Source organism: Muntiacus reevesi, chromosome 16, assembly GCF_963930625.1.
Source record: "Muntiacus reevesi chromosome 16, mMunRee1.1, whole genome shotgun sequence".
NCBI classification, from domain to species: Eukaryota; Metazoa; Chordata; class Mammalia; order Artiodactyla; family Cervidae; genus Muntiacus; species Muntiacus reevesi.
Window position 1 is genome coordinate 55,651,052 of NC_089264.1, and position 60,948 is coordinate 55,711,999.

A 60,948-nucleotide genomic window follows, 5' to 3' on the forward strand; every position below is an offset into this window, starting at 1 on the left:
CTTGACTGAACTCTCCCTCTCTGCCCAGTTCTCTCTCTTTTTCTCTCTTCCTTGAAAATGTGCAGGAGGTGCTACCTGACTGCATCGGGGCTTTTTTAGAAAGGTGGGCATGTCTACTGCCAGAGAACCTTCTCTGGGGAAAGGGGCAGGCCCAGGAGTGCACAGGAGAGCTCAGTGAAACTTCTGTCTTACAGGCGGGGAGTCCCTAGTGGGTGGTGGGCTGCCCTGCTGCCAGGGGCGGGGGAGAGTGCTTTTAGCTCCTCAGGGTGCGAACCAGCTGCACTCAGAGAGAACGGAACATTCTCCTCTTTACATTGATTTAGTCTGATTTTCACTGTCAGATTCTTTAATGAAGGCCCTGGGAGTGGGTTGCCATGGTTATGCTGGTTTTAACATCTAGGAACTTAGGGCTAAATGGGTTCCCCCAGGCCCAGCAGCTTTTAGCTGCTGCGTTTAGATTTTTAACTTCTCCTCCTGGGAGACACTGTTCTGCAAAGGGGAAAGGATTGCAGACAGGCCTGTGCCGGGAGCCACGGGGGAAGGAGGTGATTTTGATTTGAAAGAATTTATGCTTTTTCCATAGACAAGAGGTAGAAAAAGGTGGTGATCAAGGGAAAGGGCTTCGTCAGAATCCCAGCTTCGTCCTATACCGTGGATGAGACCTTAAGTTGATGACCTTAAGCATTTGAAGAGTGTGCACTTGAAGAGTTAAACGAGATGATATCTGAGCCATGAGAAGAGTCCAGTGAGTGTTGTTCATTAGGTTCTTTCACTCCTGTTACTGCAAGGGCTCCTAAAATAACCCCAGATGCCGTGTCAATGGCTTCCCAATCTCCAGGAGGACCGAAGCAATTGCTCAACGACCTTCCTCCCCGGCCTTTGAGACTTACGTGTGCCTGTTTTGACATCATCTCCCCCCACTGCCACGCCTGGCCTGCCTCTCACTGTCCCCCTCTTTTTGATCCTCAACCCTGGGTTTTCATGAGGACTTCCAGGTCCTTCTTGGGTTTTGAGCTGAAGTCAGCTCCTCGAGAGGCCTTTTCTCTTTTCTAAAAAATATAATTTATTTATTTATTTTTGGCTGTGCTGGGTCTTTGTTCCTGTATGGGCTTCTCTGGCGGTGGAGTAAAGTTGGAGTTGGAGTGCATGGGGCTTCTCATTGTGGAGACTTCTCTTGTGAAGCACCAGCTCTAGGCTGCACGGACTTCAGTACCTGCAGCCTGTGGGTTCGATAGTTGTAGTTCCCCGGCTCTAGAGCTCAATAGCATGTGGGATCTTCCCAGATCAGCGATTGAACTCTTGCCTCCTGCATTGATATGTGGATTCTTTACCACTGAGCCACCAGGGAAACCCAAGGGAGGCCTTTCCCAATCACTTTAATGGGGGTCGCAAACAGTCAGACAAGACTGAGTGTGCGCAAACACACACACACACAATCAACCACCCTACTTACTACTCAATCTCTGTCACTTTATTTTCTTTAAATTCCTTATAGTCTGAATGATTTTGTCATCTTTAAATAGCTCATCATCATCTGAAGTTATTGTGTTTATTATCAATTTCCCCTGATTAGAATGCAAGCTCCTATTTTTCTTACTATATTCCTTGGGTTGAACCTAAACTGGGAGACCCTCTGCAAACGGCGCCTACCATTTGGAGTCTATGAATTTAAATAAAACAGAAATTATACCTTTATTTTCACTAACCCCTAACTGAAATGTAGCATTTCCTTTCGTTGTGAATATAGGCAACAAACCACAGTCCTTGAACTGTGCTTGAGACTGTCACCCACTGCCCTTTTACAGGTATCTCGAAATGTCATTTACGCTGACCGCTAATAAGTTAAAGCATTTTCTAGACCCACCGCTGGATCTTGTTATTTAACACAATAATAAAGAAACATATATGTTACTGTATCAAAATTTTAAAATGTTTTAATAACTATTTTAATACATTTGGCTTTTTTAAATAATCCCTTCTGTTCGTTCTAGGAATTTAAAAAGCATTAGCCTGGTCCTTCCTGGTGGCTCAGATGCTAAAGAATCAGCCTGCAATGCGGGTGACCTGGGCTTGATCCCTATATTGGGAAGATCCCCTGGAGGAGGGCATGGCAACCCACTCCAGTATTCTTGCCTGAAAAATCCCCATGGACAGAGGAACCTGGTGGGCTACAGTCCATGGGGTCACAAAGAACTGGACACGACTGAGCTGCTAAGCCGGAGAAGGCACTGGCACCCCACTCCAGTACTCTTGCCTGGAAACTCCCGTGGATGGAGGAGCCTGGTAGGCTGCAGTCCATGGGGTCGCTAAGAGTCAGACATGACTGGGCGACTTCACTTTCACTTTTCACTTTCATGCACTGAATAATGAAATGGCAGCCCACTCCAGTGTTCTTGCCTAGAGAATCCCAGGGACGGCGGAACCTGGTGGGCTGCCATCTATGGGGTCGCACAGAGTCGGACATGACTGAAGTGACTTAGCAGCAGAACTGCTAAGCATAGCACAGCCTGGGACATAATTCAACGTGCATAACAGCTCTCTTCTTCCATCTTTAAAACCCTCAATGGCAGGTCAAGTCCCTCTCAAGTCTCAAACCTCTCCTACTTCTCCTTCCATCTTCTCTAACTCTTCCACCTTCCTTCCTTTTCCACTTTTAAGGGCACATTTGACTACATTGGACTCACCTGGATAATCCAACACACTCTCCCTATAGGGATAATCTCCCTATAGGTATACTCTCCCTGAAGTCCTTAATTTCATTTGGAAGGCTCTTTGTTGTTAGTTGTTATATAACATAGCACATATACAGATTCCATGGACATTTTAGGGGAGCTATTATTCTGCCTCCTCTATCAACATTCATTGTAATCTTTTCAACTGTTTGTAATATGTTGGGGAAAAGAGGAGGTACAATAATATCTACCTTATCGAATCAAAGTGGTGAGATTCAAGTGAACTAAGTAAACAGTGATATAAAGTGATATTTATATAGAATTCATCATCCTAAAAAAAGAAAAAAGCACTGGCTTGAGAAATTGGTCCACAGGTATCAACAGAGTTCTAATAGAGGTCATGGCACGAAAAAGATTATTTATCTCTGTGGTCTAGAGCTTTGACATATAGTAGGAGCTTGATAAAAATGTTTTTGAGTGAATGAGTTAGTAGATGAAAGGAGGTAGAGAAGGAAACAGTGTCCTAAGCAGAGGAAATAGCATTCAAGGGCTGGGGGCTCTGTACTCTGTTCTAGAAACAGAAAAACTGTCTGGTGTGGTTTGAGCTTTGAGAGCTGGGTGGGGGGTGGGGTGTTTTAAGCTGACACTAACAAGGCAGGCTGGCTGAACCTCACCCCCGGGGCAATGGGAGGCTGACAGAAGGTATTAGGCAGGACAGGAATAATGCTATTTGGGTTTTAAAAAAATCCCTGTGACATCCAAGAGGAGAGGAAAATGAAGAAAGCAAGGGCAGATGCCAATTAAGAGGCTACTGTCGGTGGTTTCAAGTACACTGGAAGTGGAGGTGGAAACGGTGGATGGATTTGATAGCGATTTCAGAGGTGAAATAGACACCACTCGAGGGCTGATTAGAATTCGGGGGTGAGGGAAAACAGGAAGTACAGAAGCACTGTGGCTTTCCTGCCTGAGTTCCTGAGTGATGGGGGGCTCACTGAGGCGGGGACGCCGTGGGAAGGAGGAGCAAGGTGTGGGGACAGGTCCCAGGGCGCCTGACCCTGCAGGTAGCAGTGTTCTTATTTTGTTCAGCCTGGCTTCGCTGAAATGCCTTCGACCGCAAATGATCGTGTGAGACCCCAGTTCTAGTCTTCCTTCTGCCACTAACTTGCTACCTCAGGCCCTCTTCTCAACTTGTTTGTTTTCTCAGCTGAAGAATGGGAAACTCTGAGTCCTGAGACACCTTACAGGCTGGAGGGATGCCCTGCTCCACCCACTGTCCTTGGGTCATGTCAGAAACATTTGAGCTTATGACTTTGCCAGAGAAGTCTCAAAGTCAGTGATTTTTCTCTAAGCCTGGATTAATAGCTAGGATCTTATATGAATATCATGCCGAAATTAATTAACAATAATAAAGGCCAGTCAATATTGTTCCATCATCATATCTTGCACACTCTGAGGGTTTTATGTACATTATTCCTTTTAATTCCCTATAATAAACCTATGAGAAGGTTGTTTTTATTATACTCAAATTACAGATAAGAACACTGAGGCTAGCATTTTAAGTTACTTCCCCAAAGTCACATAGTTGTAGTTGGTGGAAGAGAAATTGAAGCTCATTCAGTCTGACTCTAGAATCTGTACTGTTAATCACTACATACTCCTGCCTTACGGATTAATCAGTTTCAGTCCAGGTGTTTGTAGGAGTTGTCCTGACCCCTAGTTCTCAGATTGAATTGAATCATCTCTCCATTCCATGCCCTGTGTGATGTCCAGGCCCTCCCTGAGATGTTGGGAATTCGGGTTGGCCTGCACTGTCATGCAGTCTGGCTTGGAGCTCCTGCTTCCGTGGAATTCTTCTGGTCCCTGGGCCATCCTGCGCGTGTTCTCTTCCTTGTCCGCATTCTGTCAGCCTAGCTAAGGGACCCAGATACTTTCCCTAATTTCTTCCAAGGCTCTTACTCACACACGGTAACATATTTTGCCAAAAGTCAAAAGGTGGAGGGTTTATAGCACAGAAAAATGCAGATTTAAAAGAAACCGAATAACAGCTAGCTCCATTTTTCGGAAGTCCCTAGTGATTTTGCCATTGTTATCAGTTAAGATTTAGGCTAAGCTGCTGAAACGACATCCTCCCCCCACGACCCCTGCTGACTCTCCCACCAAAAACCACTCCGCGTCTCTCCGCCCCCCAGTCTAGGCCGAGTGGCTGCTTTGCTTCCCACTGCGGGCGGAAGAAGGAACATCTAACCACGGTCCCTTCTGCCTTGCTGCTTTGCCATCCCCTGGGAGTGACTCTGTCCTCTTCTGCATAGGCAAAGCCACGTCAAACCACGGCTACAAACAGCCCACGAGAGAGAGAAGAGGGGGGAACGGAGGCCAAGGATTTCCTCCAGAGCAGTAGATGCTCACGTCACTTCCATTCTCATCTCATTGGCTAGAATGTAGCCACGTGATCACGCTGGCTGCAATGGAACCTGGGAGATGTAGTCTCAGACGGGGTGGCATGAACCCAGCTGGGATTCTGTTACTATGCCAGAAGGGAAGAACTGGGTGTTGAAGGTAACGGGAGGTCTCTGCTTCGACCAAGCCTCTTGCCCTTTGCTTAAACTTTCTCTTCTTTCTTTCTTTCCACTTTCCTTTAATTTCATCTATCGGCCTCTGCCTCCCTGCTCTGCCCTCATTCTTATTTGTTTTTAAAGCACAACATTTTAACCATGTCTTATTTCCACTCACCTGTTCTCCCACGACTCAGGGAGACTCATTTTCCATCCCAAAGGACCTATAAAGCTATTGTCCTAAGCAAAGTTATTTTAAATGCAAATTGGGAGTTGGTGCCAGCTGTTAAGATTTTTTTTCCTACCCTGGTGCATGGTAAAAATAAAACAAGGCACCATTTAAAGACATCCCCCTCCCCCACACCAACCCCACCCCACCCCCCCAAAAAAAACAACTGAGTTAAGATCCAAAAAAAAATCCGTTGATCTGTCAGGTAAATATCCCAAATACTAAGTGACTGAATAAACCCTCAGGAAAAAGAGGCTGCTCACTGCTTAAAATGAAACAATTTCACACTGCAACAGACCAGAAAATCTGGACTTCCCAGAAAAAGTTGCAAGAGAGGCAGCTGTGACTTTTGTTACTTGAAAAGTAAAATGATCTTTGTGAGAGAATTTTATATTCTCCGTCCCCACCTTCCTAGAGACCATCTGCCCTTGGTTCTGCCAAACCACCCAAGCATTTCAAGTTTCTGCTAGGATGGCTATGTCATGTCTGATTACATTTCACTGGGCAAAGCAAGTCACATGGACAAGCCCCAGATCAGTGGATCAGGAATCTCTCACTCTGCCCACATGGGGGACTACAAATTATAAGGCAAAGGGTGTGGATGGACAGTGTTATTTTTTGGGGGGTGGATATAATGCATAATAATCAATTTATCAGGTCATGAGAGGTAGGATTGGGAATGGAGACTGAATTCTGGACACAGAGACTCCTAACGTTAGACCATGTAATTGGGGCTTTATTGGAAGACTACAGAGAATCACTGAAGATTTTGAGCAGGTTGCTGATGTTACCAGGAATGCCAGTTAAGGGCAGGACCTCTCCACCTTTTGAACTCACTTTCATGGGAGAAATTGTGATGACCTTGAATTAATGAGTTATTACAAATCAGCATTTTATTCCTGCCTCTATCTGGACAATGGGGTAACTGGACAATGGGATAAACCATTGTAATTGTCAGTGTTCTTCTGAGAAACCAATAGTATATATACCAATAATAGTAATAGTAGTATACATGTAATGGAAAATGGAAAGAGATTTTAAGAACTGGCTCTTGCAATTGTGGAGGCTCACAATTCCAATATCTGGAGCATAGGTTGGCAGGCCGGAGACCAAAGGAAGAGGGGCAGACTGCAAGGAGAACTCCTGCTTCCTCAGGGGATTCATTCTTTTTCTTTTTTGCTAAGGTCTTCAATTGATTGCATGAAGCCCACCACCTTATGAAGGGCAATCTGCTTTACTCAAGTGCATTGATTTAAATGTTAATCTACCCTAAAAATATCTTCATAGCAACATCCAGACTCGTGTTTGACTAAATTTCTGGGTACCACTAGATAGCCAGGCCACCTTGACAGATGAAATTCACCACACCAGCTGCAAATGTCTCAGCCTTTGCCTGTAAAATAGGCATCGATTCAGCTGGGCTATGGGGATTGCATGGGTAAATGGCAGCTGGAGAGAAGTTGGTAGGAATGAAGGGCTATGGCATGGCTCTAGGGGCTGACATCCACCTTAGGCAGCCAGGCCTCCCTCTATAAAAGCTACTAGTGGAGGGACTTCCCTGGTTGTCCAGTGATTGAGAATCTGCCTCACAATGCTGGGGACGAAGGTTTGATCCCTAGTCGGAAAACTAAGATCCCACATGCCGTGGAGCAGCTAAGCCCGCGTCCTGCAACTACTGAGCCTGCACACTCTGGAGGCTGTGTGCCATGACTAGAGAGTCCGTACACCACAGTGAAAGACCCCGCATGTGCAATGAAGATCCCGCATCCCACAACCATGACCAGCACAGCCAAATAAATGAATATTTTTTTAAAAAAAATCCTGTTAGTGGAAAATTGTCTTCTGAGAATAGTGTCAGTGAAGTACCCCAATGACCTACCCTCTTGGCACGGCCTCTGCCCTAGTTCAAGCCTTTATGACGTTTTCTCTAGATTAAGGCACTTCTTCCTTACGCTGCCCCTCCCTTTTCCCAAGCACAAATCTGAGCACACGCTCCTGAGAAAACCCCCCTCTGTGGCGCCCCACCACAGTCCCCAAGGCTGAGTATGTCAGGCCATCCAAGCCCTGGCCGCTGTGCACCAATCTCTAGATCTACTCAAGCGCCTGCCTCCAACACCACCACCCACCTCCCTTAGCCTCCCTGTGGAGTCTTAGGCCTGTGAGACATGCCCCATCAGCCCCTTCTGGGGAGAGGCATCCCCTACAGCCCCTGACTGTATCTGTTTTATCTGCTCGGTTCCCACGTGCGATTTGTTTGTTTGCAGAAAGGATTCTGCGTGTGGCGGGGGAGGGAGAGTTTGGAGCGTCTGAGAACACCAAACAGCTCAGGGTGGACTGCATCCTCCGTGTCGTTTCCCTCTTCCGCTTCTTCGTGCATGCCGCTCCTGCCCCTGGGATGCCCATCTCCCTCTGCCTGGGCGCACGCTCCCCTGGCTGCGGACAAAATGTTTGTGTTCCCCCTGAAATTATGTGTTGAAACCATACTCTCCAGTGTGATGGTTTTCATATTGAAGTGGGGCCCTTGGGAACAATTAGGCTGAAGATGGAGCCCTGTGATTGGACTAGTGCTCTCAGAAGAGGGAACAGGAGAGAGCGCCCCCCACCCTGCACCGTGTGAGGATCCCCTGAGAAAGCAGCCTCGTGCAAGCCAGGAAGCGGGGCTTTCACTAGACGTTGAATCTGCAGGCACCTTCATCTCGGACTTTGCAGTTTACAGAACTCCGAGATGTACTGGTCTGCTGTTGAAGTCGCCCAATATCTGGTATTTTGTTGTAGTATCCTGAGTTAACTAAGACATTCCTCAAGCCTTAGCTCAAGAATCTCCACTTCCAAGAAGCTGATCTAAATCCCAGGAAGGGCTAATGTGCTTTGCCTCTGTTCCCACTGAAGCCTGCATGTGTAGCTATTCTAGTATCAGAATAGCTAATACTTTCCCCATTAGGCAATATATTCTTGAAAACAGGTATTGTTTCTTTATTCCCTCAGTACCTTGTGTAGGTGGGGTTTAAAACACTGTGTAAAAAAAAAAGAGTTGTGTGTATTAATCTTTATATAGATATCCATTTTTTTTTGGTAGATGCTGAGAGCTGGAAGTTTTACATGCACAAGAGTTAAGATCAAGTTAGCTCCTAGAAAACACTTGGCACTTGGCTGATGGCTTGCAGACAGGCTCTGCATCGTTATTTCACACCCTGACATGCTGGGGCTGTCAAGGGATCAAGGTTCTGCTTGTCAGCTGGCTTCAGTTCTGCCTCAAAGAGGACTTCAAGGGTCAGTTAACCCTAAAGCTTCCCCATTTTTGATAGCATAGGGAGCTAAAGAATAGTCCTCAGGTTTATTCCAAGGTATGCCTACCTAGCTGCACTTCCCTCAGGAGAACTCACATAATGTGACTAATGTATCCAGTTCTTATTACAGTTAGATTTTAAAACATTGATAAAAAATAATTACTGTGGGCCATAAAAATACTCGATAAATATCCAACAAAAATTAATTATTATGCATGATGAGAATAAGTGCTAAACTAATAATTTCTAAGAAAGAAAAAGTAAAGCTCATGGTAGCTAACCATGGCCCACAGTGAAAGCTTTCTGAACTCTATTGTAGTGTTTCAATTATTTATTGCAGGATACTGGGCTGGGGAGCGGGTTTTCACCTGGGGCCTCTCGTGAACTTGAAGTCGGGCTGTGACCGGGGTTGGAGGCATCTCAAAGGCGGGCTGTTGTCTAGGGCTCCAGCTGAAGCTGAGGACGGGAAGGTCTATGCTTGGCCTCGCCGTTGCCACCTAGGCTTCCTCAAGACATGGCCCTGAGCTTGAAGAGTAGGCGCCCCGAGGGAGAACCAAGCTAGAACACCTTTTATAAATAAGCCTCGGCAATCACGCTGTGTCCTTAAGCACAGCCCATATTCAAGGGTAAGGTCATTAGATTCTAACTCTTTATGTGAGGAGTGCCACAGAATACACAGACATGGTTTTTTTTTTCACTTTAAAGAATTTTTTTTTAACTTTCACAACGTTATGTTGGTTTCTGCCATACAACAGTGCGAGTCAGCCATAATTATACACACATTCCCTCCCTCCCTCCCTTGCCTCCCTCCCCTCCCCGCATCCCATCCCTCCAGGTCATCACAGAGCGCCAGACTGGACTTATATACAGACTGGACTCATATACTGGACTTCTGGCCGGCCATCCATCCTACACCTCATCATGTATATATGTTGATGCTACTTCCTTCATTGTCCCCTCCTTCCCCGGCTGTGTCCACAAGTCCATTCTCTGCATCTGTATCTTCTAAAACCATCATATGCAGTAACTCTGCAAACGTTATGGCTTCACCAGAGAACGATCATTCCTCTGTTGACTCTGAGAGTGGGCTCATTCTCTGAACATCCTGGGGCACACACAGACCTTTAGCACACATCCACCTGTTCTCAGAGGCCCCCCCGCACTAGGATTACCTTGTAGGACAAACAGCTCTATGATGCCATCTATCTCCTGGTTTTTGTCACTGCCTTTAAAAACCCTTGATGTTTCTGAAAGTGCTTTCTGGGGTCCACCATGATTTTCTGCACATGGCTTCAAAGGGGAAAGGCTGTCTGCAGAGGCTGGATGAGTGTTCCTCTCTCTCTGGTGGACTTTCCCGGCCCAGAAAGCTGCATGGGGTGACTGAGGTAAAACGGAAGGCTCTGCTTAAGTCAACAGCGGGTAGCAACTGCAAGGAGGGCAGCCATCAGAGAAGTAAATAGGAAGTGGATCAACCCTTTTGGACCACAATTTTGTTGCTAATAATACTGAGCATTTATTGAACTCTTCCTGTGTTCTGGGCACCATGCTTTGCATTACCTCATTTGACTACTCTTCTTACCAGCTTTAAGTGATAGGCACTATTTTAATCCTCACTTTACAGAAAAAAAAAAAAAAAAAATTGGTCAGAATGATTGAGTGACTTCCCCAAGTCTGAACAGCTACTATCAGATAGAGCCTGAATTCAACTCAGTTATGTCTGACTCAAAAGGCAGTATAGTGGTTATGAGTGTGACCATTAGGATCAGAGCCCGAAAGCTTGGGCTTGAAACCTCGTTTTGGGTGATCTTTGACCATTAACCTCTTTGTGTTTCAATTGTCTCATTGGCAGATAGGGGGTGGAAAATATAAGTATGTAAAAAATATAAATATATATATATATTCATCTCACTGAGGTTTTAGCATTAAAGGGGATGAGGTATATAAGGCGTTTAGCACTCAAAAATGTTAATCATTCCTCCTCCTCCTCTATTACTTACCTTTACTTGGATGGTAACTTATTCAAAAGCATAATATGCTAAAGATCCAGAGGTCTAAGGAAGTACAGAATGAGGAATCAGCCTTCGACCCACTATCAGACCTCATTCAGGTCTGAAACTTCAGTTGTGACTCTATGTTCCCATCTGCAAAGTGGGCAGAATACTGAGACTTTGTGATGATAAATGGAGGCCTCCCAAGTTTCTCCACTATGGAATTCCAAGCCATCCTCTATTTCCAGATCTAATTAAGTTTTGCAAACGAGGTACTAAACCAAATACAAATTATACATAATGGAAATTGATTCAGGGGCTCAGGATCAGAAAGGAGGGCTGGGGATAAGCCCTCTCCACCTCCTTTCTGGGTTTCAAGCACTTTCCAATCCCAAGTGGTCAGATTCTGGTCTCTTCTCTTTGAGTTAAAGTCTGAAGAGCAGGGGTATGATTTTCTAACATGTGTTTAAACTGCAGGAAAGCTGCAATCTGTTGCAGGAGGATTTCTTCTGCTGTCTATTTGAGTAACTTGGAGGCCCCGGCTGGAAAGGGCCCAGTGCAGAGCCTGGTGGGTGGTGTGGGCCTCCCTCTGCATCAGTGTGGCTCAGCTCCCTACCAGCGTGGCCTCCCCAACCCAGAGCGGCTGGGAGGTTCTTACGCTGCCCCGGGCTGCCGATGAGTGTGGTACAGCCCCTCCTTGGCAGCCTGATTTGTGAATGTGCTGAACCCTAGAACACTAGGCGGCCTAACCACAGAGAGAGGTGTTTTGTTTCTCTACCGGATACACCTGCCCAGAGACAGCGTTGCCTCCTGCTTCAGACTCTGGTTTGTTTTACTTTTGAAAGATTGCACCTTCCAGATAAACCATTGGGTGTGCTGAGGACCTTCAGAGGCTGAAAAGCAATGAAATTGGTTTTCTTTTCTTTGGGGGCCAGGGGACAATTGTACAAAATTGCTTCTCCATCTAAATGAGCACTCTCCACTTTCCTGTTAGTTGGTATTTCCCAAGGCACACCAAGAGGACTTTAGGGGTTGGGGATACGTGGACGCAGCATAAAAGAGCATTGAGTCACAGGCTGAGAAACGTAGTCCTTTTTATTTTATTTTTTTCAATCTTCCTGATTTTGTCAGGAAAAAAATTATCACTTGAAGCTTGAATTTCTTTAACATCTAACACTTGTTAATCTCCCTTTAAAAACACACATATACAAAATGAGTACAGACCTCAGATTTAGAGTCTTTAGTTAGATGTATTATAGTATTTACTATAATATTGTCTAGATAAAATTTGATAATATTTTTGCTGTGATTATTTTTAGTATTACATCTTTAATTTTTTAGGGTTGTCTTTAATTTATGGCAATGGATAGCAATTTACTATTTATTTTAGGGATATTTTGTTTCTTTTAAAAATAAGTGTATTCAAGTTTTAAAAATCATTTAAAGAAAAATGATAAGTAAGTAATTGTACAGGTGCTATTCATAAATAGTGTAAGTCATGAGGATAGTTTGTGGTGGTGTCTCGATGTGCTAGAAATTGGGGAGTACACAAGTATCTGACATATGACCAATTGATTTGCAAAATCATGAGAATGGCAGTTCATTACTCACTTTAGGTTTTGTGAAGACAGTGCATGAAATGCATGGTCCTGGAACATACTCAAGAAAGTTAGCCATTATTATTATTATTATTATTATTATTGTCAGGAAACTATGCTTGTGTAAGCAGTGCCTGGCACATAGTACACAGAAAAGTGTAACTGCTCCTATCATTGCTGTTTTTATCATTAGCATCGTGTGTTAGTTTGTGTCTGCTTCGAAGCAGGCATCCATATGGGATTAGGTGTGTAAGAGATTTATAGGGGGAAGGCCTGTGCAGGATGAAGGAGATAGGAGCAGGAGGAAGTGGAGACAGATGTTCTGTGAGAAGTATGTGGCATGGGCCGAAAGAGGCTCAGACTTCAGCACAGTTGCAAGAAAGGTTTGGCCAGGTGGATGATGAGTTCTGGAGTCAAAGTTGACTCCTGGAGAAGTCTCCCTTCTGTGCCTAGTCACTGGTTGGGAGCAACTCACAGGACTTATATGCAGAGTACATCATGTGAAATACCACGCTGGATTAATCATAAGCTGGAATCAAGATTGCTGGGAGAACTATCAACAACCTCAGATATGCATATGATATCATCATAATGGCAAGAAGTAAAGAGGAACTAAAGAGTCTCTTGAAGAGGGTGAAAGAGAAGCGTGAAAAAGCTTGAAACACAACATTAAGAATACTAAGATCATGGCATCCACTCCCATGACTTCGTGGCAAATACAAGGGGGAAAAGTGGAAGCGGTGACAGATTTTATTCTTTTGGGCTCCAAAAATCACTACGGACAGTGACTGCAGCCATGAGATTAAGCCTTGTGCCTTGGAGGGAAAACTAGGACAAACCTAGATGGCATATTAAAAAGTAGAGATATCATTTTGCTGACAAAGGGCCATATAGTCAACGCTATGGCTTTTCCAGTAATTGTGTACGGAAATGAGAATTGGACAGAAAGGAGGCTGAGCACCAAAGAATTGGTGCTTTCCAATTGCGGTGCTGGAGACTCCCTTGGACTGCAAGGAGATCAAACCAGTCCACCCTAAAGGAAATCAACCCTGAATATTCATTGGAAGGACTGCTGCTCAAGCTGAAGCTCTGATACTTTGGCCACCTTATGCAAAAAGCTGACTCATTGGAAAAGACTCTGATGCTGGGAAGGACTGAAGGTTAAAGGAGAAGGGGGTGGCAGAGGATGAGATGGTTAGATAGCACTGCCGACTCAATAGACATGCATTTGAGCAAACTCTGGGAGATTAGTGGAAGACAGAGGAACTTGATGTGCTACAGTCCATGGGGTCACAAAGAGTCAGAGATGACTTAGTGACCGAACAACAATGACAGCAACTCATGGAATATGGTCTTCATGTGATCACAGCAGCATCTGGGTCAGTTACGTTCCCTGCCCCTCCCTCCCCCCGCCCAAGCAGGAGGCCTGAGCAGCACTTTTTTGTGACTGTCATGCAGATCGTCTTCATCTTACTCATAAAAAGTGGGCCTGAGCATTTTCTCTAATTCATTTATCTGGTTAACTAACACCTGGGCATTGCAACCAACAGAGAGATTGAAATTATTTTACACCTAAAATTAAAATATGAAGTGAAGTGAAGTCATTCAGTCATGTCTGACTCTTTGCAACCCCATGGACTGTAGCCTACCAGGCTCCTCCGTCCATGGCATTTTCCAGGCAAGAGTACTGGAGTAAGTTGCCATTTCCTTCTCCAGGGAATCTTGCTGACCCAGGGACTGAACCTGGGTCTCCTGCATTGTAGGCAGACATTTTACCCTCTGAGCCACAAGGGAAGTCCAAAAATTGAAATATAATATTTGACTAATGATTTTCTTCTCTCAATGCTCAGCTAACAAACCAAACACACTATTTACTTTAAAGCATTTATCATGATCACAACTCTTTATTAACCTTTCATCTTACAGCTCTAATTTTGGATTTCAAAAGTTTTGCATTTCAGGCAGAGAGTGAAGCACAGTTGACACTTTCATGCAAATTGCATCTAATAAAGGGTCTCAAATGTCAGTTCACATGTCTTTGGCTCATACAGTGTTTAAAAAATTTTTTTGAGTCCACATTTTAAAAGCAGGAGATAACATTTTTTTAAATGTTGATATCAGGCTTCTCTTGAAAACCACAGATCTGGAACACTGAGCCTGCATTTGTGCATGACAGTATTATCTAGAGAGAAAGCAGCTGCTGCTAAAGTGGGACTCTGTTATTTGCTATTAAAAAGCAGAGACTTTACTTTGCCAACAAAGGTCTGTCTAATCAAGGCTATGGTTTTTCCAGTAGTCATGTATGGATGTGAGAGTTGCACTATAAAGAAAGCTGAGCACCGAAGAACTGATGCTTTTGAACTGTGGTATTGGAGAAGACTCTTGAGAGTCCCTTGGACTGCAAGAAGATCCAACCAGTTCATCCTAAAGGAAATCAGTCCTGAATATTCATTGGAAGGACTGATGCTGAAGCTCCAATACTTTGGCCACCTGATGCGAAGAACTGACTCATTGGAAAAGACCCTGATGCTGGGAAACATTGAAGGAGAGAGGAGAAGGGGATGACAGAGGATGAGATGGTTGGATGGTATCACCAACTCAATGGACATGAGTTTGAGTAAACTCTGGGAGTTGGTGATGGACAGGGAGGCCTGGCGTGCTGCAGTCCATGGGGTTACAAAGAATTGGAAATGACTGAGTGACTGAACTGAACTTGTTTGCTTCAAGACCTACGACTCACAGAAAATATGCATATGCCCTTATACCCAGCAGGCTTCACTGACTTATAGTCATATCTGACCCTTTTGTGCAGAGAGTGCTAACTTTGCCTCAGTATTACAGCCTCCCCTTCTTCTATAGTGAAGTTATAGCTGCAGGCATGACTGCCCATCTAGGACTACACTTCCCTGCATCCCTTGCGGCCAGGTGTGGTCATGTGACTAAGTTCTGGCCGGTAGTATGAAAATGGAATTGACATTTGAAACTTTCAGACTGCTTTTTAAAGAAAAGTCTCTTCTTTTTCTCACCAGCTGCAAAGTGAATGGGATGGTGGGAGCTGGAGCAACCATCTGATATCACAAGATGGAAGCTATGTGTATTGAGAATTAACAGCAAATAGGAAGAAACTGGGTCTCCAACATCAAAGAATCACATACCAGCTCCAGAAAACTTATGCTCAGACTGTTATATCAGAAAAATTAACTTCCATTTTGTATCCCTTTTTCACAGCAGCCTCAACTGTATCTTAATTAACATAACTGAGTTTGCAGTTGAGTCTGTGGCATGTGGCTTAACTGGAACTGAGGTCTAAAAGAAAAGAAAATGTATGATTTGGCAGATTGTTTTTCCTTGTAAATGAGACCTGTGTGGCCAGCATCAGGTGGCACTGAAGGCTGAGATGAGGCAAAGTATTGCTTTATGGTTAAATCAATATTGGAAAACCCTGGCCACATCTAACAGGCTCTGTTTGCAGGTGGTGCCACTTTCTGGCTGTGAATGATTTGTCCACATGGCTCCGCAGGGTCTTTTATATCCACAGCTACACATCTCAGGTCCACAGGCTACGTTCTCATCTCTTCTTCATCTCTACCTTGTCTTTGAAGGCCACACTTGAGCAAGCAGCCCTCCCACCTTTTCTTGGCACAGCTCTTGAGTGGAAGAGAGTAGAAATTTCTTGGCTGGTACGATTCTGGCTCTCAGGGGTCCAAGAGAGGCTTCCTAGTGCTAAACCCAAAACCACTGAGGATTCTCACCGTTTCTATTTGAGCAGACCCTGCTGTATTATGTGAGGGTAAAGGACTAGTTATAAAAATGATCTATTACCAAAAAAAAAAAAGAACTTACTGCCTCCCCAGAGGCAGGAGCCAAAAATGGCATGTGGATGAAAGTATTGAGTGGACTTTGGATAATAATAATGCTGAACAACTTAATTTGTTGTTAATCAATCAGTTGTGTCTGACTCTTTGTGACCCCCAAGGACTGTAGCCCATCAGGCGCCTTTATCCATGGAATTCTCCAGGCAAGAATACTGGAGTGGGTAGTCATTCCCTTCTCATGGGGATCTTCATGACCCAGGGATTGAACCTGGGTGTCCTGCATTGCAAGCAGATCATTAACTGTCTGAGCTACTTAGATTGCCCATGAGTCTCCAGACTGGGATTAGTTTGGGCAACAAAGAGGGAAGAAAAAACTTATTAATGAGCACCAATGTGCCATGAATGTTACATACATTTTCTCATTTAATTCTCAAAAATCCTATGGGGTAGTATAACTATTTTGTTTCTTCAAGGCAGAAATGCTAAGAAAAGGTAACTGATTAAAGATCATATAGTTGGGATATAAAACAATCAGAATTTTGACATTTTTTGACCTATGTTCATTCCATGTCATGTAGCCTCATGGATGCTCTGAGTCTGGCCTGATCAGGAGGAAGAGGCAAGCGTGATCCTAGACAAAACTGATGGGGATGGAAGTATCTGGGTGAGGAGAGTAGCCTGGAATGGAGGCAGGCAACCAAGAAAAGAAAGCGGGGGAGAGACCAGTTGGAGAGACTGTATATCTGCATCAGACCAGCCTAAAGCCCCCACAGTACAGAAGACCAAGATGAGTGCAACTGTCTGCTCCCCGAAGGAGAAGGGGTTCTGAAGGGGAAGCGGGCAGAGACACATGGCAATGGATTACCTACCTGGAAGCAAGAGGAGAACAACCTGAAAAAGAGCATTTTCTATGCTCCTTACATTGAAGGATCTTGCTGAATAAATGGTTGGTCCGTAGAGAAGGAATTACAACGTAATAGTTAGTCTGCCAATTTCTGCTTATTTAATTAAGTATGCTTTCCCCATTCCTGGCAAATTCTTTTGATTGACATACGTATCCCCTTTCTTCTTTTATATAGATGCTTCTATGTCCATTCACACTGTTCCTCAAAACCAAAGGGAAGATAATTCCCAAAGCAATGTTCTGGGACAAGTAAAGCTATCAAACATCAAGCAAAATTGCATCGTTTTTTTTCCCCTTCTTTAATCATCTCTTACCTTCTGCCTCTTCAGGGAAACAGTTCATCTTTATTTCCATTTTGTGATAAAGCATTTTCTAACCAAATCAGCAAAACTCCATTCAAAGTCGACAACCAGTTTTTTAGACATGAAACACACGCCAGTTCTGTCTGGCACAAAGTAACTCTAACAGATCTAATATACTTCTTTATCTCTCAGCCACTGATGGGTATCTGACAGTTCCAAGCTCCATTAACATGAAATCAGTTAGATGGATAAAATCCTCAAAAGTGGAGACACAGCCTGTAAGATGTAGCTATTTACATTTCAGAGATGATGGGGAGACAAGCTGGGGTCCCCGATGTCTATATTCAGGCTCTAAGGAGAATGATGTCCTCCAGCCTGGGTCAACCAAGCTCTTTCTACAGAATGAGTCTCAGGTGACTGAATACCGTTCTCCAGACAGGAGCAGGGAAGGATATAAAACTGAAACATTAAGATGAAAAATGCATTTAATACACCTAACCTGACAAACCAGCTTCCCCCATGGCTCAGTAGGGAAAGAAACTGGCAGCAATACAGGGAGACACGGGAGACACAGTTTCGATCCCTGGATCAGGGAGATCCCTTGGAGGGGGAAATTTGACAACCCACTCCAGTATTCTTGCCTGAAAAATCTCATGACAGAGGAGCCTGGCGAGCTACCGACCAGAGGGTTGCAAAAGAGTTGGACCTGACTGAGCACACACATGCACATGCAAATTACCAAACATCTTATCTTAGCCTAGCCTACCCTAAACGTGTTCGGAACACTTATATAAGCCTGCAGTTGGGGAAAAACTCATGTCACACAAAGCCTATTTTATAATAAAGTATTGAATATCCCATGTAATTGACTGAATACTGTACTGAAGGTGAAAAATGGAATGGTTGCCTGGTTACAGAATGGTTGCTAAGTGCGTCAGTTGTTTACCCTAGAAATTGAGGGGCTGGTAGGAGCTGAGGCTCACTGCCCAAGCCCAGCATCATGAGGAGGATTGAACCGCATATTCAGTTCCGTTCAGTGGCTCAGTTCTGTCTGATTCCTTGCAACCCCATGGACTGCAGCACGCCAGGCTTCCCTGTCCAACACCAACTCCCGGAGCCTCCTCAAACTCATGACCATCGCGTCGGTGACGCCGCATATTGCTAGCCCGGAAAATATAAAAATTTAAAATTACAGTTTCTATTGGACGTATATCACCTTGCAACATTATTAAGTTGCAAAATCGTAACTTGAACCATTGTAAGTCCAGGACTGTCTGTAGTTAGGAACTGGAAAGTACATTGCCTCACCAAGCTCTCTGACTTAAGTCTCTTGCCTGCCTTCAACTGATAAAAGCAGAAATGCCGCTTTCAGAGCCATGGACAATAGTTCTCCATCACTGTGACCCTGGCCTAGTGGGGAGGAAATGAAACTAATTTGGGCAAAGACATGTCCTGTCTGTCCCGTCCATTCTTCCTGTGAGGGCCCTGGTGTAAAAGCAAAGGGTTTTGCATGTTGAGCTAGAATATTAGGAAAGAGGAAACAGTGTCTAAAGCGGGACTTTGGGGTCAGGGATCGTTCAAAATACAACAATTTCCTATTGCTTTTTCACCTTACCTTTTCTTTCATTTTTCAAGTGAAGTTTCAAGTAGAAAAGGCAATTTTTGCCGAGTGCCACAATTTATGCTGATTGGGTTCTGAACATTAAGGCCCTCTTTACTCTGGCAGTAATTTAAAATAATAATAATGGAAGAGCCCTGAGTTATAGGTGCCTCGTTCAATGCTATGATAACCCTCTGAGATAGGGATTGCTCTCTGCTCCTGTGGGGAAATCGCAGCTCAGAGAGCGTATGTGACTTGCCGTCAGTCACTCAGCTGGTAAGTGGCGGAGTCTGGGGTTTCCTCTTTCTACCACACTGATCACCGTGGCTCTCACGTAGTAGAAGCCGCTTCAGATACATGTGAAGGGTTCTATTCCCGGCGGCCCCCTGGGCTCCACGTGATAAGGAGCTGTTACTCTGCTTCCCACGGGTGTGTGGTGAGGCTCCCCAGAAACTTCAGTTCTTCCTCTCCCCATGCATCCAGAACAGAGGGCAGTTGGATTTCATAGTGATCACTTTAGAAGTGATAAAAATCCCCAAAGAGAATTTTGTTACTGACATGGAGTAGGCAGCCTTTTTTCATAAGCAATGCATTGGTGGCACGTTCTGCTTTGGTGAGGAGGAGACATTCTTAGAAACAGAAGACACAGATGACAAGGGAGGAAGTGGGGAGAGCCAGAGGGAGAGTGCTCGTGGAGGACCACGAGTATTGACTCTTCTTCCTCCTCCTGTTTAGCGTTAGGGGTCTCTGCCTTCCTTCACCTGGGACAGAGGAAGCGCCACTGACTTTTAAGTCAAATAGACTGTAGTTCTGTGAAAAAATAGACAACAGGCCTCAAATGGAGTCACTTGTGCCAAGCCCATGTCACCAAATCAAAACTTAAAACTAACCTGATTGCAGTTTTTATATCTGCCAGGAATGTCATCTAAATTCCTGTTTGAAATTTTCTGGTGAGCACCAATGAAGGAATCTACCACATAGATCCTTTCTCATCCTCCAGAGGAAGACAAGGTAATTGCTCTTTTCTTACCCCTTCCCTGTCTTGCCCACAAAAGTCTTCCATTCGGTACAGCTACTTGGAGATCCTTTTTGTACGCTAGACGTGGTGCTGTCTGATTCATGAATTGCTGGGTAAAGACATTTTGAAATTCAAATTTACTCAGTTGAAGTTTATTTCTTAACCGTGCAAATCTCAGCTCTGGTGAAAACTCTTGTGAAATCTATTTAACCTCAGTTTTCTCATCTATAAAATGGACTAATATTAATATCTTCTTTATTGGGTCATTGGGGGAACTGAATAAAATAATGCAATGTTTCTCCAAGGAAAATATTTATATGGTTTTCTGATGATACATTTTTAATGTAATAATTAAGCCACATATAGATAACTAGCATGCTAAACCTGTCATTTCATAGGTCATATTACTTAGGGTAAGGCTAAATTAAAAAAACAAAAAAAAATCCAATTTGAAATATTTCTATTAAAAATAAAACAATCCAATTTATTTTTTTAATTTTTGTTTTAACAATCCAATTTAAAGTCTCTTTTGATACAATGTTGAATGTGTGATATAGACATTGCAGAAAGTATGTAGGGAGGGAACTGTGAGCCAGCGTGAAAGCTACTGGTCCAGCCTCCTCAGGAAGCTTCCTCCTCAGGAAGCGACTCCTTTCCCACTAGTCTTGGTTAAGGAAGGCATCTTTGGACAAAGAGAAGCTGGAAGATGCAGGCTGGACAGGGAGGCTGAGTTACACTGGGGTCCTGGAGTTAGCTGCCCCGTGGAGGCCCTGGAATGTCGCCTCCTGCGGCTGCCCTCCCTGGTAAGGGCTGGCCCCAGGGTCCTGAATACAGGTCAGAGTTGACACCCAGCACCCCTGTACCTCCCTTCCTGCCCCCTCCCTCACCTCTCCTCCCCCTCCTCCGAAACTCCCCCACCCCCATCAGTCCCAGCCGGCCCAGGCCTACCCTTCCCGAAGGCTCACTTCCTCCTCCAGCCTACTCACAACAACTGCCCTTCCCGAGATTCCTTATAAATCATCGGGGGGCATTCTGATTCTCAGGGGCACACCACCAATGGTGGCTTACCTTTCCCAGGGGACATTTGTTTTAAAAGAGGGTAACTGGTTTGGACCAAATGAAGTCAAATTGGCAGGAAGTACAGTTGCTGTATCACTATGATGGGGATCTTTCTTAGGCTCTCACCTTTCTTTATGAAACATACCTTCTCTTTAAGTAGGCATCTAGATCCAAGAAGTAAAATCTTTTTATTTCTTTCCAAGAAATTCTGCAACAAACTTTCGAAATAGTTTTAACTGCTGGTGTTAGAATTACAATATTTTGCTTGAGATTAAAAACCCGAAACAGCAATGGCTTAAAAAAGATTTTTGATGGCATCGTTGACTCTATGGACATGAGTTTGAGCTAGCTCCGGGAGACGGTGAAGGACAGGGAAGCCTGGAGTGCTGCAGTCCATGGGGTCACAAAGAGTTGAGCGATTGAACAACAACAAAAGATTTAAAAACATTTCTCTCTCATGTAAACAGAGGCAACCCAGGACTGAGATAGGTTCCTTCTAACTTGTTTTTTCACTTTCTTCAATGTTTAGCTTCCACCTTGTGGCTCACGATGGCTGCTCCAGCTCCAGCCCTTGGGTCAGCATTCCAGTTTCTGGTCAGGAAGTCAGGTCCCAAGAAGGGGTACTCTCTAGTCCTTTAAAGCACTCTCTACCTTCCTATACGTCTTTGGGCCAGGACTTGGAAGTGGATTCATTGGAAAGCATACTAGGAAATGTGACATTTTTTTCCCCCTGAGCAGCCTGTGCCTTGCTAACATTTGATATTTTATTACTGAAGAATGGGAGAATGGGTTTTGGAGGCAATTGCTTCTCTTCCACAAGCCTATCCCTGGGATTGTGAGAAATGTCCAGGCACAAGTAGGAATCCAGGATGAAAATCAGGCTCTCATATTTTTTCCTGCCATTGTGAAAATGCTACTAGTGCTGGGGACAATGCTTTAGATCACAGCCAGGATGCTCAGGGTCTAGTTCCAGCTTCGCTGCTAATCAGTGCCACTGCCTTGAGAGAGAAGTGTTGACATTCCAGGACCGCAGTGTTTCTAAAATAAGGTTACATAAGTTGATCTCCAGGGTCCCTGCCTGCTCTAACATTATGGCTTTATGTAACTGTCTTGGCATGTGTAAGATCGAGCAGTTAAATAGAAAATAAACATGCTTTTTCCTTTTCTCTGTGGCCATTAAATGCCGCAGGTAATTAAGCCTAGATTGCCAGTCCCTGGCCCCCAGGTATCCTTGCCAGCCTTCCACAGAACTCTTTCCTGCAGGAACTGGCTAGAGATGGGGTTGGTGGCCAGGAGGCCCACTTTATTTTCCCATTGAGATTTGGAAGCAAGAGGGCTGAAGTGACCGAGAAGGAACCTCATGGTTGTAAAGTTTCTGTTTATATCCGGTATAGCGGCTGCAATCGCCCATCTCAAACCGCTGGGACAGGAAGTATTTGCAGCCGATTGATAAAGAGGGTACATGCTGTGAGCATGCTAATCTCGAGGAAATGGGGATCCCAAGGCACCTGGATTAGCCACAGACCAGAAAGGGGCCCTTTAAGGGTTCCTTTCAGTTGCTAAGGCACACTGTGTTTGAAAAAACACCTCCTCCCCCGCCTAGAGGGAGAAAAACATGAGCTGTCATTGCTCAACTTCCTTACAAATAACCAACCAACACTGGCATCTGTGCCTTAATATGTGGCTAATCTGCAAACAAAAACATCACCGTGTCTGCTTCTGGGGGACAGAAAGTGGACCGGTTCACGCGGTAGTCATCAGGGCTATGAGACAGCTGCTTTTCTAGCTCTGTGAGACACAGCGGATGAGCCAAGGATTGTAACAGCAAGAGAACAAGGCTGGACCTCCAACCAGAAAACGCATCTCCGGTCTGCAGGCCTGCCAGGCCCTCAGTCCCAGCAAGGCTTGCTCCTGACTGGAGAGACACTCCTCAGAGACCGGTGGGTCTCACGGGGAGGATGGGCACGCCCCTGTGTGGTATCTGGAGTAATATTTCCCTTTTGACTATAATAACTCCTCAGAGTCAGGAAGGCAACTTTGCATTTTTGGTTGGAAGGACTCTAAGTGGGGCCAGAAACGCTCTTCTTCCATTTGGAAATACATAGCTTGGTGGTGGTGATGGTGGGGTGGTGGGGGAGGGTCTCTTATTGCAATGACAGCCCTTTAAGCCAACCATTGAAATAAGCTGAACCCAGAAAAATTGTAATAGAAGATGTTAAACTAGTATTTTTAAATATAACGAAGCATAGTCAATCAGACTGCTCTTATCGAAAGAGTAAAAAGGATCACTTTGCCAACAAAGGTCTGTACAGTCAAAGCTATGGTTTTTCCAGTGGTCTTGTAGAGATGTGAGAGCTGGACCATAAAGAAGGCTGGGCTCCAAAGAATTGACGCTTTCGAACTGTGGTGCTGGAGAAGACTCATGAGAGTCCCTCGGACAGCAAGGAGATCAAACCAGTCAATCCTAAAGGAAATCAACCCTGAATATTCATTGGAAGGACTGTTGCTGAAGCTGAAGCTCTGATACTTTGGCCATCTGATTAGAAGAATAGACTCATTGGAAAAAACCCCTAATGCTGGGAAGGATTGAAGGCAAAAGGAGAAGGTCATGACAGAGGATGAAATGATTAGATAGCATCACCAACTCAATGGGCATGAATTTGAGCAAACTCTGGGAGATAGTGGAGGACAGAGGAGCCTTGGGTGCTATAGTCCAGAGGAGCCTGGGGTTGCAAAGAGTTCGACATGACTTAATAACTGAAAAACAATATATAATTTTATCATTATAAAAATAAATAAGTTTAACTTACCCCCATTAGAAGCCCAGGTTACTGTATGTTCTAGCATGTAAATAATAATGTATTATTGAAGTATGCATGTATATAGCTATAAATAAATAAACATTCATAAATGACAGGGGTATATGTTCAAAATTTTAATCAACAGGGGTATAAATCAGAAAAGTTTGGAGATGAGGCTGCATCTGCAGTGAAGCTTCTGCACAGTGAAGGAAATCATTAACAAAATTAAAATTATAGAACAGGAAAAGATATTTGCAAACCACATATCTGATAATGGGTTAACATACAAAATAAACAAAAAACACATACAACTCAACAGCAAAGAAACAAATAATCCAATTTAAAAATGGACAAAAGACCTGAACAGACATTTTTCTAAAGAAGACTTACAAATGGCCAGCAGCTACACGAAAATGTGCTCAGCATCACTTATCATCAGGGAAATGCAAATCAAAGCCCAGAGTGCAATATCACTACACACCTGTCAGAATGTTATTTCAGAAAGACAATAGGTAAATACTGGAGTGGATATGGAGAAAAGGGAACACTTTTTTTTGCCCTGTTGGTAGGAATATAAACTGGTACAGTTACAATGGAAAACAGCATGGGGGTTCCTCAAGAAATTCGAAATAGAACTATGTATGATTCAGCAATCCTACTTCTGGGTATATATCCAAAGGAAATGACATCATAACCTCAAAGAGATAGCTGAACTCCCATGTTCATTGCAGTATTTTTAGCAATAGCCAAATTACGGAGACAACCTAAGTGTCCATTGATGGATGAGTGGATAAAGAAAATGTGATATATACGTATATATATCATGGGTGTGTGCGCAGTCATATCTGACCCTTTGCAACCCATGGACTGCAGCCCCCAGGTTCTTCTGTCCATGGAATTTTCCAGGCCAGAATACTGGAGTGGATTGCCATTTCCTCCTTCAGGGCATCTTCCTGACCCAGGGATTGAACCTGCATCTCCTGTGTCTCCTGCATTGGCAGGCAGGTGGATTCTTTACCATGGAGCCCCCTGGGAAGTCCCGTGTGTGTGTGTGTGTGTGTGTGTGTGTGTGTTTATTATATTATTCAACCTTGGAAAAGAAGGAAATCTTGCTATTTCAGATTCATTCGGATGAATCTAGATGGTATTATGCTAAGTGAAATAAGCCAGACAAAGACACATTGCACATGGTATCACTTATATAGGGAATCAAATAAGTAAAGTTGAGTTCAGAAACAGAGGATAGGATCACGTTGGCGTAGGAGAGATGGGGAGGGGTTAGTAAAAGCATCAACTTAAGGTTTAAAACACAAAGAAAACAGAAGAGGAAAAGCCTGGAGACTTCCACAGATCATAAGACCAACCCCAGGGGTAGAGCTGGTGTTTTCTGCCACCAACTGTTCCTTCTTCCAGTGAAAGTGTGGTGTGAGGGGAGCAGTGTGGATTCAGACCCCCTGCTGGGAGCCCAGCTCACTCAAGATGCAGCGAGTGCATGAAGAAGTTCTGGCCATGCAAATAAGTGATGGTGTATCACCAAATGGAATCTTATGCAACTTCTTCAAAGAACAGATCAACTTAGGTTGATGTAGAAAGATGTCTAAGCTACAGTAAGTAAAACAAGTCATAGAACAATGTATAATGTCAAATAAACTAATATATACATATACTCTATATTCATAGAAAATTTCTGGTAGCAGTGGTTACTCTAGGAAGTGGTACTAGATAGACAAGAGAGGGAAATTTTCTTTTTTCAGGTCCTGTTTAAATATTACGTGAACGGGGAATTGCCTGCCAGTCAGGTGGCTAGGACTTGGTGCTCTCATGGCTGAGGGCCTGTGTTCAGTCTCTGGTCCAGGGGGCTGGGACCCCAAAAGCCACACAACATGGCCCCCCCAAAAATCATAAATAGTTCAATATTTTAAAAAAAGATTTTTAAATAATCAAGAGTTTTGAAATCCTTTTTATTATTTTTATCCTGAGGAAATATATAGTAAATGTTTGTACCAACATGATCACAATAGCATTTATTATTAAGCTGTAAGATTGGGAATAACCTAAATGTCTAACATGAAGACAATGGTTAAGTAAATAATAGAAAATAGACTAAGACTCTTGAGAGTCCCTTGGACTGCAAGGAGATCCAACCAGTCCATCCTAAAGGAAATCAGTCCTAAATATTCATTGAAAGGACTGATGCTGAAGCTGAAACTCCAATACTTTGGCCACCTGATGCAAAGAACTGATTCAATGGAAAAGACCCGGATGCTGGGAAAGAGTGAAGGCAGGAGGAGAAGGGGACGACAGAGGATAAGATGGTTGGATGGCATCACCAACTCAATGGACATGGATTTGAGTAAATTCCAGGAGCTGGTGATGGATATGGAGGCCTGGCGTGCTGCAGTCCATGGGGTCGCAAAGAGTTGGACACGACTGAGCAACTGAATTGAATTGATAATGCAGTCATCTACAAAATCAATTTTCTGAAAATTTTAGCCGAATGGGAAAATGCTGACACTCTACCGATGAAAAAAGCAAGCTCCATGTAAATTCAATATTAATGTCAATGAGGTAAAAAATACACAGGGAGAAAAATACCCTAGAAAAAAACTCCCAAATGACAATAGTGATTGCCTCTAATAGTAAGATTATGGGGGATTTTTTTCTTTCTGGACTTTTGTATTTTCACATTCTTTTCAATTTTTTATGCAATGAGTAGGCATTATTTTGCAATGTGAGAGAAAAGGAAAGTAAAATACTGAGAAAACCATTACATGCATTCGTGGCATGAGTCAGGAGCTGAATTTTTATGTTTAAATTAGTTTCAGAAACACAGGAGTGGTTTCTAGGCAACCTGTTTGGGAAATCATGTTCCCATTGTTGCTGGAGTGTGCGTGAGTGTCTCAAAGAAAATGTACCTCAAGGATGAATCCTTGCGAAAGCAGATTCCTGTGAGGAAGAAACAAGCTTTGTCATGGAGGCTTGAGTTTCTGTGACCCCAGAGACACACAGGGACCCTGTAGTTTTTTTTTTTGTTTTTTTTTTTTTTTTTTGTGGCTGATGAGTGCTTGATTTTAATGAGGATTGCCGTAGGTAGGTAGAGTAGGACAGCTATTCAACTCTCTGCAAATGGTAGGGGAAATTGGGGTCGGGGAGGGGAACAGGGGCCAAAACCAATAACCCAGGAAGATAGCTTTCCAGAGAATCCAGGGCTGTGGATTCAGCTAGTGATGAGTCTGTACAAGGCAGATTGCAGCTCAAGATGCGACAAGATTGCCTCGTCATCACGTGAGCCATTTACTATCATTATAGACAATCCTGCTGAGCCAAAGGGCTTTTAATCAGGAAGAAACACTGAAAAATGGAACCGGAGCCGAGAAACCCTTGGCCCAGCCTGATGGGCTGTGGAGGATGGGCTGAGTCAGAAATGATTCTGAGCCTCGAGGGAGCCATGTTCTTTACAAAGGGTTCTTTACAAAGGGTACAAGGTGCAGATGGTGTTGTTCTCAACCCACGATGTGGGCTTGTGGACCTCAACTGCATTTTTCCAGCAAGAAAACATAAAGCGTTCTGCCTGGAAAATGGGGTCAGAGCTCGGCTTCTTGCTCCTCCACCCCCTGGTGGGAGTCTTCTGTAATTACAAAAATTAAGTGAGGAAGTAAACCCCAGGCGGGGGCTTCCTAGGCGGCTCAACGATACAGCATCTCCCTGACCACGCAGCAGATGCAGGAGACACAGGTTCCGTCCCGGGGTGGGAAGGATCCCCTGGAAAAGGACATGGCAGCCCACTCTAATATTCTTGCCTGGGAGATCCTAGGGTTTCCCTGGAGGAGCCTGGAGGACTGCAGTCCATGGGGTCTCAAGGAATCAGACACGACCGAGGACAGGGCAAGCGTTTGCAGTAATGATAGCTGTTGACTAAGGGTTACCGCCTCTGACCTCGGCTCCCTCTGGACCTCATCAGAGCTCACGGGGGAAGCTTCGGATCAGATCTGTCCTCAGGAGGTACAGATCCAGTTCCTAACAGAAGGTGGAACCGGAGGGCAGGAATCCTCCACAGAGGATGTGAAGTAAAGAGCCTCTTCTGTCTCCAGACTTGTGACCTCATGTCCTGAATTCCCCCTAGTCTCGGGCCACTGGACCTGGCCGCCTGTCCTTTAAAGTGGCAGATGCCTCGCGGGGAAAGGAAAGGGGGGACTGATATTTTTCTACCCTTCCTAGTGTGGGCTTCCCGGGCGGTGCTAGTGGTGAAGAGTCCACCTGCAGTGCAGGAGACAGGAGAGATGCTCAGTGATAAAGAATCTGCCCGCCAATGTAGGAGCCGCTGGAGATGTGGGTTCGACCCCTGGGTCTGGAAGATCCCCTGGAGGAGGGAATGGCAATCTGCCGGAGCACTCTTGCCAGGAGAATCCCACGGACAGAGGAGTCTGGCAGACTTCTGTCCATGCATTCGCAAAGAATCGGACACGACTGAGCATGTGAGCACACACCTCATGTGATAGACTTTAAGGGCAAGACCCTTCTCTTTCCATCTTTGCACTCTAGGACTTAGCACACGTGTTTGTCACAATGCTTCTAGTCTTGAACGATGTATGGAGCCCTGAGGTAGATGACATTACCCCTGTTTTTCCAGTGAGGAAACTGAAGTGCAGAGAGGTTCAAAAATGCCCAAGATATGTAGCTAATAAATGGCAGAGTAGGAACTCAAACTACAAGTTCCAAAGGATCTGCTCTTTTCTTTCCACCATGATGCCCCCTCCTGCCACCTCATGCCCTCTGGCTGGTTCAACCTGTCAGGTGAAAACCCCACTGTCTGTCCTTTGGGTCTATCCAGCCTGGAGCCCACCGTATTCCTCCTTGTCTGAACTTCTCATTTGGCAGCAAGTCATCCCTTCAAGGCATATTCTTCTTATATCACTTGTTTAACTCTCTTACTATTATTCAATTTTCCTTAGAGGTTTGTCTCTTTCTCCAAGCAGTCCATAAGCATCTTGAAGGAAGGAGTAATTTATTCATTCTTCACTAAACTGTGCCCAGCATTCAGTAAATATCTGCAGGGAGAATGATTTTAGCGGCAGAGTTCTGGTCCAAACATAACCTCCCAGGGCTTATTGGTACTAGGAAATTAGCAAACAATTTTAATTTTTTTCTGAAAACATTCTCATCAAAAACACCTAATTAAATGACTTTTTTACTGCCCCCCCCGCCCTCCGAGGGGCTAACTACCTAAGATAAGTTAAATCCAGATCTCTTTTTCTAGAAACTTAGCATCTTGAGCATATGTGTAGCTGGGTTGTTGCAACACTGGATTTGGGTCAAAGGTGGAATCTGAATTCAAATTCGCCTCTTCCATTCCAACTGGAATCTGTTGGTTCCCAGGCCAGATACAGGATTCTGCTCCAACAAGCTGCGACACGGTGGACCTGGGAACAAGTAGCTGGCTTCCCTGCCAGATGCATTTACGTCTGGATTTGTTTTGCCTTCCTCTTACGGCTGCCCTCCAGGGAGCCATACCTGGCACAAGTATGCACATAGTCAGGTTAAGATCCAAAGCGCTCAGCCCCCAACATCCTCCCACAGAGGACATCAGACAGCACCAGTCCTCAGGGGAAGCAGGCCAAGGCTGCCAGGGGCAAGTGTGCTGTGGGCGGGTGTCAGCTGCCATCCTGACAGGCTCTGGCCTCTCCAATCATATATTTCATGAACATTTATTGGACACTTCTTGTTTGCCAGACACTGGGGATACAGTCACAAATAGGGCATTTGGGAGGTGCTAGTCTAACACGTATCCATTGTAAACAAACAACTGGATACACGTTAGATTAGAAGTGTGTGTGAGACAGTGATGAGAGAATAGACTCTGTATAATTTCAATACCTTTAGATCATGACATTTTTGCACCCTGTTTTATGTCCCTGGATATGTTCTGGTGTCCCTAGCTTATAGTCTATGGGAACTTGATTAGAATTTGTATCCTACTGTTGTGTGAAAATTGTATGAATCTTAATTATGTTGAATTGGTTCATGGTGCTCTTCAGGTCTATCATATCCTTCTATTTTTCTGTATATTCACTACTTTTTGAGAGTTTGATATTGAAACTCCAACTAAGAATCTTAATTTATCTACTTAAGAAATGATTGTAATATATAGTGGAACTGTAAAAAAAAAAAAAAAAAGAAAAAGAGAGAGAAAGAGAGAAGTGTGAGAAACCTCAAGAACAAACACAGAGGGAATAGCACAGAATTCTGCCCCAGGAGGCTGGGAAAATCTTCATTGGTTAGGTGATTCTCAAAATGTCTTGAAGGAGAAGTTGTTCCTGGTTGGGTGAGGCAGGATGAGGGCTCCAGGCCGAGGAACAACATGCATAACAGCATAGAGGGGAGAAGGAATGTAGGCAATGCACCTCGTTAATAACACTGGGTGGGATGAGCCAAGATGAGAATATGAGGGTCCTCTTTGACTTAAGGTGGGTCTCCATCCAATGGATGATGGGAGAATGTGGAAGGATTTCAAACAGTGAGGAGCTGTAACACAGATTTCAAAATGTCTATGTAATGACAATGAGGGTTTCCCTGGTGGCTCAGACGGTAAAGAATCTGCCTCCATGCAGAAGACCTGGGTTCAATCCCTGGGTTGGGAAGATCTCCAGGAGAAGGGAATGGCAACCCACTCCAGTGTTCTTGCCTGGAGAATTCCATGGACGGAGGAACAAGCGGGGGCTACAGTCCTCAGGGTTGCGAAGAGTCAGACAGGACTTAGCAGCTACACGTTCACTTTCAGTGACCACGTGAGGGCGGGATGGGAGGAGGCAGAGCCTGAAGCAGGGGGACCGGTGATCACAGGCGTCCAGGCCACAGCACCCTGTCTGTGTCAGGAGAGATAAGAGGGGCGGTGTGGCCTTAGCTGATGGGACTGATGCATCCTCGCTAGTGACAGATGGGCTGTGGTGGTTTGCGGGGGGAGACTAGGACATGCCCAGTCCCGGCATGGGGAGATGGGGATGGTGGCCCCTTTCACCGAAATCAGGAATGCATGGTGGAGGTCAGAGAAGAAGGTACAGGTAGTGGGTGAGTTAAATTTTGACCACATCTAACTTGCATGTGGGACCTCCAAGCAGAGCTGCCTAGTGAGTGGTTGGTATTTGGGACTCCGAGCTCCCGGAAGAGGCTGGTTTCTGATGGTAGAGGCTGGATCAGGCTTTCGTTTCTGCAGACATTCAATAAACATTGTTTTGAGAAGCTAATTAATGATTACAGGGCACTGGGAAAATAGAATGATGTTGCAATGTAAATGTGGATGCTCTTATAGTAATGGACTGATGGTTGCAGAAAAGCTCAGGCTAAATAACACTAATTTTTTCCAGCTATAAATAGACCTTCTTCTGCAGTCAGGGTTTTCAATGGCACAGTGAAAATAGATGCAGCAGTGGAAGTTAGGAAGACGGGCAGAGACATCTTGTTTACAGGGAACAAATGGTAGCAAAGTCCAGCCACAGTGGAAAGGTAGGGGTCTGACTTGGTGCCAGAGTTTAGAGTCTAATATTCTGGGTTCAAATATTGATTCCTCAACTAATTGGTTAGGTGTCTGTAATAGATTATCAGATGTGTAATAGATGTTTGATAACTACTTTTAGAGATACAGACACAGTTTTAAGCTCCTTAAAACCTCAGAAAAACCTCACAGTATGTCCTTTATTAAGCTTCCTTTGGAAACTAGTAAACTGAACACAGAGCATTTAAGTGATTTGTCCAAGGCCACTCAGCTAAAAAGTGGCATTTCCAAGATTTGAACTCAGACAGTCTGGCCCAACTAGGGCCATCTGGGAAGCCCCAGAATCCTTTTAAAAAGAGTCAGTTAACTACTGTGTTATGCTGCCTTTCCATGTAAAAAAGTAAAAATAAAGGAAACGTCTCACTTTGCAGAGCTTTTCATTATCACTGCATGGATTTGGTAAAGGGCAAATCGCATAATTTACATTAAGGCCTAAATCACAGGTGGACATTTTCACTGTGTTCTCCCATAATTGATCCTTCAAGGAAGCAGTGTTCAACAATTTGTTCCAGACCTTCTTTCCACAAAAAGCTACGGGAGTTCCTATAGTTGTGTGACTTTGTATTTGCAGGCCATGGCAGGCTCCCTGAGCAGCATTACCATTCAGCAAGAGATCTGTTCAATTCAGCGTAATCTTATTGAGGGCTTTCCAGATGGCTCCGTGGTAAAGAATCTGCCTGCCAATACAGGAGATGCAGGAGACTTGAGTTCGATCCCTGGGTCGGGAAGATCCCCTGGAGAAGGGAATACCAACCCACTCCAGTATTCTTGCCTGGAGACCCCATGGACAGAGGAGCCTGGCAGGCTATGGTCCATGGGGTCACAAAGAGTCCAGCATGACTGAGTGACTAAATAACAGCAACAATTATAATGATCACGGGGCTCATGAGTCAGAGAGACTTTGGTTCCATCCTGACTCTGCCTGGTAGTATTAATTAAAACCCTTTAAGCCTGCTTCCTCGTCTGTTCATGGGATGATATTAATTAACTGCATAGGGCCATGAGGGTTACAGACTGTGGTACAGAGTTCATGATCCAGAGTAAGAGTCATTAATGGCACTGAGACACAACTAGATATGTGAAAAGGGGAAAACGCATTCTAGGAAAAAGGAATTGCAGAAGTCTTGCTTTGGCAGGGACCTCGGAGTGGCTGAAACACTAAAGGAATCAACAGGAGACTGTCTTGTAAATTTATTAAGCCATTAGCATTCTATTAATTCTTCAACAGTCAGCATTTCTCTCTCTATAGGATGTATATAACTATTAAAGCAAAACTCATGATTTTAAGAAAATAATTTCCCTCAAACATTTGAACGCTGACTGCGAGCCTAAATTAATAAATTCTTTCATCCATTTAATTAAAATCACAACGTGAGCACACTGGATTTTCATAGATGTGTCAGAAATCTTAAAAAACTGACAAGATGTACACTGAAGTTGCAGGGGTTACAGAAATTATCATGTAAAATATATTTTAAAATTGCTACTATCATGGATTTAAGTTGGTTGTTCCTCATATCCCTTGTTAGCCATATTTTAATTCTTATTTTTATTTTATACCTTCCTGGAATTTCTATTTCTATATCAATTTATAGCAACAATAATCATACACACCACTCCCACCATGCCAAAAAATTTCAGTCCAGCCGAAGTTGCAGATTTTGAATTATCAAATGATTGGTTCTTAGCGAGGAAACCATACCTAGCAATTCAAGCCTGCACAATTAGTCTTTAGGTTGAAACTTTTAAAAACAATCAAGTCTCAATTTTGATTTCACAGACCTTTAACGTCCCTTTTAACTTCTAATAGATTTTGAGTTTTGAAAACCAAAAGAAGCATGGGTTCTTTAAAATGTTCATAGTCTGGTCCACAGTCAGGGAAGGAGAAGATGGGATGAACTGAAAGGGTAGCATTGAAACATATATATCGCCATATGTAAAATAGTTAATGGGAAGTTTCTGCATAACACAGGAAGCTCAACCTCCTGTGCTGTGACAACTCAGAGATGGGGTGGGATGGGGAGGGCGAGGGGGTGGGTGGTTCAAGAGAGAGGGGCGTATGTATACTTATGGCTGACTCACATTCCTGTAAGGCAGAAGCCAACATAAAGCAATTATCCTCCAATTAAAAATTAATTTAAAAAAAAGTCCCTCAATTCAACCATCATAATACATTGATCTGATCTGTTACTAATTGCCAGCTTGCATGTGCTTTGTTAATACCTCATTACGATGGTAGTGTCATCTAGAGCCTCACTACTCAAGTGTGGCCCATGGACCAGCAGCATTAGCGTCATGTGGACAAAGAATCTCCACTTCAGACCAGCAGGCTCACAACCTGCATTATAACGAGACATCAATCTACCCTGTAATTTGCACTTTAACACTGAGAAGCACTGATATAAACAATTCATCTGCTTGGAGATGGCGGCTCGTCTGCAGTTGGCACTCCTCTTCTGGCCATGCAATTCATTTATCCTCCTGGCACCCACTCTTGCTCCCCCTCTTTCTTAGTCTGAGATTTCATTTTAACTGCTGAGATTTTCTGCAACACTGGCCAAGAGAAGCAGGTCTGGGACTGAATCCGAGGAATCCAGTACTGGAAGGAGTAGATGAGGTCGAGTTGTCCAGAAATCTAGGAAAAAAACCAAGAGAGTGTGACTGTCATGGAAACCCAAAGCGGAGACCTTTCAAGGTTCTCTAGTCAGGTTCTCTTATCACACGGATGAGCACATAGTAAGTCCTCCATAAGCATCAGCCTTGTTCCTGTGATTATTAATAGTAGTAATTAAAAAATGAAGAACAGATGTTGTGTTGCACAAGCTGGGGAAACCCAAGAGGCATCAGTACAGAGATTTCTCATAAGAGTAATATTCCTGGACCCTTTGAGACAGGATTTATGATCCCTCCAGGGTATTGAATGAAGAAGAGTTGATTTGTAGAATAAACTCAGAAAAAAAATTAAGGTCAGAGGAAATAGTCTGTTCACTGGTGTGTTTACATTCCTTTCTGAGGACAGGATGAGTGGTGTGAAGGAAGAAGGTGATAACACATCTACGTACACTGATTTTTGCAGAAGGGCATAACTTTTCCTCCACTGTATAATCTGGACCCTGACCTTGAATTCTGTTTTCAAATGTCCTGCCCCAAAGAAATGAGAGATCTGGTCCTACAAATCCGATGAAGAGTTAGTTCCCCTGAGACCTGAGAGTGCTCTGTTAAAAATTAATCTGGCTAAGGAATGAGGACAGAATAACCCAGGAACATTCTAGAAAGTATATTGATTAGGACACACTAGGTCTGGTAATAGTCTACTTCATAGCTTAAATTTGTTGGTAGGTTGCATTATCACAAGCATTTAGCTATTAGCCAGAAATCCTAGGTAAACCGATGGGTCTCTGTAGATTTTGTATCTGACGCTGTTGCATTTCAAGCTCTGTGTGTGCGTGCATGCGTGCCTCATCTCTTTAAAGTTGGCTGAAAACCAGATTTCACTTGTGACGTTATCTTTAATGCCCTGTGTGGGGATCTGCAGGGAGTTGACAGCGACACCTGGTGGCTGATACGGTAAAGTACCCTGGCTTTGTTAGAACAGAAAGGATTTGAATTGTGTCTAAAATTTGGTTTTTGATCGAGAATTCTTCATTCCAGTTCTTTTTGTAGAATTGCAGTTACTTATTTAAAAAATAGGCTTTGATTCTTTTAGATTATTTTTATATCCTCCAGCCTTTTTTTCCTAAAGAAGCCATCGATCAGGTGGATTGACCAGCGCCATAGCTGGGCTAGGAAGGACAGGACTGGGCCGAGGCAAATGCAAATTTAAGGAGGTGCCAGAAACATCAGTAATGAATATAGATCACGTTCTAATGCAATTAATTTAAAAAGTCAAAATTAATGCAGAGACTTCATTATAAACAAAAACACTAACATTTTAAATGCAGGAATCAGCATTACTGATTTTCCCTTTTTTATCTCAGGTTGCATATGGCTCCAAAGGCACTGAAAAGAGCCAACAAACTCGATGGCCCAGCCCCTCCCCGGGTCCACGCACGTTCAAGGAATGCATGGCAACCGCCCCACCTCCATCCATGGTTTCCTGGTCCCTCCTGCGTCTCTGCCCGTGTCCTCTCATTCTGGCCAAGGCTAAGGAGCCTGGGTCAAGGGCAGTGATCGAGAAGAAGGAAAAATAGCAGAAACCTTAAAGGTGGCCCTGGGGGGAAAGTTGGGGATGGAGCCTTCCACTTCTCCTGTTTTCCTGTAGAGACCCTCCTTGCCCCAGGTTCTTCCCAAACCTGCTTCTCAGGAACGGCCGGAGTCCCCCACTCACACCTCGCTGCTCTGCGCTGAGCGGCCCGAGGTGGAGGAGGGCACTGTTCCAGTGAGAAGCCCCTCTTGCTTCTTTCTGCTTTGACACGCCCGCTTTGTTCCCCTGTGGCCGGGACCCGGGCAGGGCATGGGGCGGGGGGGTGAAGGTCTGGGACTCGGGCCTGCGGGGGTGCACGTCTGTGGGGGACGCTGGCAGCGGGTCCATCTCAAGCGGCCTGCAAGGGTGCGAGTGCGGTCCCCGCGTTTCCCCATCCTCTTCGCGAGAACTGGCAATCCGGAAGCAGCCTGCTGGGCTCGCAAGAGGAGAGGCTTCCCCTCCCGCATCCTCCTCATTTGCCTTTCACCTAACTCTGCCTGGTAATCAGACTGATGGTGACTGCAAATAGCAGGAGGAGATTGTGCAATTGGAACCACAGAAGCCGCTGTGAAAAGAGGAAGTAAAGCCGGCGGGTTGAGAACTCACTGGGGTGAAAAAGGATCAGAAACTCAAGAACAAAGAAGAATTTCAAGAAAGCCCTGAGAAGCAAGTGACCCTGACAAGGAGGCCCAAATTGTCTCATGGACAGGGCTGCTCAACACAAAACGAAGACAAACGCCGGGAATAAGAGGAAGCCAAGAGGTGCTCACGCCATGCAATTGTGCAAGGTGTTATGGCTTTCCAGTATAAGCCCCCTGGGGGTTTCAGGCAGAGGCACATGAGCCCTCTGACAAAGCACAGACATCAGAGCCGGCCCCAGCCCCCAGATCCCTCACTGGGACACACCCGATACCCTAGATCACGTATCAGCCGTTCTCCTGACCCAGAAAACTGCACACCCCTTATCACCTGCTTGTGGCTCTGCATGAACCTGGCTCCTCTCTCGGCAAGGTGATGGGTCTCTTTTTACCAGCAGAGGTTTTGCTGACTGCTGGAGCCCATGTGGACAGCAGGGGAATCATACTGACATTTATCCACAACCTGCTGTACACGAAGTATGTGTTTAGCGCTTTATCTGTTTTGTCCTTAATCATCACAATAAACCTTTTAAGTAAATATTATAATTATCATTTTTACAAATGACAAAGTGAGTGAAGTGAAAGTCGCTCAGTCGTGTCTGACTCTTTGAGACCCCATTGACTATACAGTCCGTGGAATTCGCCAGGCCAGAATACTGGAGTGGGTAGCCTTTCCCTTCTCCAGGGGATCTTCCCAACCCAGGGATCGAACTCAGATCTCTGAGACTCAAAGAAACTATGTGACGTGCTCATACTCACGTAAATAATAAATGATGGTCTCAGAATTTGAACCTGGGCCACAGGACTGCTACTCTGTCTTTATGTTAGATCATGTTAGGTCAGCAGAAACATGAGGAGATGGCTCCCCACCCTCCTCCAGCATCCATGGCAGACACTGCTAATGATACTGGTGGTTGTTCCCTTCGATCTAGGACTATATACAAGGCACCGTCTACATATAAAGAAGTGGAAGTTATGATCCATGTTATCAAGGAGTTTCCTTTGACACAGGCTAAAATATAATGCAGCTGCAGACTGGCAATATAAGGCCGTGAATAACACTCCAACCTTGAGTGCTAAAGAGATTCTGGCAAGCTTTATGAATCATAGGAAATATATCCAGTGTCTTTTGTCTGAAAGCTGGCCTTTTCCCTGCATTCTAATTCCTTGGATTTCTTTTCTCAGCCTAGATATTACTCATTTATTCAATCAATAGATTTCTCTGGGTCTAAGACTACAGCACAGAACGAGGCCAAGTCCCTACTCTCAGGGAACTTAATTTCCTGTAGGAAGACAGACAATAAACAAGCAAGCAGTCAGAGGCAGCCGTAAGTGGGATGAGGCTGTGAGGCAGGGAGATGGGCAGATGTGAGCGGACTGCTGCTCTAGGTAAGCTCATCTGGGAAGGGCCTTCTGATAAGGTGGCATTCTAACTGAACCAAGAGGGAGGAGAGAGAGGGAGCCAAGAAGATATCACCAAGGGTCTCGCAGGCAGAACAGGAGGAACAAAGGCCTGTTTGTGGGATGGCCGAGACCAGCCTGGCTGGAGTGCAGTCAGTGCAGGGAGATTGTTAGAGGTAGAAAGACAGGGCCTTGTAGCTGCCGGTAAGGATTTGGGCTTTTACTCCCGAGCGAAACAAGCATCCACTGGGGAGAGCTGAGGGGAGGGGTGGCAGGGTCAGACGGGCACTTCAAAACGCTCACCTGGGGTGTGGTGCCAGGACCATGTGGATGTAAGTAGCCCCCTCTGCCTGTTTTCTAGGAGGTCCTCTTTCCTTCCCTCTGGAATCCCTTTTGTTCTGATTTCACCTGCATTTCCCCAAGCCAGATGGATTGGGCACAGCTGAGGGGCGGTGGGGTCACCATCCTTGAAGCAGAGTAGGGGTCTGGGGGGCCACCTAGTGAAGCTGCTGGAGTCCTGCCTCCGGGGTGTCTCTGTCTCACTCCTGGGGACCCGAGAGGGTCTCACGTGTACTTCTGGAACATTCCTCTGCCGCTCACTGCTCTCAGCCCCTAGCCTGGCTGTTGCCGCGGGTTCTAGCACCACTGCATACGTCCCCCGTATCTCGGGACTCTGATTCCCTGCCAGAGTCATCCTGCGGTCACCATGTGGACGTGAGGAGAACTGTCAAGCCTCCAGACATCAGACAGGACTGATGTGGGCTCTCCGGTTTCCACGTGTTTCTGTTCAGTGGAAAGTCTCCTTTTATGGAGGAGAGCTCCCTCTCTCTAGGAATCTGGTACAGGACCCCTGGGAGGCTGCACTGGAAGACAGGTGGGATCTAATGGAACTGGCTGAGCTGCATTCAGTGTCAGCTCCAGACTCACCAGGCATCTGCCTACATCATGCATGTGCCTCGGGACTCTTTTCCCTGCAGGCTATGATCCGTCTTCATCTGGAATGCTGACCCCTACTGCAGTTTCTCTGAGCCTGGTTAAGTGGGTTTAAGGGTTTGATGACATATATTAAGATCCAGCAAACTCTGACCAGCCATCTATTTTTGTAAATAAAGTTTTATTGGAACAAAGTCATGCCCATTCATTCACATATTGCCTTTGGCTGCTTTTAAAACAGAACAGCAGAGAGGAGTGGTTGCTAGAGAGACCATATGGCCTGCAAAGCTGAAAATATTTACTATCTGGCCCTCTATCTAAAGAGTCTGCCAACCTCAGTGATAGATTTAGATCTGCTAACTCTCAGAGAGCAGAAAGGAAGAGTGAGGGCTTCCCTGCTGGCTCAGTGGTAAAGAACCTGCCTGCTCATGCAGGGGACATAGATTCTATCTCTGGCCCGGGAAGATACCAGACGCCTTGGGACAACTAACCCCATGTGCCTCAACCACTGAGCCAGAGCCCTGGAGCCTGGGAGCCACAACGAGAGGAAACCCCTGCAATGAGAAGCCCAGGCACCTTGATGAAGAGAAGCCCCTGCTTACTGAGACTAGACAGAGCTCCTGCAAAGCAGCGAAGACCCAGTGCAACCAAAAATAAGACAGATAAACAGTGAGTGAATAAAGAAATTCTTAAAAAGAGATGAAAAGACTGCTACAAAAACATGTACATAATGAAATCCACAGTGGATTGACAATAGTACTAATATTGCAATGAAAAAAGGAAGAAACAAGGCAAAGGAAGCACTCCTGTTCTCCCGCTCATCGTGCAGAGTGCTTGTCAGATAAAGTAATTATTCTCTAATCAGGTCTGTCAAGAAGTTGGAAGACAGAGAAAGAGGAAGAAGGGCAGGGGGTGGGGAGACGGGAGAGAAATGAGTAGATGATAGGTAAATTGTGGCTAGAGTCTATGTGTTCAGTTTTTTTAAAATGCTGCGGTTGCATTCTTCCCTTTTCATCATCACTTGTTTAGTCCTTTTTATGGTTAAACACTGTTATTAGGGTGTTACCAAGTCAAATTTGGGTCCTCTCACCCAGCTCAAAGCAGAGCCAATCTTCTGACACCACGTTGTGCTAAAGAAAAGTGTAGTATTCATTTCAAAGTGTCAAACAAGGAGAATGGGTGGATAATGCTCGAAGACCTAAATTCCCCAGTGGCTTTCAGGGAAGGGCTTTTAAAAACATCACTAGAGGTGAGCAGCTCAGGAACATTCTTCTGACTGGTTGATGGTGAGGTAACAGAGTAGTCTTTCAGAAGTCAACATTATCAGCCTTCTGTTTCCCATCTGGGGTCTCTGTGATGGTGGTCAGCGTGGTTAGCGTCTTCTACCTGGTGGCGGTCTTACTACCTACGAAACAACTCAGGGACATGGCTCAGGATATTATCTTTAGCCCTTGAGGAAGAACTGAAGCTCCTTGATTTTGTTTTAGGGCTAAAGTATTATTATTTTGCCTTGCTTGACTTCTTTCCTCATTTTCTCACTTCTCTTATTGAATTTGCTCTTTAGAGCTCGTGGAAGGCCAAGGAGGATAAAGCTTTTCTACAAACAAAAGGTGGGGGACATGTCGGTGTGTGTGGGGGGTGTCTGTCCCTGGGAAGGTCCTGCAAGCTCCTGCGTGGTTTCAAGAGTTTCACATATGTTAACTCATTTAGTTCTCAAAACAAGAGAGGCAGATACTACTAGACTTGTCCTCATATTGTAGATGAAAAAACGGAGGCACAGAGTGGTTAAGGAATCCATCCAAAGTTAACACAACTAGGAGGTGCCAGGAAGGCTTGAATCCAAGCAGTCTGACTCCAGATTTATGTTCTTAAGATCTATACTGTTTTCTTGATTACTAAAAGAAACCAGAAAATGTTCAGAGAGTATGGCCTCAGTAGGTAGTAATCCTTTTGGCATGATTTGACATCCTAGCTACCAACCCTTATCCCAAACTTTGGTGCATGGTAAAAGAATTTGGAGATTATTCCTTAAAAAAAAAAGAAAGAAAGGAAAAAACCTTGCATTTTTAATTTTGAGATACAAGCTCAGATGAATCCGTTAGAAAGTAGCATGAAATAAGGCCTCAGGCACCGAGGTCCATCGGGGCATCTCTTGAGATTTCAGTGCGTTGGGAGGAGGCGTTGGTCAGCAGGTGACAGCTCTGGGCACCCAGGATAGTTCTCCTCCACCAAGAGCTTGGGCTCCAGGGAGGCTGAGGGGCTCTGACTTGGCTCTCGAAGGAAAGTTGTTGTCCTGTCCTGTCTGTGCCCTCTCTGGGTAGACCTGTCTTTTCATCTGTAAAACAAGGTAAGTCAGCTAGATGGTCTCCGTGAGTTTTTCAAGGGTTAAACATATTCTGATTCCAGACTTAAGGACATGGAGAAATTATTCATGCCATGTTAATTTGTAGGGGGGGGAACCCTTTACAAAATATGTTTGATTTTTGCAATTTTTATTTAAAAATACATGTAACAGAATGAAGTTATTTGTCCTCTTCCCTCCTTTGATTTCTCCCCATCTCCCCCTCTGTGCTACTGGGAAAGAGGGTGTTTTGGCAAAAGAGTTCATGAGGATTCTCTGTCGAGGGGAACTCCATTTCAAAGAGAGGAAGCACTGCCATCCTTCTCCCAGAATGGAGCCGGGAATGCCCTCAGAAGACCTGACCTCATTGGTCAAAGGGTTCTCACCAGTTTCAGCTAAAAAGGGTTGAGCAGGGACCCTGAGGGAGGGAGGGGGTAGGGAAGGATGAGAGGCCATTCAGGGTAGATCCTGCGCAAACTACAGTGCAACCCCGTGAGAACAGAAAAGGAGTGTTTAGAACACCCTTGGTACTTCTTTGTGCTCTTGATCTGCATGGAGTGAGCTTTCCTACTGACCCGGGTCCTTCCAGGTCTCATGGGATATGACAATACAGTTCCATGAGTGTTTAAAAAACGGCCACAGCATGAACCCTCTCTGCCTGGATGGATTCTTCTGAGCAACCTTTCTTTTCCTTCATTGTGTTTCTCTATACTTTCTAACTTGCTGCACCAGACATATGTTGCTTATATAATAAAAATTGTGCTTAAAGCTATTAAGATTGTATCAAATGTCTCTAGTATCCTAATATTATATTTTGGGAACAGACAAGTTCCCTGAAATTTGTCCATAGAAGAGGATTTGGCTCATAGTCAAATCTGGACATGATTTCAGAGCCAGATCAGCTCTGAAATGGCTGAAATACTTTATTTTGGCAAGGAATGCTGCTTTTCAATACCTTGGCCACCTGATGCAAAGAGCCAACTCACTGGAAAAGACCCTGAAGCTGGGAAAGACTGAGGGTAAGAAAAGAGGGCGACAGAGGATGAGATGGTTGGATGGCATCACAAACTCAATGGACATGAGTTCGAGCAAACTCAAGGATATAGTGAAGGATAGGGAAGCCTGGTGTGCTGCAGTTCACGGGGTCACAAAGAGTCAGACATGACTTTACTAATGAATAACAACAAGCTGCTTCTCAAAAGATGCAGATATTGGAAGGATTTGTGATCTCTAGAAATTTTCTGAATTGTAGGTCCCCGGCCAGGGCCAGGATATACTCCCTCAGATGGTTCTATCACACAAACTATTGTGAAATGCTGTTCGGAATTTCTACCCATGATCCAGGAAAGGTAACTGCTGGCCTGAATATCATGAACTTACCAACTTAAATAGTTTAGTGCTCTGTGAACCTGAATAAATATGCTAACAGATGTGATCCTTCCAAAGTTAATGGGCTTTCAGGAAATGGGATGTAGCCTGGAGCTTCCAGATTTCTGGATGGCTGTGGTTTATTCAGATTATCTTCATTGCCTGAGAGTATGTTTTAGAAAGTCAGTCTGAACTATGTCTGCTTGATTTTTAGCCTTATTGAACTATAAGTGGTGAACTTAACGGATTACTTCTTCCACTAGTTTCTTACAAGTTATAGGACCACTATGTTAAAGACCTCTCTGTCACTCTGTCTGTAATTTGGAGCTAATGGAAGCGTAGTCATTGGGTAAATATGTGTAGGTCCCTAGGAAAACACCTAGTGGTTGTTTTTTTTAGTTTAAAATTTTTCTTTCTTTCTTTATTTTTGACTGAACTGGGTCTTCTTTACTTTGCGTGGACTTTCTCTAGTTGTGGTGAGCAGGGATGACTTTTCTTTGTAGTGCACAGGCTTCTCATCGCAGTGACTGTTTTTAAAATGAATTTAAGAGGAGTTTGCTTTCTAGTTATTAACATCTTTGCCCTAAAAGGCAGAATTGCCCCCCTCAAAAGTATTGGCTTAATGTGGTTTGTGTTAACATTGACAGATGAGCTTCAAGGTAGTCAGTTCAGTTGCTCAGTCGTGTCCAACTCTTTGCGACCCCATGGACTGCAGCACACCAGGACTTGCTGTCCATCACCAACTCCTGGAGTTTATTCAAACTCATGTCCATTGAGTCAGTGATGCCATCCAGCCATCTCATCCTCTGTCGTCCCCTTCTCCTCCTGCCTTCAATCTTTCCCAGCTTCAGGGTCTTTTCAAATGAGTCAGTTCTTCGCATCAGGTGGCCAAAGTATTGGAGTTCCAGCTTCAACAACTGTCCTTCCAATGAACATTCAGGACTGATTTCCTTTAGGGCTGTTACCATGTTTAAAAAGAATTCCAAGTGACTGACTGAATGAACTGAGTTAACGGAAAGCAATCAGGCTACCAAAGATGATTACTTTTGAGGCGGCTTACAAGCAGCTGGAGCAGTGGCTAACACCATGTGTTTGTTCACTGATCACTTACTCCCAGGGCCGTTCCCAGTGATGAGGCTTCAGAGACATAAGATAGAGCATCTCTCCCCGTGAGAAGAAGAGGCCGCGTTAGCGTGGGGAGCACATTGAGCAGGGGTGGGTGGCCTGGATTCTGACTCTGGCCAAGTGCTGCTGGAGGCAAGCCACTCGAATCTCTAGACATCAGCTTCCTCATGCGAAAATGAGGCAGCTGACTCCATTTCAAAAGGACCTTCAGCCTCTGAGATTCCCGAGTGGATGGTTTTTTCTAGAAGGGAGGGCTGTGCGTGGGCACCAGGAACTGTGTCATCTGATGAATGAGTCAGACTGAGGGCGTCAGGAAAGTTACATCTTCACGATCAACACAAGGGCACAGGCAATTAAAAAACACACTTAGCTGACGGCTTGAGTGTCTGTTCCATTCCGAGGATATATTCCTGAAGAGGGACAGGGTGACTCATCAGATGGCTGTAACCTGATGAAGTAGACCTATCCAATTTCCTTGCTCTGATTCCAGGCAACCGAATGATCTTAATTTAGTTTTCCAAGGCAGTTTCCCCAGGCAAGAGAAGGGACAGACTATGACAATTGGAAACTGACCTTCTTTTGTGTGAGCAGAATTAGATCACATATGAGAAATGCCTGAGAGTATATAAAGTAGCATTCAAATGCTAAGCATCACTGGTTATGAATCATTCTTATACATTCTTAGCATTTGAACTTTTTTTTTTTTAAGTGCTAGTAAACCGTGGATGACTTGGTAAATGCAGAAATTCTGTATCTGCAAAGCTGATCAGAGGTGAAAATGACTAGTATTTACATGAAAGTGAAAGTCGCTCAGGTGTGTCGGACTCTTAGCGCTTTACAATTTACAAACGGTTTCTACATACAGTACCCCAGTAACTCTAGCAGAGAGGGATTCTTTTCCCTGTCTCCAGTTCAGGAAAGCTGTGTAGAATGAGGGAGGGTTTGGACTGGCAGTCAAACCTAGGTCGTCTACTGCTAGTCCAAATCTCAGGACCGCTGCAGCCTGCGAAGGCAGTGAAGGCTCTGTTCCCATCCACGGGTGCCCCCCACCCACCTACGTGCACGCAAGCGCACACGCAGACTCACGCAAGTTACCGTGCAAGGTGCGTGCTCAGTGGGACGACTGAAGGAGTGATGAGAAGCAGAGGCGTTGAAGAAACCCAAATGCCAGTCTGTTCAAAGGTCATGGAACTGCTTCTCGTCCCCCTTCACAAGGCAGTCAAAGCTCATCGGGCCTTTCTGGGTGGGCTACCCCACGGATGGGTCAGTTCAGTTTTTCTTAGAGCCGGAAGTCAGACTGAATCTACTCATTGCAGGTGTAGAAGATGCCTGGTCTGCATAGGTGGAATCTCAGGTGTGTTGGGCTCCCAGCTCGCTTCCCTTGAAAGATTGGTCTGGATATTCCTAGTGAGGGTAGCTGGGGATTCTCAACTGGGGCAGCTCCCCCAGGGCAGCACTGCCTGACCTAACCCACCTGGGGCTCCTGGCATCTTATCTGCTGGAGCCGCTAGTCTCAGATTACTGATGGGCAGGGGACCTGGCAAGCCTGCTTTCTGCCTGGCAAGTCTGAGCTCCCCATCTGCTGTGCGGAGACAGAAGCACAGTGGCAGCTGTGTGCCCAGACCCTTCCCGTTGCTGGAGAAGCGGAAGACTGCACTGCCTCGCTGGGGACTTATAGAGACTTAGGGGGAAAGATGAACTGGCCCCATTCCTGCATCTCCTTTTGCTGGATCTACTTTGCTGCCTCCAGACTGAGAGGTGAGAGGCTGGTGGGTGTGCAACTGTCTTAGCTCAGGGGTCACTTCTTTGGTGGAACATTGGGTGGGCCAGGAAAAGAACAGATGCTCTAACTGGAAGGAAGTATTTTGGCTTCTTACTGTCTCATGCTGATCCTGTAAGGCCTGCCAGAGAAATAACTCCCCTTGACCCAGAGCTTGTCCCTAGCTGCTGGCAGGTAGGGATGATAGTCCTTGGTCTGTTGCTTTTTGCCTTGAAATACACATAACACTGAAGCTTGATCCAGATCCCTCTTTTTGAGCAGCTGTAGAACCAGCAGACGGAAAATGTGCTCAGAAGTTGTTTAATGACCTTTTTGAAGACTACTCTAATGCTCTTCGTCCAGTAGAGGATACAGATAAAGTCCTGAACGTCACACTCCAGATTACACTTTCTCAGATTAAGGATATGGTGAGTAATATAGTGTTGATGCTTCTGAGTGGTTAGAATGAAACTAACAGTGCTTTCTAAAGAGAATGTCTTACCTGGGAATTTGAGAGAAAATGAGAACAGACAACTCTGTGTGCAAGCTGGTAAGAGAAGGAAAGTGCAGGGGAGGAATACTTTCTACAAAATTAATTTCACTAAATTACCTAAATCTTTCCATGAACATTAACAGTCTTAGAACATCTCAAGAAAGTTGGTTACACATTACATGTTCCATTTCTATGAAATGTGCAAAGTCAGCAAAACCATTAAGACAGAAAGCGGAGTTAGGTTGCCAGGAGCTGTGAGAATGATGGGGAAATAGTGATTGATTGCTTGATTGTCATAGGATTTCTCTTTTGGGATGACAAAATGTTCTGGAAGCAGAAAATGGGGATGGTTGCATGACATTGTGAATAAACTGGAAACCATTGAATTGCACACTTTAAAATGGTTAAAGTGGTGAGTTTCATGCAATATGAATTTTATTCCAATTTTTAAAAGATGTTTTAAGATGACATACATTAATGGTCATATGTGTTTAGTTACACAGAGTTATGAAACTTCAAAATTTTTTCTTCTGTACATTGTTGATGTTTGCTGACTTTTTCATTCAAAAAAAATAATTCATCAGTTGATCAATTTTCATAAAAATTTTAGCAGTTGACCCATGCATCTGATAATTTAAATATTTGTCCACTTGATGTTCCAAACACTAAGCAAGCAGGAAAAATATGACCTTGGCAGTCAATCAAGGGGATAGACTCGAAAAAACTCTCACTTATTGGAAATGGATTAGTGCTCTTGGAATTCCTGTTTTGAAGACAGGTGTTTTACAAAGTGTGTTTGATTGAGGTGTCTACTGGACAGTTCTATCTGGGTTAATTGTGCAGGATGAGAGAAACCAAATTCTGACTGCCTATTTGTGGATCCGCCAAATCTGGCATGATGCATATCTCACGTGGGATCGAGACCAATATGACGGGCTGGACTCCATCAGGATTCCCAGCGACCTGGTGTGGAGGCCGGATATTGTCCTTTATAACAAGTGAGTGCAAGTCAGTAGCTTCTCGGGAATGAATTTGTTGATTAAACGGAATGTAAACATAATGGGGCCTCCCTGGTGTCTCAGGTGGGAAAGAATCCACCTGTAATGGAGGAGACCCAGGTTCAGTCCCTGGGTGGGGAAGATCCCCTGGAGAAGGAAATGGTGATCACTCCACTATTCTTGCCTGGAAGATCCCATGGACCGAGGAGCCTGGCGGGCTACAGTCCCTGGGGTCGCAAAGAGTCCGACATGATTTAGCAAGTAAACCACCACCAACCACCACCACCACCACCACCACCAAACATAATGGAAGAGGAGAGTTTGAAGCACGCATGAGGTTAAGTCAATTCGTGTTCCTAGATCCTGAACTGATAGTTATAAAATCTCAGATAATAAAATAATAATGGTCATAAAAATCTTAGAGCTACGGTCTCCCTTTCAGGTGAGAAACTATGTCGGAAGTCGTGTTAGTTTTCCAGGGCTACTGTAACAAAGTACTACAAACTTTAGTGGCTTAAACCACAGGAACTATTGCCTCACCGTTTTGGAGGCTAGAAGTATAAGATAAAGGCGTTGGCAAGGTTAGTTCCTTCTGAGGCTGTGAGGAGCATTCCATGTCTCTGCCCTAGATTCTCGGGTGGTTGCTGGCAATCTTTGTTCCCTTGACTTTGGTCCCAATCTCTGCCTTCTTCTTCACATGGCGTCGTGTTCCCTCTGTGTTGTCTGTGTCCGTATTTCCCCTTGCATTGAAGACACTCGTCATGTTGAATTAGATGCCCACCCTACACCAATATGACCTCATCTTTTTCTAAAACTTAAAGATAATTTTATTGTGCTTTTCTTAACACCAAAAAAATTATAGATTTACAGTTTAAAGAAGATAAAGTTGTCTAAATTAAGGCACTAAGAAAAATAAAAATTACTCATAATCCCACAGAATATGACCTCTTCTTTTAAATACATTTAACTACTAATTACATCTGCAATGACTCTGTTCCAAATAAGGTCGCATTCTGACATGCCAGGGGCTAGGATTCAACGTATGAACTCTTCGCAGATGCAATTCAGCCCATAACAGTGGTCTTCCTTGTCTATGATCATGTATGGGAAATACATGATACTGTGACGATTAGGGGGCTTACCAGGCAGTGCAGTGGTAAATCTGCCTGCCACTGCAGGAGATGCAAGAGACAGGGGTTCAATTCCTGGGTTGGGAAGTTCCCCTAGAGTAGAAAATGGCAACCCCCTCCAGCATTCTTGCCTGGAAAATTCCATGGACAGAGGAGCCTGGCGGCCTACAGTCCCTGGGGTCACAAAGAATCAGGCACAACTGAGCGACTGAATACATTAATATTGAATCAGAATGGACCAGCTAGAAGCTGGCCCATGGATTTTGGACTTTGTATAGTGTGGAAGATGAACTGGATCATAAGATCACCAGTTGGCCTTTTCCTGGTCTGAGAGCAAGGGGTCTTAGTGAGTGGGCAGGTAAGGCTTAAGTTTCTCAAGTTGTAAAGTGTGCATGAATCACCTGAGGAGCCTGCTAAATTACAGGTTCTCATTCAGCAGGTCTGGGGTAGAGTTGGACGTTCTGCATTTCTATGAGCTCCAGATGGTAGTGCTGCTGGCCCATGGCCCGCACTTTGAGAAGGAACCAGATCACTCTCTCACAACTCGGGGTCGGCTGCTCCACGTTTTGTCAAAGGGGCTCTCTCTCTTTTTATCCTGGAACTCAGGTTTCTCAGAGTTAGGAAAATTTCGCTAATTTTGCTCATTTGCTACAATCTCTGCTCTTTGAGCAGAGCGAGATGAATGAGGAGCGATTGGAGAGGGGCACTGTCCTGGGAACTCAGCCTTCTATTGGGTGTGAGTTTCCCTTTAGGAAGCCACACTGGTCGGGTGCAACCTGCGTTTCAGTCTTAGTCCCTACACGGCTTGTCCAAGGGTCACAACCCTGTGAATCATCCTTCCGATCCTGCTGACCATTCCCCACTCTGAGTGGCCAGAGGCATCTTCTGTATGCCTTCCTAAGCAAGATAACATCCAAGTGCTAAGTCTATTTCAGTCATGTCTGACTCTGCAACCCCATGGGCTGTAACCCACCAGGTTCCTCTGTCCATGGGATTCTCCAGGCGAGAATACGGGAGCGGCTTGCCATTTCCTTCTTCAAGTACTTGTGCTTTATTACCATGATTCACACCCTGCCCTCCCCCCCACACACAGCACACACACACATACACATACACAGAAGGCAAGAGAATGAGCCAAGATGTCCATCACTTCCTCCTGGAGAATAATCAGAGGATACACTTTACGTAGAACACTCACAGCATTCTGTAAGTTCAGATTTCTCCCTGAAAAAAACAGAATGCTGGTTCTCCTTTTCATCTTGCTTGATTGACGGAAGCAGTGACCAGCTCTTACTGAAAGGTTTCTTTGCAAGCTGGCGTGATGACCTAAGTTAAGCCTGCCCCAGACCTCCTTTATCAGAGAATCCAGTTATGCACTCGTGAGCTCCCAGAAACCCGTGGTGGCTTAGGTAAATTTTGTCCCCAGTCTCTATCCTTCCTCTCCCTACGCGGATCACTGGTCTCTTTGAGATGTGTGAGTTCTGGTCCCCACACTTTTCCACACAGACTTTTCCTACTATACTGATTCATCAGTTCTTTTCTGTTCCTCTGGGTTAACTCTTTAGTCTTCTTTGCTCTCCTCTCATGTACAGTTCTGTTTTGATTCCTCTTTTCTCATGCGTATTCTCCTTCTCAGTAACATCAGAGTTTTACTATCAATAGGTAGAGGAAACCCTAAATGTACCTGTGATTGGATGTCATTTGCATCCCTCTGAGCAGCTGAAATGAGAATGGAAGAGGGTTAGAGTATCAGGCAGAGGAGGGACCCCAGTGATACCTGTTACCCTGACCCTGGTCCTTCTAGCTGAATTCCTGGACCTGTAGAATCTTCTGATCTCGGGTATAATATCAGTACTTCTCAGAAACTGGTACCAAACTTTGTAGACCCCAGAATGGGCTTCCTGAGCAGTGGTAGGGAGAATAAAGAGGGATGTAAGACAGGTGATCCAGTCGTGTGTGATAAAGAGAGTTTGGGCAGGAAGATGCTGAACATCTAGATTCACCATTGGTGCCTGAGTCCATGGGTTAGATTATCTGGGGAGTGATCAGGATGGTGATGTGCCTGGAAGCTATTTCATGTGAGGAGCAGTTGAATTTATTGATGCTTAGTTAGAAAGAGAGAGGCCCTTAGGAAGACTTGATGGCTATCATAGGCAATCAAAGAGAAAATAAGGTGGAGGGAAAAGAGAAAATTCCTCCAGAAGACAAAACTCAAAACAATGAGTAGAAGTTAAAGGGTTTTAAAATTGCATTTTAATTCAATTAAAAGAAAAACTAATAATTTGAATGAGTTTTCCTAAGAGGTAGTGAGCTCTATAACAAAATAATGACTCAAGCAGATATTGGCTATTAGCAGTTCAGTAAAGGAATAAATAAATTGGGGCTCAAAGTTCTGGTGGGGTTGTTTAGTATAGGTCTGTGGCCAATATAATGGCTGGTGTAAGAGACTGCAAGGATTTCTGACATTTTAAAATTGGTAAAGAGTGGATTACAGAAATTTCAGATGTGTGTTTATTATGAGATAGTTTTAATGGTTGGATTTTAATGAACAGGTTTAACACTTGGATTTTAGACCTAATGAGAAATTGAGTACCCTGTTGAAAACAGATTTGTCTATAATTTAGCTTTAAGTTCTGCTTATGTAGCTTAGATGATGGAAAGGGTAAGAAAACTTTCAACTGAGATTGGATATACCTGTGTCAAATTTGATCAAATTTTACACTTTAAACGTATCCAGTTTATTGTATGCGAATCAGTAAAATTCTTTAAAAAGAAAAAATAAAAGATGAGATTGGTAGTAAAGGAGGGAGAAGAGGAACAGGTTTGGAGAAAAAGGTATGGATTTATTGTGAGACCTGTTCAGTTTGGGAGGCCAAAGGAACATTCACATGGAGAGGCCAACAAAGAGATTGTAAAGACAAGTTTAAAGCCTGGAAAGAAGGTCAGGGATAGAGCTATCAGAAGCCCCCTAAGCCCTTATAGAACTGCTCAAGGAGATCTGGAAGCATTGGCGGGCCATAGGCAACCATTGCAAGTGCTGAGCTGTAAAATAATGTGATCAGAGAAACCAGGGAAATAAAACAAAGTACTGGTCATGAAGCAATTAATAGTAATGTCTTCAAACTCGTCCTGAGGAGCTGGGGTGATGTTTTCAGACAGTGGGCTCCTTTGCCCTCTGGCTTCTGGTTGGGTTGGCCCAATGAGAAACATTGTGAGTAGTTGGAGGGAGAAAAAAGAGTAAGGTCGGGGCATGTATTCGCTTGCTCCCTTCCTATAGTTATTATCCTTGGCTGGCTGTGTCCTTTGACAGAAGGTATGTCTCCTATTGGAGAAGGAAATGGCAACCCACTCCAGTGTTCTTGCCTGGAGAATCCCAGGGACAGAGGGGCCTGGTGGGCTGCCGTCTGTGGGGTCGCACAGAGTCAGACACGGCTGCCGTGACTTAGCAGCAGCAGGTCTCCTGTCGTGGTGACCCACTTCTGCCTCTCTTCCCGCCAGTATTGGTAATTTTGCACCTTCCCTTCATTTCTCCAGGCCCAGGAATGGTAATAACTCTGCTGTTACTAGTCCTAGAGTGGTTGCCCTATACTTATCTTAGTAGATAGTCCTTTTATTAAATCCTCCTCAAGCTATCTAATTTGAATGTGCCATCCATTTCCTGCAAGGACCATGAGTAATAGAATTGTTCTAGCTCCAGATATATTCTCTCTGACTCCCAGATCTCTTATACCAAGGTAGGATAGGTAAGTGATGCTCCAGTTCTCAATTCTTTGAAAGTTAACTTTATATACTTTTTATTTTTACAGAGGGTAGGTTCTGGCATTTTCAAAAACACCATTTTGTTGTCTTCACAAGACCCACATTAAAGATCCCCTCTTTAGACTTGCATTAAAAATTGAGCACCACAATTCAGCTGCAATACTTTGATTAGAGTGGACACAATCAGTATTGTGGTACCTAAAGGTTAATAAGCAGGAAAAACCTTGTAAAACATGTCAGTTCTTAGATCTAATACATTGTCTTCTAGCAGTTTAACCTAAGGAATGAGTCAGTGGATAAATGCAACAGTTTGATGACAGGGATGTTCACTGTTGCATTGTTTGTAAATGTAAAAAATAGAAGCAACCGTAATGTTGAACACCAGTGAGCTGGTTAAATTACTATGGCACGTCTCTGACAAGGAGTATAATTGAATATCATTTAGCCATGAAAATAATGTTGCAGAAGATTATGGACAGATGACCACCTACATTTTAAAATGGTCTCAGTCATGTTTTTGGTAAACTAACTTTTTTATTTCAAGATAATTTTACCGAGAAGTTTCAAAGATGGTACAGAGTTCCTGTATACTTTTCACGCAGTTTTCCTTAACATCATGTCTTACATAACCATAGTACATATGCCAAAACTAATATAATGCTATTAGTGGTGCTAGTGGTAAAGAACCTGCCTGTCAGTGCAGGAGACACAAGAGATGCAGGTTTGATCTCTGGGTCAGGAAGATCCCCTGTTATAAGAAATGGCAACCCACTCCAGTATTCTTGACTGGAGAATTCTGTGGGCAGAGGAGCCTGGTGGATCACAATCCATGGGGCCGCGAAGAGTTGGACTCGACAGAATGACTGAGCACACAACTAAACTACAGCTGTTACTTGGACTTCATCAGCTTTTCCACTCATGTCCTGTTTTCTGTTTCAGGATCTAATCCAGCATATCACATTACATTTAGCCATAATATAATTTATAGGGAAAAAATTGTAAGAAACACTCAGAAAAGTATGCATTAAATATTAACAGAAACGTATCAGTTAAAGCGGAAAGCATTGAAAACTGACTTTGTCTACCTTGTCAAAAAAGGGATTTGCAGGAAGGACATGGTACAGCGCACTGAGTTAAAGGAGAATAGTCATTGATAAGGCCTTGGAAAGGCCAGACTAGCACTACTCCATAGTTCAAGACAAGGGGCTATTGAATTTTTAAAACAATTTTAATTAATCGATTTTTCTAGGAATCCATTACCAGATTGACTCTTTTTGGTCTTCGGGTCACTCTGCTTAACATTTAAACTCCAGGGAGTGTGAATCAGTTGGACCTAGCTCAGGTCACAAGCCAGCCCCTGGCCAGGGGAGCCTAGGGTATCTTGATCATCATTTCATCTGCCTTACAATGGTGGTGGAGAAGAAGTCATTCCCCAAAGTGAAAATTTTGTACCCCCCCCAAATGCCAGCCATAAATGTTGATAAAGCAAAAGCAAGATATATCTAGAATAATTTTTTTATCTTTTAGATTACAGATGAATAATTTTTTCCTCTGTGCTTTTCAGATGTTCTACAATAAGCATGTAAAATTCTTCCAAGAGTAACAAAGAGCTACTTTAATATTCTTGTGCTCAAAGTTAACAGAATCATTTAGGCAGAGCCTCTTTGTCAGATGTTAGCCTCATTTACTTTTTGTCTGAGTGTTAGACTCATTATACCTGGACCGAGAGAATGGCATCGGGAATGGAGAGGAAGGGATAATAGGCAGAGCTGCATATTTCTTTCATTTTGGTTGCACTGGGCCGCGCGCGTGCTCTCTCTGTTGCGGTGAGCGGGGTCTACTCTTCGCTGGGGTGCGCTGGCTTCTCACTGCGGTGGCTTCTGTTGCGGAGCACGGGCTTAGTTGCCTCGTGGCTTGTGGGATCTTCCCGGTCCAGGGATTGAACACGTGTCCCCTGCATTGGCAGATGGATTCTTAACCACTGGGCCACTAAGAAAGTCTGGCAGAGATGCTTTAAAGGAAGAATCCAAGAGAACTCGGCCCTAACTAGTTATAGGAGATGGAGAAGAAGGGCAAATCAGAGTTGATTTTGGACTTTCAAGCCAGGGTGACAAGAATGGTGGTCCATTGCCAAAGACCCCGAAGTGATGGTGAGCTGTCTGGGTTAAAGAACTTGGTGAATTGTCCTGGCAAGCAGCTCTTATTTTCCTCCTCTGACCTCCAGGGCTGACGATGAATCTTCTGAGCCTGTGAACACCAATGTGGTCCTGCGATATGATGGGCTGATCACCTGGGATTCACCAGCCATCACCAAAAGCTCCTGTGTGGTGGACGTCACCTACTTCCCCTTTGATAATCAGCAGTGCAACCTGACCTTTGGCTCCTGGACCTACAATGGCAATCAGGTGGACATATTCAACGCCCTGGACAGTGGAGACCTCTCCGACTTCATCGAAGACGTGGAGTGGGAGGTGCACGGCATGCCTGCTGTGAAGAACGTGATCTCCTACGGCTGCTGCTCTGAGCCTTACCCGGATGTGACATTCACTCTCCTTCTGAAGAGGAGGTCCTCCTTCTACATCGTCAACCTCCTCATCCCATGCGTCCTCATATCTTTTCTGGCTCCCTTGAGTTTCTATCTCCCAGCAGCCTCTGGGGAAAAGGTCTCCCTGGGAGTGACCATACTGTTGGCCATGACTGTATTCCAGCTCATGGTGGCAGAGATCATGCCAGCCTCCGAAAACGTCCCTCTGATCGGTGAGTTCAAGTCTCTCACACCGTTGAGTCAGCTTTCTGGTTACTGCGGCTGTGTCTGTGCCTTTAAACTCATAACAATTAAGTCAACTACAAACTCAACACAGGCTCCTGTAGTGTCTTCAGCTGGCATCTCTGAACAGGGATGTGGCTCTTCAAGACAAAGCTGGTCTCGAGGTCCCCAGGTTTACCCCAAAGAGGAGTGGCGCCGTGTGGTTTAGAGCGGTGGTTCTTGAAGTACGGTCCTGGGCCCACAGCATCAGCCTCGAGTTGGATATACAAATCCTCAGGGCCCACCCTAGACCTGCTGACCAGGGTGGGGGTAAAGCCTGCAAACTGTTTTCACAAGCTTCCTGGGTGATTCTGATGAGCTTTTGGTTCAAGTCAAAAAACCACTGGCTTTTAGGCTAAGGCCCTGATTTTGAAGTCAGAGAAATCTGCATTTGAACTCTGACTTCACCATTCCTTCCTTGATCAACCTTAAGCAATTTACTTAATCTTTGAGTCTGTACTTCATCATCTTCAAAATTTGTGTAATTGTTATCTCACTGTGCCATTGCTTAGTGCAGAGCCTGACATATGGTGAGGACTGAACAAACAGTGACTGTCAGTATCTTATCACATCACAAGCGGTTTCTTCTTGGGAAAAATGGTAAACACGATAGAAATGATGAGCTAGATTTTTAAGCCTGCCATCTACCCTTGATAAAATAATTCTCAACCTTTACTGGGTATAGTAGGTGTGAGAGAGACTGTTAAAAAAGCAGGTAACTGGTGGTCCAGTGGTTAACACTCTGTGCTTCTACTGCAGGGGTGCGGGATCGATCCCTGGTCAGGAACGTTCCACATGCCATGAGGTTTAGCCAAAGGAAAGAAAAAGAAAAAAAAATACAGGTTCTCACAGCAAAAGAGGTTTTTAAAAAGCAGTCTTGGACAAGATTTGGGAGTCTGAGGTGATTCTAAAGTAGATCACATTTTCAAACATCTGCAATAGGGAAATGTTGCTCCAAGGGTAGAAGGGTAGACTGTGGCTGCCGTCACTGCCTTCCTTTTCCTTTATCTCGCTTGTTGTGAGATCCCTCCTAATACCTTTAATACCTACTTCCTGCCACCAAGGATAACGCCCAGATCCACCACCTCTGCCTCAATGACTTATGTTGCAATAGATGCTTTGAAGAATCAGAAGTTAGATCTAGTTTTTAGTTCTGTAAAGCAATCAGTGGGGGGAAATTTCAGAACACCAAGAGGCTTAGTGACCAGTATAAAAGAGATATTATACTGCCTTTTCTCTCCTGAATGTAGTATTACCCATCTGAATAACATTCAGATGTTATTACATTGGTTTCTCTGTTAGGAGATTTTTTCCTTGTTATGTTTCTCCAAGCAAGCCACACACACACACACACTCACTCACACACACACACACACACACACACACACACACACTTGCACTCAGGCACATCTTTTTGAGAAATAGACACAGAAAGTTCTCTCCTTTCTCATCACCACTAATAAAGCAGAAACGGCGTATTGGTTCTTTCATTACTTCTCCTAAGGCAGAAATGATTGACAGTGATGACATCCAATCATAACCCTGTTTGAGGCAGGAGCAACAGGCAAATCCCGCTCTCTGCTTTACCCTCGACAGCAAGCTGGCTCAGTTTCTGAAGACGTCTCAGAACATGTCTCATGAATTTTACAAGCATTGCTTTTCCTGTCTCTGTGATAATATGAAATGTGTCTTTTTAGAAGGGTGCACACAGATCTTTCTTGAGAGTTTTTAATAGTCACGACGTGTTATTTGTAGCACCTATGAAATAGAGTTCCAGTTTTAAGAAATGTATGTACATTTCCTGCATTAAGTATAACATTTGGTCCAGGCTTTTGACCCATAGCCTTTACAATGTTAAGAAAGATTTTATTTTTAGTTTACTCAGAGCTTTTAACAAATAATAAACAGAACATTATCAAATGTATTGTTTTCATCTGTTAAGATAATCATACGAGTTTTTTATTTTCCTCCATTAGTGTTGTGAATTACAGTTTTCTGTTGTTGAACTAAATCCTTTATCGTGATGAGTTATCAATTAAAGTCACCATAGGATTTAGTTAGCCAGTAATTTTTATAGGAGTTTCTCAAATGTATCTGTAAATGAAATGGCGTTAAAATTTCCTTTCTTAAAAAAAAATTTCCTTTCTTGCATCTTTTAGAATCAAGGCTAAATTTATTTCATAAAATGAACCAGTTAGGCAGTATTCCCTCTTTTCTATTTTTGAAACAACTTGCATTAAGATATGAGTTATCTGTTCCTTAAAAATTCAGTGAAACTCACCTGTAAAACCTTTTGGTTCTAGAGCTTTTTGGAAGATGGGTGGGTAGAGGTATTTAATTCCTATTTCTATTCAAGCATTCTTTCTTCTTAGATCTTCTAGATGGTAAAAAGTCTGCCTGAAATGTGGGAGACCCAGGTTTGATCCCTGGGTTGGGAAGATCTCTTGGAGAAGGAAATGGCAACCCACTCTAGTATTCTTGCCTGGAAAATCCCATGAACTAAAGAACCTGGAGGGCTGCAATCCCTGGGGTCACAAGTGTCAGTCATGACTGAGTGACTAACACATATTTATAGAAATTTCATCTAGGTTTTTGAATGTATTATCATATGGCTATTTGTAATGTTATTTTACTGTTTTATAAATTTCTATCCTCTTATTTTTTCTATTGCATCCTTTTTCTCTCTCCTGCCACTATTCTATGAATGGCCTTATCAAATGTTTATCAGTTTTATAGCTCTTTTCAAATAACTTGTTTTTGTTCATCTTCTAGGTTCTTTGTTCTGTATTTCCAAAATTTTTTCACTTATCTTTATTGTTTCCTTCCTTAATTTTCCTTTTTCATGACTATTTGCTTTTTGCAATCACATATTAAAGACCAATAGGGACACAATATCTCCTTTCTTCGCCAGTAGGAGTGAGATTCCACATTAAGAAGGCTTAAAGACAATTCTGGGAACTGACCAAGATCATTCATTGTTTATTTGTTTTGCTGAATGCAGAAGTTTTTCACATAGTGAGAGCAAAAATTTACAGACCTTTTAACTCAAGGAAGAGGACAGTGCTGAAAACTTTTTCTGTGTTTTTTCAATTAAGCTTCACCATATTCTTGTGAGTTAGATACAAATAGTATAGTCTATAGAGAGAAGAAAGCTGAGGCTTACCAGAATTACATAACTTTCTGTAGGTCACCAGCCTACTGAATGGCAGAGCTGAGATTTGAACCCAGTTTTATTCAAAAGTCTATACTAGTCATCATTAATGTATACAACTTCCAGTTGTTTCTTTGTGAGTCAAACATGAAGACAGTTTTTCTCCCTAAATAGATATTTATTTATTTGGCTGCTTCGGGTCCTAGCTGTGGCATGTGGGACATTTCATTGCAGCACACGGATTCTCTAATTGAAGTTTGTGAACTCAGCTTCTTCTCTAAATGTGGAATCTTAGTTCCCCAACCAGGGGTAAAAACCACATCCCCTGCATTGCTAGATGGATTCTTAACTGCAGAACCACCAGTGAAGTCCCTTGAAGACAGTTTTAAGCTAACTGGGTTGCTGTTGTTTTCCCAGGGAAGTACTACATAGCCACCATGGCCTTGATCACAGCCTCCACTGCGCTGACCATCATGGTGATGAACATCCACTTCTGCGGCGCCGAGGCCCGGCCAGTGCCACCCTGGGCCCGGGTGGTCATCCTGAAATACATGTCCAGGATCTTGTTTGTCTATGACGTGGGTGAGAGCTGCCTTAGCCCCCACCCAGACAGGGAGAGAGGCCGTCTTACGAAGGTTTATGACAAACTTCCAGAGCCTAACCTGAAAACATCCAGAAATAAAGACCCTTCCCGAAAGAAGGAAATGAACAAACTCTTGAAGAATGACTTGAGGTACCAGGGTGAGAACCTGGAGGATGGTGACAGCGAGTGTGCCCGGTACAGAGTGTTGACGAGGAATATTGAATACATTGCCAAGTGCCTCAAAGACCACAAGGCCACCAACTCCAAGGGGAGTGAATGGAAAAAGGTTGCAAAAGTCATAGACCGATTTTTCATGTGGATTTTTTTCATTATGGTGTTTGTGATGACTATTTTGATCATAGCAAGAGCAGATTAGTGAGCATTAGATATGTGGGAATAAATCAGTATAAGTCCCTGTGATCTCCTCTAATGCTCTTCCAAATCAGAAACATCTATATCCATATTTACACACAGATACACAAATATATATAAATTAGGGGTTATGTTGTCTTTACTTTTTATTTTTAACTTCAGATCAATATTATAGCTGTCAGTTTAAATTAAGCAGGAGGTTCAAAATTTCAAGGGCCAGACAATGGAGGAAATAGAGAAGGGTCACTGTTATATCCTACCAGAGTGGTAGGTGGCTTCTAGATCACACAATTATTCTCTCCTTCAGCAGTGCAGTTACAAAGCATACTGCGTTCTGTTTAAAATTTAAAGCAAAACAAAAGAAATTGAGTCCCCCCACTTAGCCCCTACTAGAACATGCTTTTAAAAAAAGGAAAATAGTCCTATATTCCTTAGTGTTAATTTAAGTCTCCATGTTACCTTTCTCATTTCTCTGGTGCATTTCAAGCTGTATTTCAAACGATGGAATAAAAACATTTTGCACCACATAAAGAAAGTCTAAGGATTGGCAACTCAATGGGGGGAAAGAGCTTTCTTTGTATTGATGATGTCATATATGTTGGTTATGATTTATATGAACCTTAAAGATGAAGTCATTCCTACATTTAGTCTTGGGTTTAAGTAAGATCACCCACAAACTGGGCTGATTTTTTCATTCATTCAATTATTCACCAAACATTTATTTTTTCCTACCTATAGTAAAGCTACATGATTTACATTTGAAGTGGGTGTTGTACCAAATCTTATGCACAGGTTTGATCCTTGCTAATCTTCACCACTCTTCTGTGAGCTAGGTGGATAGGTGTTTCTAGTCACCTTTCTCAGAGGAAGAAGCTGTCTCTGAGGAAGGTGGGTGTAAGTGACCTGCCTCCGCATCCACCTAGGTGGTAAGTAGAGCTGGGAGATAAACCCTTGGCCCTGTGAATCTAGGCCAGGTCTGCTAAAGCCACACGGCTTTTTGGCAGATCATGATTTAGGATGGTAGTGATTGAGAGTTTTTTTTTTTTTTTTAAGATTTTTTTGATGTGGATCATTTTAGAAGTCTTTATTGAATTTTGTTACAATACTGTTTTTGTTTTATGATTTGGTTTTCTGGCTGTGAGGCATGTGGGATCTTAACTCCCTGACCAGGGATCAAACCTACATCCCCAGGATTAAAAGGTGAAGTCTTAATCTCTGACCACCAGAGAAATCCTGATTGAAGGATTCTTGTTCTTAATTCTGAATTTCTGCTCTAAATTACTGCTTATGCTTCTCCAGTTTTTTCCCACTTTGAGTCAAATATGTCTTCAAATTTCCTCACTTGCATCTTGATTAAAATGATTCAAGTACTAATACACATTCCCTAACTTCCAACCCCTCAATTATTCTTTTACCAATAAAAAACAGAAGAGCCAACATGGAGAGAAGACAAGGGTTAAGCTAGAAAAGAAGGTATTTGGTTTAAACATATATACATTGTTTTTTAATCTTGTGTTTACTCATTTGTAAAATATTTATTGTGTACCTACTATATACTGAGTGCTATGTCAGCTTTGAAGCAAACAAATACAAAATGTGATCTCAACGCTTTGGTTTCTCATATGGTGCCTGTAGTTCAGTAGCGGGGATAGTTAAGAAAGCAGACAAATACAACATAGTGTAAAAGTGCTATCATACCAGTTTGGACAATAGGCCATGGAACAACGAAGATTAATCTGTTTGAGGGAAAGTTTGGGAAAGACTTTGTCAGAGTGTACCATTTGAGCTGGGTTTTGAAGAATGCACCGGCGTTTGTTAAACAGAGAAAGGAGTGAGTTGGGGTTAGGAAGATTTGGGGAAATATAGTTTAGAATCAGATTATTTTTTTTCTTTAACTATAGAAGTACTTTTATAAGTTACAACTGCATTTGGCAATACATAATAGAAAACCCAATGCACCGTGACTTAAGCAGATAGAGGTTATTTACTACACAAAAATAAATCCAGGGTTACAAAGTCCAGGGATCTAACCATCTTCCCTTTGCGTTGTTTTAAGGCACAAAATTCTAAGTTTGCAGTAATTTATTATAACAGCAATAGAAGACTAGTACATTACCCAATGAGCAGTTTTATGTGTATAACTTTTTCTGTATTTTAGATCATTTGTCTTAGATAGATATAGCTATAGCCAGATTGAGGCGGTCCTATTGAACCATGTGACCAAAAATGTTGAATTTTTCCTAAAAACATCTGAGAACATGAAAGAATTGCAATCACAGAGGGACAGAGTCAGACTTGTATTTCAGAAATGAGATTGGGGTGGAAGTCAGAAGATTGTAGAGAAAAGAGAGAAAAGATAGGGAGATCTACTGAAATTTTTTAAAAACCAGTTCAGGGAATTGGTAATGAAGGCTTGACCCAAGACGGTGGGAATAAGAGAATGAATCACGAAGTATTTATGACTTAGACTGGACTTGGTGACCTGTTGGATGTGGGTTTGGGGAGAGGGTGACATTGAGAATGATCCGAGCTTT

The 60,948-nt window shown here is 43.9% G+C and overlaps 1 protein-coding gene across 1 annotated transcript; it reads left to right on the top strand.

The window, feature by feature from the left end:
* Positions 1-45,057: 45,057 nt before the first annotated feature.
* On the top strand, positions 45,058-58,418 carry CHRNA9 (cholinergic receptor nicotinic alpha 9 subunit). The gene is made up of 5 exons (XM_065907552.1): positions 45,058-45,121; positions 45,405-45,550; positions 46,459-46,613; positions 53,727-54,259; positions 57,877-58,418. Exons 1-5 carry the CDS (start codon positions 45,058-45,060, stop codon positions 58,416-58,418), a joined length of 1,440 nt encoding a protein of 479 aa, XP_065763624.1.
* The last annotated feature ends 2,530 nt before the right edge of the window (positions 58,419-60,948 follow it).

Coding starts and splice junctions, on each gene's coding strand:
- CHRNA9 (XM_065907552.1), top strand. CDS start 45,058: ATGAACTGGCCCCATTCCTGCATCTCCTTTTGCTGGATCTACTTTGCT. Junction 45,122..45,404: donor TGCTGCCTCCAGACTGAGAG/GTGAGAGGCTGG, acceptor CTTTTTGAGCAG/CTGTAGAACCAGCAGACGGA. Junction 54,260..57,876: donor CGAAAACGTCCCTCTGATCG/GTGAGTTCAAGT, acceptor TTGTTTTCCCAG/GGAAGTACTACATAGCCACC.